At 39.7% G+C, this 72089-nt stretch overlaps 3 protein-coding genes across 4 annotated transcripts; all 3 read left to right on the top strand.

Moving 5' to 3' along the window:
* The first annotated feature begins 28498 nt into the window (after window positions 1-28498).
* On the top strand, window positions 28499-35690 carry LOC130171191 (regulator of G-protein signaling 1-like). Its single transcript, XM_056379061.1, has 5 exons — window positions 28499-28606; window positions 31939-32027; window positions 32245-32306; window positions 34499-34662; window positions 34945-35690. Coding segments are annotated over exons 2-5 (405 nt in total). The 5' UTR covers window positions 28499-28606; window positions 31939-32025; the 3' UTR covers window positions 35122-35690.
* Window positions 35691-52910: 17220 nt separating this feature from the next.
* On the top strand, window positions 52911-55982 carry si:ch211-117l17.6 (regulator of G-protein signaling 21). Its single transcript, XM_056377741.1, has 5 exons — window positions 52911-53116; window positions 53244-53336; window positions 53420-53475; window positions 53627-53793; window positions 55333-55982. Exons 1-5 carry the CDS (start codon window positions 53040-53042, stop codon window positions 55516-55518), a joined length of 579 nt encoding a protein of 192 aa, XP_056233716.1. The 5' UTR covers window positions 52911-53039; the 3' UTR covers window positions 55519-55982.
* A 5001-nt stretch (window positions 55983-60983) lies between these two features.
* LOC130171454 (regulator of G-protein signaling 21-like) lies at window positions 60984-64129 on the top strand. Of its 2 annotated transcripts, none has more exons than XM_056379477.1 (5): window positions 60984-61236; window positions 61576-61635; window positions 61966-62027; window positions 62170-62336; window positions 62506-64129. In XM_056379477.1, the coding sequence occupies exons 1-5, from the start codon at window positions 61157-61159 to the stop codon at window positions 62692-62694; spliced, it is 558 nt and encodes a 185-aa protein (XP_056235452.1). In that variant the 5' UTR covers window positions 60984-61156; the 3' UTR covers window positions 62695-64129. The 2 variants fall into 2 exon arrangements, with proteins under 2 accessions (XP_056235452.1, XP_056235451.1); XM_056379476.1 differs by having other exon boundaries at window positions 60987-61236; window positions 61963-62027.
* Window positions 64130-72089: the final 7960 nt, after the last annotated feature.

Here is a 72089-nt window from a genome sequence, read left to right as displayed (position 1 = left end):
CGGACAGACGTTGTAATACTGTCGTTCAAAAGGCTGAGGAAACGTAGTTCCAAATAACCCAGACTATCACTTTAACATCCACTTTTTAAGTTGAAGTTTTTAACCTTTTGATTCTGCGTCCCCTTCACAACAACAACAGCAGAAGAAGAGTTTATGGACATACTGTTGAACGCTGGTTTTACAGGAAAGAAACCATTTTATTAGTCACCATTGACACTGGCTCATAATGTTTTTAATATTGTGTTTCCTTTAGGGCTGGTCCTACATTAGTGTCACATTTTGGAGCTTTACATTTTAGGATCACTTCTCTTGTATTTGTAGATAATTAATGCCTAATCTGCCTTGCTGAGTGAGCCATGGACTACATCTGCAGTCATTTTTAATGGATTGAGCGTTTCTAGAAGCTGTGATCACTGGCAGCTGGTGTCTTAAAAAAAAACTGGGGAGGGATGAGCAAAAATGAACAGAACATCCTTTGAGACTTTGTAGACTTCTTAAGCCTACTTCTCTGTGTTAACTTGAAAAAAAAAAAAAAAAAAAAAACTGTGAAAAACATGTCAAGTTGTCTAATTTTCTTGGCACCAATCAGTTTATTGACTTAACATCTTTTCCACTGCTAATTTTATATTCTAATGTTTTATTAGAATAGCTCCAGGGAATAATGCAGGCCGTTCACTGCGGCAGCCACCAGACTGCACCAGCCCTCTGTCAGCTGGACGGGTGGTGCTGTCATGTTTACTGGTTTGTCTTTATATGCAAATGTACTCAAACACTTTATCTGCTTTGTGTCATTGCCTTCATCTGATGTTTAGAATTGTGCACTTCAAATATCATACATATTTAACCTCCCACCGCAGCATGGCCGCTGTTGTTTTCACCTTAAGAATTTGTGTATGCGTGTGTGTGTGTGTGTGTGTGTGTCATCATGGCAAAATGTGGTCCTGGAGACTGTGGCGGGAAACTACCACAGATGCAGTTTTTAGTACTTTGGCAGGTGTTTGTTTGTCTGTGGACAGATTTTGTCAACACCATTGTCACGACCCGGCTCTTAGGCCATGATAAAAGGAGGGAAATGCACACAGTTGTACTTTGATACTTTCACAGTATTAATATAGAACCTAGACCTGCTTTATAATCAAACACCAAATGGAAATCTCACTTTATACAAGATGGGTAATTTAAATGCATTCTGGGTGGACTGCACCCAGTTGACGTGAGACGGACAAGAAACATGAGCAGCAGCCAATAGGACAAGACAGAGGCCAGAGAAGAGCCAGAGAACTGTCACACCATAGCGTCACAACTGCGCAATATAGTCACTAAACAGGTGTGTAGTTGAGATGAAAAAATATGTGCGTGGTCTGAGTTCCCATATAATAATGTGGTAATGACCACTGAGTACTTGTGGGTCATAACATCAACATGTTGTCAGGCATGTCTGGTGTGATCCCATCACAAGACGGCCTCTAAGTTTTTATTCTTGCTATTTCCTGACTTATTTGCTCATTAACTTGATGTTGGAACAAAGATGAAATTAATTAATTAATTGCCTGCCCTCACTTACTTGGGCTTAGCCTTTAGTTTCAGAACAAATTCCTAATTAAAGTTCCCCCTTTTCATCTTAAAAAACGAGTGAAGGAGCCCCCCTCCTCGTCCGTCCCCAAGGACCAGCTTCCTCGAGCTGTAACCTGATGAGCTGCAGCTGATGTACAGTATCTGCCTTTCAGATCTGCTTAATGATTTAAGGGAAAACATGAATTTAGCAATACTTTGGAAAAACACTCTTAATTTCAACATTTTTTTTTTTCAAAGTGCTTCTGATCAACTTCCATCTGCAAACTCCATCCAGACCGTCAGTCATGCTGATGACGAACGCTTTGGAACGGTTTTGAGCTGCTCTGACAATCTGAAGAATATTTAACAGAGAAGAATGACAGATAGTTTCTGTTTCTGCAAAAATGTTATGTAATGTTAGTGAAAAAGTGTTTGTGTGTCTTTTTTAAAAAACGTTTTAATTTGTCTAATGAGTTGTATTTTGCCTTTTGAGGTGAAAACTGCTGCGCTACTTTGTCAGCACAAATATGCACATTGTTGAGACTAAGCGTCATTGAGCAAACTCCTCTGGGGGCTTCTGTGTTCAGCATCAGCATAAGTGATTTATTCTCATATCTAGGGTCAGTCCAGTTTTGTTTGTGTTTTTTTTCCAAACCTGCATCAGGAGTTTACACTTTTAAAAAACTTTTAGCAGATGCAGGTGGTCAGGAGTTGTGCATCTGCCCCGCTGAATGTGTTTGTACTGAACACAGAGGCCCAGATTCAGTGGAGGAGTTCAAAGAGAATAATGGGCACTATATCAGTCATTATCTTTATTATTATTCACATTCATGTTGTATTTGAGCAACAAGTATGGAGAATGTTTTGTTAACATATCCCTTGTCACACACATGTGTACATGCAAATATATATATGTTTTTGTTTTGTTTTGTTTTTTTCCAATATGATATATTATTTGTTTGCAAGGCCACACAAATCAAGACGTCCCAATAACAACGCTTGCAAATGACGTCTTGAGATTTTAGTGGTGGTGAAAAGCTGATGTCATTGATGTAACAGCCGCTGCATCATCAGTGAGTCAGGCAGGCAAGTCAGAGGCAAGCAGCAATACAGAAAGTGTGTCAGAAATATCCAAAATCTGCCGTTCCTCGAATGACCACTTGAGGCTGGCTCCAAAAGCGACTCAATGCCCATAGACTCCCATGTTCAAATGTCCAACTTTAGAGCAGAAATAAACATGTTTACAGCCTGGTGCATAAAAACAGTTTTGGTCCCTATAGCTAATTTCCCCCGTTCATGACAACTGCACAGGGGGTGAATTTTTATATAACTCACCTGTTTAAATTTTATTAAGGCTTAAAGCAGAAGTTCCTGACCTTTTCCAACTCATGGCAGCATCAGGCACTGCCAAGATGGCAACAGCGGAGCAACTGTTCTTCAGAAACCTGTGGGTGACATCACGGACGCTAGGTCCATCTTTACACAGAATCTATAGGAAGACGTTTGTCCATCCTAGAAGAACTTAGACCATAGTATGATTTGATTTTGGTGTCACTTTATTATTTTATAATGTGAAATGTTTTTATTTATTTAATTGACAATAACACATCACTCGCAGAAAAATTTTAAAAATAAGAAATATCAAAAAAAAGTGTTGATCTGTATTAACCACAGAGTTTTACAGTTCCACTGAAAGCATACTTGGCAAAACAAATTCATAATGTAATTTTCAAGTAATTCCTTTTACTTTGTCCACTTAAATATCAAAGTACTTGTTGAAGCACTTGGCAAACAGCAACGTGTTCACATTTTAACAGGTAATGAGTTAAAAAAAAAAAAAAGCTTTTTGAGAAGGGCTACAACTTCCTGCTAATTACTCTGCTTGGTTTGGTTTGGGAATCCAAGCAGTGTCTGAGGCAGACTGAGGCTGCAACCTAAGGATTTATTCTTATAGCTTTTTACATGAGGAAAACCCTGTGATCTCTATTCACACTGCTTATGTACCAGTATGCTCAGTGTTGCTTGGTGTGTTTCTTAAGATTAAGAGTAACATCAGAATTTTCATCACAATTTTGTTCTCAAATTGTTCTTTACTTGACTCATGAATGCTTCATCTGACTCATGCATTTGCAGTATGAATACATGATGGTCACATTAACATAAGATGACTAGGTTTTTTTTTTTTTTTTAACTCACTTTTTAAAAAACAGAAATGGCACACCTCAGAGATTCACAGCTTGTCCTCTGCAGTGTCTTTGCATGCCGCTCAGCCCGGTGTATTTCCAATTCACTCTCTCCCTGCCCGGGCGTATTTTTCATCTTCATTTCACAGCTGCAGCATCAAAGGTAGTTTCTCTGTGTCCATTAAGCTTTTAATGCTGAGGAAACAATCCATTCTCCCACAGCAATGTCCCCTTCACTGTGCATTACCTCTGACCCTTCCCTGCTGGACACCTCTCCTGCTGTGATTTTTAGGGAGTTGAAAGGTGCAGACTTAACTGGCTCCTGGTAGATCCAAATAAGAAAAAGGGGGGGTGGTTTGGATTTGACATCTTGGTCATGATAAAAGGAAACTACTTCCCATGCAGCTTGGCAGAGTTTGATTTAGGCAGGTCTGAAGTAGATTTCGGTGCCTTTTAAAAGCAACCAGTGGAGAGGTTTTTTATAAAGAAAGGAAACAGGGAAAGGAAAAGCCACTGTCTTTAACCCAGATATTGGTGATTCTTAATGACTTTATTTCCCCGCCTCTTGTAAAATGCTCAGCAACCTCATCAGTAATCAGCAAACATTGTTGCTGACATTAAAAAATCAAACATATTCCATTAGCCTTTTTTTAGCAGACAGCAAAACATTACGTCGTTTTAAGAGTTCAATGTGCGATAATGTCAGCTTTTCAATGAGGAATAGATGTGTGCTTTCATTCACAAAGAGGTGACAAAGCCATTTTTTTTCTCCTTGTTTTCAAAATTCAAACCGAAAACACGGTGAAAGCATAATTACGCCAAATAATGTGCAATCATGCCAAGCACTTCTCTCCCTCTGCCTCTGTCTCTCTCCCCCTTAAAACCATCCCAAATCAGTTTTATATGAATGTGTAATTATTTTTGCTGCACACAAAAAAAAACCAAAAAAAAACAATCGGCATCCTGCAATTTGCTTCCTCGTTGGAGGCCGTGTACATCTGAAAGCGGGGGTTCGTTCTCGGCAGCCAGCGTTGTCACCAAACGTACAAAACACACTAGTATTTTGTTGTCCCCCCTCCCCCTCCCACCTCCCCCCCCCCGTGCTAACATCCTCTCTGTTGCTTCAGTTAACAATTTGGGAAGAATGCGAGTGAAAGATAACACCGAAATTCTCCACATAAGGTGAGTGTGTGTGTTCTGCTTTGCAACAGCACACAATCGATTTGAAATAATTACAGTCTTTATTGAGCTGGGTTTGCTGTTGTGGGTATTTAATATCTTGGCTCTTGCGTGGAATAGCGCTTCACTAAACGTGCATCAGCGTGCATCAGCGTGTGGGAGTGTAAATGTGCATTTCACCTGAGGAATGTGTCAGGACTGTATTTTACCTTCATGTCGCTTTAAGGGCTTCAAGCAGCGCACATCATCAGACCGACGTCAGTTCGTGGCAATTTTCGATAAAGTGCACATCAAAGGCTGTCTGATGAGATATGGGCACATGTCAGAGGAAAATCTCTCACAGCAGTGGCTTATCGAGGCGGGATCTGTCAGGGGCCTCCTGAAACGACAGCCACGGTGGGGAAAAAAAAAAAAAAAAGGAAGCCGCAACCCAGTATGAATCAAACACAATCAAATGAAAAGTCCTGTCGCCAAAAGTCCATAATCTCATCAATCTCATAATCTAGACAATATAATAAAACCAGCAATAACAAAACAGGCCTGTGGGATCTGCGCTGCCCTGTGTGGAGAATACAAAAGGACATGATCACATGTGACACACATGCTTTTCATTTGATCTTTTCTGTTGTGGTTTTTTTTTTTTTTCTTAAACCCACACTTAAAGTTTATCATTCAATATTTATGAACTGACATTGTTGTGTAATACTTTGATTAGTCTATTACAGGACAACAAGTAATGTCGTGGTCCAGACTTTGATAACATTCTTACACAATGTGTACACTGGATGGGGTTATTGACCTTAGAAAGGTCAACTTGACAGGTCTGGACCCAAAGTACAAGTACTCACAACTGGGCATCACAGTGAAGTCAAGTTCACATTAAAACAAATTCTAATTCTTATACAGTTTGGTTTCACTGGTAGAACTCTTTCTCCATCAGAGGTCCATCCACCGTCAGGAGAGGCAAACCAGGCAAATGCTTTTTAGTTACACACAGTTAGTGTGTAGTGTGGATTGTTGCAACAGCCTGAGAGGACACAAGTCATCACAGTGCTCTCTGATGCCCATAAAGCTGCGCATATATTCTCTCATATGATCATGAAAGCAGGACATAGGAAAACAGTATTTTCAGTATTTGAGTATTACTCAAAATTAAACAGAAGTAAAAAATGAAATGAAAAATGAAAATGAAATGAAAAGAACAGCGAAACAATGTTTACAAAGGATGATCCAATCATAGCTGCACTGTTGTTCCAATGCAGTTCTTCAGGAATCGATCCCCTCCTTGCAGTTGTGAATTCCATCTTCTTCTCTGTGACCGGCAGTTTAGGCCTCCAAGCAATACGAGAGAGATGAACAGAAGCTATTGGACAGTCGAACAAGAACAGTGTGGGTAAGTATAGGCTTTTCACTGCTCTACCCTGTGTACTTTTAACACTGTGGGTATGAGTATCAGCTATAACACTCTAAGTTATTCTTTTGATTATTTTTTTGTTCAGATCTTTTGTATTGTGATGTCTGCTGTGTTGCCGTCTGTTGTCTGCCTTCACTGAGCTGTAAAACCTTGACCTTGTGGAGGTGACTCCTTTACTGAGAAACCGGACTGATCCAGGCAAAGCTTTTTTTTAATTATTTTTAACAAACTAAGAAATCTGTAATTAAATGCCTCCTCACCCCACGGACAAACACTTGTGCATATAAACAAATGTTTTTCCACAACGAAAAAAGAACGGCATTATCGCATGTCAAATGTTGAACATATCCCTTAAGTTTTTGATTAATATGTCCCTTAATAATATGTTATTAATGCGATTTGTGCCTGCATGCAGGGCGGTGTAGACACCCACACCCACACACACACACACACACACACACACACACAGCCTATTGCCTCACACTCACATACACATGCACAGGCCATCTGGCAAACCTGGCAAATGTCAAAAGGTTTGCTCCGGGCCGAGGCTTGCAGAAAATCTCTTGGCAAACGGAAAAATAGGCAAATATTTGAGAAAGAATATGAAAGCTGAAGTACATGGCCAATTCACTGTCTACAACATTATCAAATGCTCAGTTCAATGAAACTGAATTTTATCGCAGCCAAGGAGTAATCAATGATTCAGTGATGGGTATCAAGTGCAGAAATAGGAAATGGCTTCAGTGACCCTCATCAAAGTGGAGCACTGCGTAGTTTGGACTCTTACACATAGAGCATGTGTTTTACTGTCATAGAGAATCATTATGAATTGTACATTACATTTCTCATCATATTTCACCTCCTATTTGTAATTTCAATTAAAAACACTTTTTCTCCTGCCTTTGATTGATTGATTTATGCTAATGCACTTTTCATCTTATTACTTTCTGTTGCTCTGAAATTGTGCCGTAATTGTTCTTATTATTCGTCTATTCATGTTTTCTCTGTTTATTTTTGTTTGATTTGATTTTAAGCTACTTTATATGATTTTCTTTGTAGTGTGATTTTAAATGGAAGTTACTCAAATCTGGAAACGTTAATGATCCCTGCTAGGAAAATTGCTTTGTTACAAATGCACAACACACAGTTAGGAAACAGGAAGTAAAAAGAAAAAGGAAAAACCACTATAAATAGTAACAATAATGAATACACAGCAAGGGAATAGAAAAAAATTTACAAATGCTAATGTGCAAAAATTAATGCACGAGGTTGAATTGGCTTTTGAACCTGGGCACTGAGCAGGTCCAGGGTTCTGTCTCCTCTGGTAGTGCAGTCCACAAACTGTGGACCAGTTGTGCACCAGTGGTTCTTCAGTCTGACAATAGAGTGACGACCAGGTAACAGTGGGTTTTAGTTGATGCGTTTTCAAAATATTCCTGTCAACAAAAACACGGTTATCTAACTGAGGAGTGGCAGAGATGATACAACCCAGACACACACACACACACACACACACACACACACACAATATCCTGCATCTGCTGGACATCTTGACAGCATACAGTAAAATGCTACACATACAGTGGGTGGTATATGAACTGTCTTGCCTGGTGATGTTCCAGATTTCACTTATCATGCTAAGTACCGTCTGTGTGTCCAAAGGCATAGAGCTTCCTCTCTGCTATTGACCATTGGGGCTGGTACACCCTGGACAGGCTGCCAGTCAATCACAGGGCTGACACAGAAACAGACCACCACCCTATAGGCAATTTGGAACCACTAATTAACCATAACCTGCACGTCTTTGGACTGTGGGAGGAATTTTGCCTCTGTTTGTTGACACTTCCTGTTGTTCTTTTCACTAAGCAGGAAACACTGCAGCTATCAAAAATTCCCAGTATTTCAGACTCAGAATTCAAATCATAGGTGTAATTTTTTTTCTGGGGTTGCTCTAGCCAACAGGAGCCAGCTAACACAGGTAAGACTAGCTACTTAGCCGTTTTAAGTTAAATAGAAGGAAATGTCGCTTTGCATTTATACTATGTTTTATTTACAGCATCAGCTATTTCACTACTGCAGCACTGTTATTACTTTTGCTAACAGAAGCTAACTGGCTAATTTGGTAGCTTGCTTGCATTTATAAGCGGCCATTATGTTATTGTTCATTTAGTATAGATCTAATGTTGCATGCTAAATATAGTATATCAAAAAATCATCAGACTCCTTTTATGGACACATACAGTATATTTTTGATTACTCATCTTGAACTCGGGGCTGTATACATAAATTGAACCAATCACATATAATTTTGGGGGCGAAGAGCAATGTCAACCTATCATAGAAAACTACATTTAACCATTAGCTTGTGGGCAACGGTAGCTAGCAGAGCAATATCATATGAGAAGGTGAGTGTTTGGTCAACTTTTCCAAAGAATGTGGTCAAGTTCTCCTTTATTCATTTCTCACCCATGCTTGTCTTTTTTATTGTTTAAACTGAAAACAATGGGGACTCCAAAAATGCCACACATTAAGGAGCTCTACTTATTTCCTGAAATTCTTTTTTCCATTAATATGCACAATAATAAAGAAAGGCACTCCACACTTCCCTATAGGAGGTCTGATTGTATTAAGTGTCTACTCATCTTGCTTTATTTTATGTACAAGCATATTTAAATAGACAAACACATGTTGTGAGGGCAATGAAATTTCTCACACACCATTTGCAGTGGTGGATACGATGATCAAGAAAAATCCTTATGAAAAATACATTAAATAGCATCAGCGGTGGATGTGGGTATGTTCCCTGGAACTGAACAACTGTAGCAGAGAAGAGGAATAAGAAAAAAACAGCGCTGTCCATGCCTTAGCGCTAATACTGCAAATTATTGTAGTTTTTACAAATTTGCTTCTTGTAATATAAACAGACAGTCAGGAAATCTTCTGTGCCTCCTGTAGAGTCACTTGAAGACTTGCACACTGTAACTTGTCAATCTGATAAAAACATATTAAAGAGTTCTCACTGGTTTCCCACCAACACTGTGAAAATATCAATGGGTGTAGAGCAGAGACGTGTCTGTTTGATATTGTTAAACAAGCGCAGACAGGCAAGTCCTCCATGATGAGGAGTTATCAGAGGAAAGTAATTATTCTCTCATTATATTCAGTTTTCGGATGTGGAAATTGTCATGATAAGTTGCCAAATGTTCCCTCCTGAAGCTGAAAGATCCCGCTGAGACGTTATGACGATTTGCAGCAGAGTGTTGACATGGCTGGAAATTGATTAGGAATCCATATTTTCATATATTCAGCAAGTGTGCAAGTCAAAAGCTCATCTCACTTCAAGTTTGAAGAAGCAGAAAGAGAGAGAAAAAACAGAAAGAAAGAGAGAGAGAGAGAGAGAGAGAGACTAAGGAAGACAGAATATCTCTTCTGCCCTCTCCGGGAGCCAGACAAATTGATTGTATTATTCCTGGCTGTTGGCAGTCACTGTAACATAATGCTATAAAACAAAATACAGCCATAGGAGCAGCAGGGATTTTATGCATCATAGGAAGATAGTTGACGGTTATCATTTTGAGAAGAACATATACAATGAGTTACCGCTCAGTCGACGCTAGCCCCTCACCCCACCTCGACAGGAATGACAGCAGAGGGGGCGGGTTTGCAAAAAAAATCGAAATAATATAAGGAAGCTTTATGTACACAAGAGCCTAATGGAGACAAAAGATGGAGGTACTTAGAGGACTATTCCTGAATCTGAGGCAACGAAAGAAGTCTAACGTATGCTAGGCTTTTTACAGATGTGAAACTGAACTTCCTATTAAAGTAGTAACAACTAAACATGAATAGCCTAATTATTACTGTCATGATTGTGGGTTTTTGTCACAATAACAGCAATGTTGAAATGTGAATTGTTAAGCTGTGCGATAATAGAGATTTAATGTAATATTGCATATTGAGAAAATTTTTTATTAAAAAGTAAAAACAAATTAGTAACAGTTCATAAAAATAGGTAATCCATAAAATATTTTTTTAAAAACGGTATGTACATTTGGATGGATGTATACAGGAATTAGCTTATTAAACATAATGTACAGTAACAATGGTTAAGTGCATTATTATGTACAAAATCTATCTAAATACATTTTCATACATGCCTGATTCAGTTTCATCTCGTAGATCTGGGCGATATCTGCGCTGTATCCCTGAGAGCGTCTGCACTTGAATAATGAAAGAGTCTCACATGTTTTTGGGGGGGGGGTGTAATCAGTTACCTGGCTCTCCTCCCACCAGAACCCATATCGCAGTCATACAGTGACTATATCACACGCTATTAACCAGAATGACCCAGAACCCAGGTGGTGGGGTACTTATTCATTTCGCTGCTCCTTATGCAGCGTGGTGTAAACTCGGCAAAAAACCTGTTATTAAAACACTTCCTTGGGACATAATTTACCATAGGCCGGTGAGCGCGGAGAAAGGCCAGTGCATTTAGAATCCATTTTGCTGCTCGGAAGCCACTGAAAAAAAAAAAAAAAAAGCAACAGTAGGTCCTCGGTAATTGCTACAACAACCTATGAACCTCTTTAATTTTCATACATCCTGAAGGGATCAAATGGTCGCCCTAAGTACAGCATGAGCACTGAGGTTTTATGTATGTGTGTGCAGTGGTGGTGATGGTGGGGGGATGTATGTGTGTATGTGTGTGTGTGTGTGTGTTTTGTGTTGTCGAGCAGGCCAACCTGGGTTGTAACTGGCTCTTGATGAGGACTACCGCTGTGCAAACACCGGCCCCTGGGAGTCGGCCGGACTCGGGCAGAATGAAGGAAGTGTCGTGGATGAAATATGATTTGAATGCTCGCGTTGAAAATGGGAAATATCACATTAGAGGCATACAGCGTGTTTCCATGCCCTAAAGACACAGAGGTTCATTACACACCAGCTTTGATGTATCTGAGAGAATTTCAATGTTTATCGTTGTGGTCTCTCCCATCGCCGTGACGCGTGCATTAATATCACACAGGCTCACTGTTGGGTTTTTTTTTGTTCCCTCTGAACTCCAGCATGCAGAATGGATAACCGTGGCCTCATTTGTCTGCCTCGGCTGCTTTATGGGTCAACAGCGATACAGCGAGTGAATTGTGTCAGTGTGTTTTGTGGGATTTTGTCCAATTTAAAAAAAGACAGAGGAAATCGATGTTTTTTTCATTTTCAGCGCAGCGACGTTGTGTCGACAATAGACCTGTGGCTAAGTGAGTGGTGTCATTAAAGGTGGTGACAAAGATTAGTATTATGGGTACCACCTCGTGTATTTGGCAGAGCGCGATAGGTCCAATCACTGCAGCTTAAGGGGGCTTACGCTCTCAATGCATCATCGGTACTCCATCAATGGTGAGAAGACGAGCACGGAGGTGACACAATAGCCTTTTAAAACGCTTTAAAAGCAAGTCTCTCTCCGCATACTGAGCAGCGTCAGAACAAAACGCAGCATTCATCCATTTGGTCACATCACTGAGTCAGGGACTGTGCTGCCATATTACATCCAATTAAAAACACATCTGACTGCTTAGCTGTCAGACACCTTGCACCTTCACAAACATAGATCCGATCGTAGCGCCTTGTGACAGCTGGTTTAAAAAGCAGGTTTCCTCAACGCAGCATGATCGGCGGAGGATTTGCTGCGGCCTGAACGTTTTTAGCATCTTAAAAGGTTGAAGAGCCAAAAAACACATAGCTGGTCGTGCCATCAGTTTGCGTTGGTCAGCATTGCCATTACAAATGTGACAATTTTGGATTCCCACAACTCAGCTATTTTTCCCTCACACCAATCTCACTGCCACTTAGGAGTCCATCTTCCATGCTTCACACTATATCACAACTCAGATTTTAATGAATATATCTATATGTATCATCCATGCTGGTAGAAATGTTTTGAGAACAATACTCCTTAGAAAATGCAGTGTTATTATAAAATGATGAAGTGTTAATAATAATAAAATGTATTTATATAGCACATTAAAATCAGAGATTAAGAAAAGAAATAATAATAAAAATACAAAAAAATAGAAAAACAAATAAGCAATGTAAAAACGTGAAATATTTAAAAGAGATTATTCAAAATCCTTGTGAAAGAAATGTGTTTTTAGAAGTGATTTAAAAGAAGATACTATGAGTCTGAGTTCATTGGGGAGTTGTGGTGCCCGACAGCAAAAGCGTCATCCCCTTGCTCCCCTTGGTCTCACATCTTGATATAGGAACTACCAGCAAGTTCCTGTCTGAGGACCTCAGACTACGTGCAGGTTGATAAGGGACGATTAATTCAGAGATATAGTCTGAGGCAAGGCCATGAAGTGCTTTAAAGTCAAAAGTTGAATCTTTAAAATTGATTCTAGTTGATATTTGGGTTAGGGTTATATTCAACACCAGCATGAATCCCCGACTGTCATACTTTGTAGGACAACCGAAGGGAAGCCAAACATTCCTGTCATTCAAGGTCATTCAAACATAAAGTATAAAGTGAGATTTTTATGTCTTGTTTCATTATAAAGCAGTTCTAGATTCTATATTAATAATGTGAAAGTATCAAAGTGCTGAGTCCACAGAGAAATGCACACAGCCTGTATTCAGAAACTGAGCCTTAAAATGAGCCATCACGACTTCTGTAACTTTATGATGTCACTACAAGGCAGCCAACACCTTCAGCTATGCCCCGAGCCCAGACCACCTGGACCCACCGTCCTGCCTTGCAGGATTTGGTCACTCTCAGCGTTTACCTGAAATTTGCTATATTTTGATTCGATCACTCAGAAAACAGAAAGCCAATCAGAAGCGAGGCTCAGAGTCTCTCTCAGAGGCTGACTGGCTGGTTGTTACGAGAGCTCCAGAGACAAGCCAGAGAGAGGAGATGTGAAACTAAATTGAGATGGTTTTTGGTTCTTAAAACCACAAATATATCTTCTTATGGATCAACACCTCAAATAAAACAAAGGAAAAATTTAATAAAATTGGTTACAGGGAAAACCATTAAAAAAACTTTAGGTAACATGCCTATGTTTCTTTGAAAATGCAGATCAAAGTCTTCCTGTGTAGTACTGTCCATAATTATAATTTCGTTACCTTGGGGTTTACATCATTTCCCATAAGATATTTACATTGTTTTTCTGCCTCCTGTAGCTTGTTAGTTGATGTGCTACACAGAAAATCAGTGCTGGTGTATATAAAGAAATGACTGCAAGAACATCTTCTGGAACATCTGGGATATTTTCATTAATGAAGACAGCAGGGCGAGAGCTAGCGAGCTTATAGGCAGCGCATCCGAGGGAGTTCGGCAATCATTCTCCTATCGGGGGGGGCGATCTAGCCACTGTGACCAGATTACATGGGGGGGGGGGGCCCAAGAGGCTCGCTTTATAATTACTTTGCTGATTGGAAAAATAAGAGCCCTTTAAAAAGCTCTGTCAATCAAGCACGCACTGTTTTCCACAGCGATTATATGTTGAGCCGTCTGTCTTTGATTATGTAGCCCGTAGATCACGGCGAACGCCTAAAAAGGTTGGCCAATTTACCAATTTCACAAACAAAACTATGGAAATACTTAAATCCTCCACATTCATAAACATGAGTTTCAGCTTCAGAGCATGTGACTGTCTGCCCGTGTTATGTGTGTGAATGTAATCGTGCATGCATGGGTACAGTATTTGCATGTGTTTTTAGCCTGTGTGTCCAACACAGTCTAAACCAAATCCAACAGACAGTGTTTGTTTGTTTGTGTTTTCCCCCGTCGTGGTTCACTCTCATACTAATCCCTATCTGAGGACTTATTCTGGTCTGCTGTTTGGGGTGAGACTCCAAGTTGATAGCAAAGGCTTGGCAAGGAAGGAAGGAAGCCTCTCGCTCTCCTGCTGCCGTGTCATTGATGCATGCCATTAGGCGCCATGTGTCACATTCTTCAACTAACACATGCAGCTTTTGAGAAAAGGCACCAAACAATGCAGTGCAAATGAGGGCCAACCTGCAGGATGGCATTCTGGGATGATAATAATGACAAACAGGCTCTCAACATGCGAGAGACCGAGCTGTGTTTGCAATTTACAGAGGGTAAGGTTTGATGGAGAACTTAAGCAGGTCCACTGTCAGCAGCAACAACTAATTTGTCAAACTAGGAATGATACCACTGTTTACTATAATAGCAAGGTGACAGCTGGATGATTCACTGTATGTACGCTAGGTTTAACCAGACACAACAGGGTATTATGTGTTTTTAGCATGGCAAATTAATGGCCTTTTTTCAATCCTCCTCTCCATTATTTTTTTCCTCATTAAGTGACCTATCAGTTCAAATATGAAAATAGCCCCCAAAGCACACACACACACACACACACACACACACACACATACATACATACGTATATACACACATTCATCTCCCCATGGTGTGCACACTGGCTATAAATAGCTGCAGAAGGATGCTATGCCCTTGAAGAGAAAAAGAGGATCTTCAGTAGCAAAAAAAATAAAAAAAAGTTTTAAAAAGCTACCATCTTCAAATGTTATGGTGAAGCATTGGAAGCAACGTGGCCCCCACTGCAAAATTCATACTGTTTTGTGTAAGGCTACAACACTCCGGCAAATAAACAAATCAAAAGAAGACAAAACAAGTGTCTGTGATGAAACTGGGCTGCAATGACACGTAATTTAGCCCGAGTGGAGCGCCGAGAGACGTGGAAGGGACCGCTCACCCTCACATTTTCATCCTCTGAGACAGCTGCTGCTAGTGCAGTGCTTACTCTGGGCAGTGTGGGCAGGAAAGAAAAAAAAAAGAAGAAAAAGAAACAGCTGCACAAGAGAAATGGAGCTCCTTACTTATTCAAGGACAGCCCACAATAACTGCATGAATGAGAACCAGAAGAAGCCGTTCAACCTGTGAAAATACAGATTTTCTCTTTGCACTTGCAAGGAAAACTGATCATTGCTGTCGTGGTTATCTGAGCAGGCAAGTGACTAAAGTCTGTCTGGTTGTTACGTGTGCATAGGGCCAATGCATGGAGCTGACACTGTGCAATACTAATGCTTTAACATACACTATTGTATGTTAAGTGATGGTATAAACAACAACATATACATGGGAGGAGCACGAACCATACACCGTAAAAAAAGATGTACACAGCCTGTGTGACGTCACCTATAGGTTTCTGAACAGTGGTTCTGAAGCTCAGAGTGGGCTGCTCACGGTTGTATGCCTCCGCCACTCAGACTAGTTTCAGGTCACATCCCTGGTTATCCAGAGTCATATAGAATATGAACCATTTGGGTGAAAGTTTGTCATAATTGCTGTGTGAAGTCTTGAGTAATGGCTAAAAAGTGTTTTGTGAGGTCACACTGACCTTGACCTTTGACCTTTGACCACTAAAATCTAATAAGTTTGTCCTCAAGTCCAAGTGGACATTTGCGCCGAATTCGAAGGGATTCCCTTGAGGAGATATTCCATTCACAAGGCCTAAATCATGTTTTGTGAGGTCCCTGTGACCTCGACCTTTGACCTTTGGTCACCAAAATCTAATCCGCTTGTCCCTGAGTCAAGGTGAACGTTTTTACCCTCCTTTTTTCTTCTGTGATTGAACACTGCTTTTCAAAAGGGCATTATTTAAAGGTATCAGATTATTTTAAAGTAGCTTTTAAAATAATCTTTTATGTCCCCAACAAAACGCCCAACGATTTAGTGTTTCCTGGTGGAGGAAGGCACAGTTAAAAGTAAACCAGGTCGTCCTGTTCACACTTTGCTTCTTATGGGGAGAATATTCTGTATATGTCTGCACACCGGGCTATACATGGTCTATATGAAGCACAACATTGAAACTCACATTCTAACTGGATGCAAATTGACTCAGCTACTGAACATAATGAGACAACAATTCAATATAACAATAGATTCTATTCATTGTATATATTTTTTTCTTGTAATACAAGCAGTTGTAGGCATTAAACTCCAAATTGAACTGTACAGAACATCCCACAAATATGGACATACATTTATCTATTTCTAATGAGCCAGTCAGGAATTTCAATACAGTTAACAGTTCTGAGTTCCTCATTCTTCTGCTTGACCTCCATTACGAGGGAGGACTTTACTGTATTGTAATGAACACAAATGGAAATTGTACTTTTCCCTTTAACTCAGGGAGCCAGGATTTAGAGAGTGATTTCACAAGTCTTGTTCAATAATGGACCATTGGTGAAAACTCGACAATTCCTTACACCTACTCAGAGTGTTTGAACAGCGGTGGGAGAAACTCAGAATAAATATATCAAGAAAACAATGATAAATGTATTAATGCCCACAGGTTTTTTAAACAGTAAGTTAGTGGTGCAATACGTCCCCATGGACTGATGGATGTTTTGGTTTAAACAGTGGATGAATTTCTATAAATTTCATTTCAGAAAGGTGGATGGGGAGTTGTGTTGGGCTTCTGACTGCTTTAATTTTAGTTGATAACAGTCTGGCCTGTGATTGGTTGCTTTCGACTCTGGACTTCATCATGAAATAAAGCAGGAAAGGAAACATGAAATCATTTCAACCATATGAGTCGATTTTTTTTCCAACCCTCTGATACGACCCGTGGGAGTGTCTCCTAAAATAACTATGACCCTATGACAGCAGGGACGCCTGACTTTGGTTTTCATCTTTATAATAATAAACAATTGGACTGTACAGAGAGTAGTGTACCTACTTTTGTCGCCTTGGTTACCATAATAACGGTCATGGCTTGGTTAGGTTTAGGCACAAAAACTACTTGGGTAGGTAGGAAAAGATTGTGATTTGGGTTAAAATAAGTAAGATCTTTGTTGTTATGGTTACAATAATAATAACGTGGTTAAGAATATAAACTGCTACTTTCACATGGGAGTCGAACACCACTCTCTTGTGTCATATTCCTGTGTTTTGTTGAGCCATCCATCCACCCCAACATCTTCCTAATGTGGACTTTGTTGCTCTACATACTACGTCTCATAATTACTATGACCACTAGATGTCGCCTAGCAACAAATCGGAACTATAGGTCATAATAACCTACTGCACAAACAACCTATGGGCTCCTTTTTAACAGGAGGACAGTCTAAATGATCTTGTCTCCCCAGGAGATTTATAAAGTTTACACGGCAGCAACAGCACAATCTCCATGCGAAACATAATTGTAATGGCTATAATTCTGATTGCATCTCAGTTAATTTGGCTGAAATACCCTCATCTAATGTCTCTCTGCTCAGAGAGACTTTTATGTATCCTAGCAGTGGGTTTGCGTTTGGCTGTAGCTTTCAAAATAATAGCCCCGCCTTGTCCATTCTCCCTGTTCAGTTGTTACTGCGCTAATTTTCTATTCACACACACTCAAGAAAGTCTTATCAGGGGAAAGTTGTAGGATAGTAGGGTGGTGCAAAAGTTTTAATGATGAAAGTGCCAGCAGCAAATTGCGACATGATTCACTGGAGTCTGCAAGAGAGGCGTTTTGACAGATGAGACAACCATCAGAAAAAAAAAGGAAAAAAAAAAAAAAAAATAGGGAATAGACCGATTCAAGTCAGGCAACAGATTTTATACTCGGAAGGGAGGAGGAAAAAAATGATGTTGGCAACTTATTAAATAAACTCTGATGCAATTTAATTTAATGATTCCAGTGGGATTTAGTCAAATTTAAGAGTCCTTGAGAATTCAAAACCTTTACTTTTTAAATGTACAAAACCTCCATGAGCATTTCCTCTATTTATGCTGCTGTATTATTCATGTGCCTGCTAATGGAATTAGTTCCCGTAATGCAGAGTCAGGTCTTTTTTTCTCTCTCTTAGACATCCATCAAACTCATGTCTGATGAGAAAGACAAATGGACGCTTACATTAACTATACATAGACACCTACGACTAATATTTACACGTGGCACAGTTAGATAAACAGTTGCCTAATTGCACTATTCCACAGCTCATAAAGACTCTCGGTATCCATTAACGTGAGGTAATTAGTCGTAATTTGCATCATTAAAGGCAAAAGAATAGCGTAATCGTTTATGAATACTCAATCAGAGGATAATTACCTAGTCTTGATCTGCATCTTCAGGCTGGAGAAATGCAAAAAAAAAAAAAAAAGAAATCAAAAGAGGCTGGGGAGTCTTTGTTCTTTGACTGAAGAACAAGGGGTCTGCCTCCGTTTCCTTCCCCTGCTCCCCCATGAACACACTTGTTCAGCTTTAACAAACCCTGAAATTTGGCTATTTAATTACTGTTGGCCCATTTTTTTTTCCCATTTTTTTTTTTTTGGAAAAGAAAGGCAACTGCACAACAAAGTCGATGCTTTTGTCTTGTGCTGTAGCCTGGAAGACTTTGTCTGCAGGATGGCATTCGTTTTTGTTGGGTATAGAAAGCGCAGATCGTTAGCTGCTGAGACGACATAATGAGGGGAGCACTGGAGAGGAATATTGTAATGCGTGTGTGATGTGTGTGAATAGCCAGTGTCTGAATGTTTTTGAGTATCGATGCATGTGTACATGTTACTGCCGGTAAGAAACTGTGTGTATATATATACGTCTAGGTGATTTTACAGTACTGTTTCTATCTATAGATCTATTAGAAGACGTACTTGTGCAGTTTATATGTACATATGAACATATCATACTTATGTAGCGTCTACAGTATCAATATGTTTAAATGGAGCTGTTTATTAATTAATGTGTGCATGTAAGTCTGGGTGAGTGTCATTCAGTCTGTGAAAACAGTTGCACGGTGTCTCCTCTGCTTCTTGAGGAGTTTTCTAAAGAAACAAATAAAATGTTTAATTTTATAGACAACCTAATGGTGAACTTTTAATCATCACTGAATGCTTAGTGTTGAAATATATTGCATTGAGACATTTTATTTTGCAAACTATTTATCCAAATTTATGGTTTGAGTTCCCTTCTTTTTTAATTGCCCAGTAGGTAATTTCAAAATGCAATTTCCCAAACTCGTAATAATGTTTTATTGTTTGCTCGTTCACAAATTCAGATAAATATCCATCCAATATTCATATAGTTATAATCAAGTTGCCCAGATTCAGTTGTTTATTTGCAAATCTCAAACTTTAGCAAATAAATAATCAAGTTGTTATTATTGGATTAGTGATTTTCAGACACCATGATTTAATATGCAAAATGAAAACAGGATCTTTGTGCTTTTAGGTTTCATTCAGACAGTGATGTGAGGAAAAATAAGTCCAGGTGGACACTTCAATTTTCCATCTGAAATTTTGGAATCAAGATAAATGTTTTTAAAACTGGACAACTTTAAATTACCCAATGGACAATCTGTCCAATGACGTGTTCCCAGTTCGTTATGGTTTTGATTTATGTGCTTTTGAAGATTTATATGAAGAACTGAGGCTAATAAAAGATTTATTGGTTTTTATATGAAGATATCTGCTGTTTTATAAAGACCTGGACTTTATTTGACATTATGAGAGGGAGGATGTTAAATCACACACAACTACAAAAATGTCAAGGATAAGACAATAAAGTCCGAGTCTCATTTCCATTGTCCTGGAGAGAGGTGTGTCTGAAAATTAGATACTATAATTGTTGGCCTAGTACTTGTATTTGGTCATTCATCTTCGTAAAACTAGACCAAAACACTCCTTGCCCATAAAAGCAGCATGCCATGCAGTCGCTAATTTTTGAGTTACAGTACCTTTTTCATCCCAGAACAAGCGCTGCCCACAGAGATGAGGATAATTGCATATGCAGTAGGCAAACAGAGAGAAACTACCCCCACCCTAACACATATACCTCAACTGCCACCATAAACACCTGTATCTAGCAGACTCACTCTGATGGCTGTCTCACCGCTCTGTATGATGAATGGGAATTAACGAATTAACACACATGCACACACATGAACAGAAATGCACAGAGACCCACAAACACATGCCTGCCTTTCCACCACCTACACCCTATCACTCACAAACACATACACACGCACACTCACAAACCTGTTCGCCACACACATACACAAACACACACACATCACCTCCCCTACCCTAACCCAGATGGTCGGTCCAAGCTACAGAGCTGTGAAACACTGAGGCCACAGAGCATCAGTCCAAGGGACTCTGACTTCCCAGCTGAGCTTTTAACATGAGCAACAACGGCCCACAGCCACTGCATATAATGTTACGTGCCAAAGAGAAAGACAGACAGGAGAGGAAGACAGGAAGAAAGGAAGGGTGAGCTAGAGAGAGAGACAGAGCAGACACAGAGACACAGCTCCCCACAGTGGAGCTGCATTGTACGGTCTACAAACACAACTGGAGACAGAGATGTGAAAGCTTCGACACATTTATGCTTCCTCCTCACAGCAGCTGCTCTAGTTCAGTTTATTGCATGACAACAGAATTGCATTACAAGTCACAGAAAAGAAAGCTTTTGTAAGATACGTGCGAGTCCCAGAGTTGCACCTTCAGAGCCTGAGGCATCAAGATTTCCCCCCAAAAGTACATTATTAAATTAGAGGGTCTTTTTTTGTGTATTGCTTCCTGTTTGTGTTATTGTCTTGACTTTTTTGTCAAATCAAATGCTGCGTGCAGGTGGGTGGTGTATTTGCAGTTCAGCTGCGAATAGGGCATGCCCTGTGAGCTTTCTGCCAAACGTAATGTAATTAGAGAATAGGGTCGACAGCCAAACGGGGATGAGGAAGGCTAATCAACTCTCTGAGTCACTCTCCATCTGTAATCAGAGGGACAGCAAGAGAGAAACAGGCGCAGAGAGAGCGAGAGACGGAGATTAAATTGATTAGAAATTGAAATCCCAGACCAAATATGTGCTAAGAGAAGTTAATTACAATTAAATTGATCATTTTATTTAAATTTTGACTTAATTTCCCCTGTCTCCCCAAACATTTTTTCTTTCTCCTTGACTTCTATGAGCAAACTTTATCAAAAGTACATGAGGCACACATGATACAAAGAATGGCCAAAAGTGTGTGGACAAACAAACACCCATATATGATTTTGACGTCGAGGATGTCATTCACCATATTCATCTGGTGCCTCCGTACTCTTAGGAAGCCTTTCCAGAGTTAAGTAAGGTCGGCAACTAATGTTTGACGATGAGGCCTGGCTACAGGATCCAGTTGACCCTGGGTGGGGTTGAGGTCAGGGCTCTGGGCGGACCAGTTAAGTTCTTCCACACCAGACTCTTTATGGACCTGGCTTGCACTGTCACATTGAAACAGAAAAGAGTCTACCCCAAACTGTTGGCACACAAGATGGAGGCACGCTATTGTCTACCACTGTATGATGTAACATTACTATTTATGTTAACTGAACTGTTAATTGCCTTGAGTAAATGTAGGATATTGCAGTTACAACGGCGAATTGCAATCTTTACAGCCACAGCAGGACATTATGTGTATGTTAGTACATTATTAAAAGGAGCTATTTGTAAGTTTTGCTATTGCTACATAGCCAACATTAGCATTAACAGCTGTTTACTTACCAGGCTAGAAGAAACATTGCAAGTTCAGCATCAAAATTCATTCCAAAAGCTGTCTGCAGCTGTGGAAAACAGTCCTTTTTGTTTTGCAGCTATTTCTATCACTTCTTTACTTCTTTACTTCTACTGAAGTTGGCATGCTAACCAGCTAGCCCTGGCCTGGTTCGCCCATTTTGTCACTTTCCAGTACTGAGTCTCTGTAGCGTCCAGGCTGCCTTGATGCAGTAGCACTGCTAGAATGTATTTTAACCTCTTGTTTGTATTTTAAATGCAACGATGGCTGAAGCTCTCAGCAAGACTGGTAATTAAACAGCTGTTAATGGTAACACTGGTGATAGCACAATAAAAATAAAAAATAAAAATAACACCTTTAAAATTATTTTTTTGTAAGTGGCCATGTACAATATTAAACATAAAGGTCACCATTTGTTCAATTGTAACCTCAGCATGGGGCTGTTGTTGCCAAACCTACATGGATTTGGGGTGAATAATGTTTTCCACACAGGTTTACCTTGCAGTCTGATTACGTAACTGGTAGGCTGTTTTCTTTGGTTATTGTTAGACTGACAACAACAATGTCACACCCAGTCTCCGCCCAGTCAGAGAGACAGGGAGGATGTAGTGGTGGCAGGAGAAGAGGATGGAGAGCAGCTGGAGCAGCAGCATCAACAGCTGGGCCTGAGTAAAGAGTGCAGGAATGACGCTGCAATGCTACAGTAACTCACCGTTGCCTCTTGTGGTATAAAGTGGTATTACAAGACAGGACTGGCCAGGGCTAGCTGGTTAGCATGCTAACTTCAGCAAATATCCTTGTAACACAGTACAAACACATATTTGACATAAAGTCAAAACTGTTATTTCTTCACAGTCTGTTGATAATATTTTAAATGTTTTAAACTAAAATATTTACACATTGCCCCTTTAAACATTTTGAGTTAGCACAAGCTGTGTAGCATAGTCCCCGTGGGTCTGTTATACTGTATGTGTGTATTCAATCCCACAGAGGGGATGAGCAAAGTCAGAGTAATGTGCAGAGAATGGTCAATCATCTACTAAGTATGCATGAGCTGTATTGGCATTATTCAAATATGCACTGCCCATGGTGAAAATGCAGTAAATTAACCTGTTTCTGGGAGTCTCTGTTGCCATTTCAAATATTTGTAAATGGGGCTTTTCTAATCCATTGGTTATACAGTATAGACCTTTATATTCTGCAAATTTGTTTTTCTTGGTGTTGTTACATAAGAAAGCTTGTAATGTAGAACAGTTAACATGTTAATTTACTTTGCATTTATTTGTAGTGTATTTTTATTATGCTATATAAAAAAGGGCCTTGAGATAACTTGTGTTGTGATTTGGCGCTATATAAATAAAAGTATGCTCGATTTGACCGTGTACAGATATAAAATTGATTAAAATAGAAATTAAAAAAGACATTGGACATTGTTTGGTGAAATTGTTTTTGAAATGTGCATACCAATAAGGAACCTTTGAATTGAATTGAATTAAAAATGAACATACAGCAATGTAATTAATTATGAGAAAGCAATGCTAGCTGCATTCCCAATGTCATTACTTCTGCACCTGAATAAATAATGAGATGGAACTGCTTTCAACGGCTTGCTGTGAACTAAGTACGTCATTATGCTGTGTATGGCTTTCCAATGGCCTTCACCTACCCACCAGTTTACTTGCATCTTACATTAATGGTTTATATAAATGAACATTTGTATGTACAGTTTATTTATCAATGACTCACAAGAAAATGTGCGTTATTTAAGACAGACCATGATGTACACTTTCTGAACAGATGTTCTCGCCATCGAAAAACTGTTGCATCATATTCCAATTGTACAATCTCACGAGCAGGCAGAGGAGAAATGTCCTTTAGCAGCTCATAACACACAATGAAAACTCTAATCTGGATGCAATGGGATTGGAAGGCATCCAAACAACTGAAATATCTGAACAACAAGAAATACATTTAAAGTCCATGGCTGCATCCGGAAAGGTGAAATGTTTCAATAATGTCCTACATTTTAATGTAGCTGCATTTCTCTGAGCTGCCCTGAATCATTCACTTAACCCAAGGTTGGCCGCTTAGGTCAGGTGGTTCAGCTTGAATGGGGCATAGAATACATTTTATGAGTTTCTCTTTAGTGTTGACCATCATTGTCTGCAATTTGCATCAATGTCTGGACTTTAAAGCTGCGTAGATTGATTATTCAGTCACAGTGGAACAAGCTGTAAAATATCACAGACGTATTATCGTCTCGTAATGAAGAGACAGTTGCCTATTCCCACATTCAGCAGACAAAAGCCTGCATTTGTATTCATTGTTTGTCGGCCATATAACCCATGATTAGAGGTCAAAGGTCACAGACGATACCAGCCAAAAGTTAAGCGGGGCCCACGTAAAGGTCATGCGAGGTTGACAGTTTCGCTTATGGGTATATCCCTGACAATACAATTCATTTGTATTACTACAGAGATACTACATACTCTACATATGTGTATAATAACATAAAACTTTCACATTTCAACTTGTCATCTGATCCCCTGCTGTTGTGACAATGGTGCGGCCGTCACACACACAGACACACACACACACACACACACACACACACACACACACACACACACACATTGACAGGACTGTCTGTGAACAGCCCCTCCTCTCCGTGCTCACTCTGAATCAAAAACATGATCATGCGAAGGATGGATGGAAGGACTGTTGTTAGAAGACAGCTAGCACATAGCTGCTAGTCAGTATCGACGCCAAGCGGATATTTAGTGTTCATTCTTTAAGTCTGACGCTGGATGACTGATATTTTAAAAAGACTCCGGAGGCAAAACAGGTTAACTAGAAACTTAAGAAAACACGCACATATGGGAAAGCTGAACAGTCCGATCACTGATTAGCTTTCCAATTAATTTGTTTCCAGTATTTCCAGGCTTCAACCGGTGCTGCTGTGGCGGCTGAAGCAGCAGGAGAGGGTCAGGAAGGGATAGCAGCTAATGAAGAAAGAGATCTGAGAGAGGACGAGGAGGAGGAGGAGGACAGCAACCAGCATGCTGATATGGGAGAGTCGGCTAGGGCAGAAGCAACAGGTGAGATTGACAGTGCGCACAGAGATAGAGCCGTATACATTGTTCATTTATTTATTTGCCACAAAGAACTTGGGTACTATTCCCCCTGTGACCGTGCTGGTGGTGCTGGAGTGGATGAGGGACCCAATTTGGAAAACTTTGCCCCCCTCCCCCCGTCCATAATTCCTAATGGCTGGCCTGATCACCAGTGAGAGTTAAGGTGATATTAAGCAGAAGTGTTGCTATGGTTGCCTGCAGTTACATTTGCCTTGATTTGGCGGATGCAGCCGAGTTTGATGTGTCCTGTTATTTGATTTTACTGGACAACTATCAGTTTCCAGTGGCCATAGCATAATAAAGGAATGTTACACCAACATTTATCAATAATAAAATGGACAAATGTTGTGCAATGGACATTATGCCGTTAACTGATAATATGAAAGTTTGGAATGTAATTCAGGCAGCATTACAATAGCTTACCCTTCTGATGTCACCCACAAATGACAAACAATATAACACAAGGACAGTAGCAGACGTATTACTGCAGCAATGCTCACGCAGAAGCATTCAAATGAAATGGAGGTCATTTCATTTGGATACTGACCTAAGTTGAGGCTGTAATAAGTTCTTCCACCTTGGGATGTCAGTGAGAATATGGGCTGCAGGTTATTGCACATTTAAAAACAGAGCTATAGAGGAGGCGGGGCGCGGGCATGTGCCATATGCCTATATAACTCTCATGTGCAACAATTCCACTTCATCTCACTGTTACCTGGGCATTCATCGGCTAATTCTCTTGCTCCTGATCTGAATCTGTGATCTCCACACACACTAAAAAGAACTTGTTCAGTACCCTGCAGATGCCCCGTCATAAACATGAAACGTGTTTGATGGTATCAAGGCGGCTCAGATGTGCGAGTCGATCCGTCTGGAATTGATTGAATTTTTAAAACCTCTTACACTTGTGAAATATTTTCCAGCTATATCTGTCCAGTGTGTTAACCAGGTGTGTTTATATTAGGAATGGGTTTCGATGTCATTAAACATGTAAGGCTGATTCTGCTTTTGGTAAAACAACACATTATTGTGTTGAGAAGGCAACATAAAAAAAAAAGATGTTTTCCAGCCATTCTCCATCATCGTTAAGTGATGGGACAGCTGATACGTTGCAGCTCAGTTGGTGATGAATACCACTCCAAGCGCGTATCTGACAGGTTTTTGTTGCGAACATCATACTCTCGGCATCTCCAGTGGGGTCATTACAGATGCAAATCCCAGTCGCAGCTGTATTTTATGACACCTGTTCTTGTTTTCCAGGCCGGCCCCCGGAAAGTGTCCCGTCGAGGACTTGCAAATCAAGACAGAAAACAAGAGATGGGCGGACAGGTAGGCCCGCTCGGCTGTCAGCGTTGTCCTCGTATCCCTTCACCACCACCCCACCCCCTCCTCTTTCCTCCCCGATCACAGCTTTGCCATTTGTGCTCCCATCAGTCATTTTCATTGCCCCATTCCTCTTCCCATCTCTCTCGCTCTCTATGTGAGATGAGAACATTGCACCCCACCTCTGCCTGATACTTGAGCATCTGCTTCCCTCTGCCATCCGGTTGTCTCCAGAGACTTTGATGCTTATGGGGGTTCTGTGTGAACTGGGTCAAAGAGCCTCCTATTTCCTGCACAGATGCCTGGTTCACGCAAAGGAAATAGGTCCCAATAACATATTCGAGGAAATATCGTACCATAACTAGAGGTGAATAGTGCAATTGTGAATTTCTGAAGAATCCCACAGTATCTTCTAACCACTGCATGTGCGACACATTTAGAGGTTTAAAAGGCAGGGGTTGTATGTAAAAATACACTAATGTCATTGGTCTGAATAGCAAAATGAGGCTGTGACAGTAAAGAAAATCGAATCCCCCATAGCTGATACGATATAATTCAGCACGGTGTTCCCAGAAATGAGGTCTATGTTGCTGAATTTTAAAAAGTACGTCTAATGTCAAGATGTATTGCCAGTGCTCCACTAATGATGTAACTATGTACCAAAGATGCGGAGGTCTGAGAGATGGATTAATGTGTAGCACGTCTAAATTACATGCAAAAGGCAATAGTTTGCATCCCATTCACTGCTGACCCAACCACAACCCTAAACTGTAACCTTAACAAAGTCTTTTTGGTTCCTAACCCTACCCATTTTATTCATTTATTTTATTCATTTTTTTATTATTTTTTCGTCATAACAACAATATTTCTCTCACCTTAACCACACCACATGTGATTGAAATTCTTGTGAGCTGAAGAAGAAAACTTGATGACTGGGAGGTCAGATGTCTCAGGCAGAAGTATTTATCGCATGCTGTAACGCCGTAGTACAATGACAGCAAGTGAACCGTAGTGGTGCCCCACCACGATCTGAAGATGTCTGGTCTGACAATGGGTATATATTCCCACATGGTTGCATCATTTTACCGCAGCTTACTCCAAATAAGGTTTTATCCTAAACCTTTATGTGTGAAGATGCTATTGAAAACCAAAGAAAAAAAAAAACATTTGCATTGTCACATGTTCTTACCCGATTAATATCACACGTGTCTTGTCCTTTCCCCTTCTTCATTCATCCTTTACAATAACTAGATTAGGGCAGTATTCTTTAATTAATGCTTTTCTCTACCTCCTTATCTATAAGACCATGGTTATCCCAGCAGCGGAGGATAAAAGTGTCTCTGGACATCTACTTTCAGTCATAATGGTGTCTAAAGAGTAACCCATTGTAGAACACAGTGAAGGTCATTACAGCTTGTAAACTCTGAGACCAAAAGTGAGGCTGAGGAAAACAAGATGAACACTGGAAGTGAGAAAAGTCTCACTCACATCATAGTCACCAAGTGCAGATAAAGGAATCCACCAATGTTAATGTTCTTGTCTGAGTCTTGGTCTTGAGGGTTATTTGACGAAACCCTACCGTGAGGCAGGTTTGAGATAACCAAGACACATACCAAGACTGGACTCAACTATTACCTCCTAAAGAAAGCCAAAAGTATCATGATGAAGCAACTCATTGTCATTGTCACTGATTAATGATTATATCAAATCCCTTGCAAATACATTAAAAAATGTCTAATCTGAAAATAAACTTCCCATTTCACTGTCAAATACACACTTTTAACTGACAACTGCACTTCTCAAAAAAGGATGCATGATTATCTTCAACAGCCAAAATCCAAACCCAGGCCAAACTACTGTTGTAAGGCCTACAGCGGTATTACCAGGGCAGGGTTAGTCACAGCTGTTCCTGTCTCTCTCCATCAACTTTGCATTGTAAACGAATGATCTGCCTGAGGTTTTGCTTCTTTTTTTTTTTTTATTTCATGTTTTTGTGGTCCCTGGCATCAGAAAAGACAACCAAATGAGTTTTTTTTTTTTCCCAGCTAAAACGTGTTTGTTAATGGTAGGTTAAAAAAGTAAAAGAGTGAGAGCTGACATATCAATAAACCCTGGGCCTGCCTGTGCTGCAACGCAACATGCATGGGCTTGTACCTGTAGGGTAAGTCAGGTAGGGAGAGGGAAGCCTGAGCAGCTCATGAGCTCAGAGTGTGTTGTTGAGCACATATTCCCACAACAACTTGAAGTTAAACGAAACATACTTCAGTCTTTTCTGGCAACAGGAAGCACATGCTGTAAGTATGAGCTCCAAATTGGCTTTAAGCTGGCAGGTTTTGGACGATGTAGTAGTCTGGCACTCAGCATTTTGATATGGTTGAACATTGTTGCATGTTTCTCTTCCCCTCCTGTCTGCCTTGTTTTCGGTAATGACTGACTTTCTCTGATCTCGCCCAGCCACAAAGCATGTTGCTAAAATAAAACTGGGATGTGTTTTGCAGATGGTTCTCTCTCTCTCGTCTTCCGACTTTGCGAGCTAGTGTTTTTGATGGGACTCCTGTGATCTGTGCAGCTTTTTTTATTGGAAGTTTCTCCCTCTGTGTTTCTCTGTGCTTCTCACGGAGATGCCTCCAGCTCTCTTTCCCTTCCTTCCTTCCCTCCCTAAGAAAGAATGTGAAAGGTCGAAAGAGGAGTGAATATTCTTTGAGCTGCATGTACTCTGCACTACATAAGGAAAAAAAAAAAAAAGAAGAGGATATAGTCTTTCTACTGATGCCTTGTCCCCTCGCTTCTGAGGGACTTTTTGATAACACAGGGTGTAAAACTACAGTTCAAAGTCGCTCTGTCAAAGCTGTCAGAACTTTTTTCGGGGGCATCCAGTTTCGTCAAATGACGTACTTTTGAGCAATTAGATTTTTGCTATCAAAAGGAACATGAAGCATTTTTAGCAATTCTCATATTTACTTAATTTGGGGCGGCCAAAGCTAAAAAAAAAAAAAAAAAAAAAAGCAGACCAGTGAATGTACACCAGAATGAAAGATCTGTTGATGGTCCAAGAGAAAGAGAAAAAAACTGACAACGATTTTGTGCATCTACAGAAAGTTTGATTGAATTTTTCAAATATATCTTAAAACAGTTACCGTCATCATAATTGCCAACTTTCTGCTGGTTTAGGCCTCTCAAGATAGCATCTCTGTGACTTGAACGCCCTCTATTGGTAGCATCGTTCTGCTACGGTTGGTGGTAGATTTAGCACTGATCCATATAAAATCTTTAGACATATTTCATTTTCCAGAAATACTTGCACAGAGTCTTTATCTTTTGACATTTCAAGCAACAGAATTACACAAAAATGAGCAGTACTCTGAAAAATACTTGAAAATCTGTTGATGCAGCTGCTGTTTGCTCTCAACACAAGTCTCTGTAAACTCTGCTAAGATTTGTTCATTGAGGTGTAGACACACGCACACAAGCTCTTCTCAGTCAGTCGGACAGCTGTCACAGTAGAAAATAAGTGTGCGACACTCTGGTTTGGTGGACTGTGCAGCCTGGAGCACAGTGTTTTTCCAGATACTGGTTCTGATGACTAGTTGAGAAGGTCAGCCCAGTGTTGCTCACTCTATCACAAGCCAAAACAGAAAAACAAGTTGAAACCAGGTAATGTTTTGGTAGACAACCACTACCAATTTTTTTTTTTTACATCGACAGCTTGTGAATGTGGTGCAATTGTGTGATTGTGGCTTAAATAGAAGTTTAAAAAGCGTGCAAAAATATAAGACACACTTTACTTCCTGGATGACAAGTGGTGCTCTGCCGCACCCACAGCCCCCCTTAGAACTGGGCTTGGCCCGAACAGCTGTAGTTTTTGATGTTCTTGTGACTACATCTCCACACAGACAACAATAGGTGCTGTAGTCTATTGCCTTAAACTTTCCTACCACCATATCAAGATGAAATTCAGCCATATGCAGTTGGTTTGTGTTTAGAAGTAATATGGATTAAACAGATTTCTTTTGACTTGCCACAACTTAAAGATACAACTCTAAGTTGTGGCACTTCTCTACACACAGGAGCTGATACAGTGCATACTTATATATGACAGACATATTCTGTGCAATAGCTCTTATCCATTCAACACATCAGATAATGTGAATAGCTCTTGCACATCCACTTGAGCCTAAGTGTCTACCAGTGCAGGCGCTAGTTCTCTATTTATTTGCTCCACTTTTTCTCAAATGTTCACTTGCTGTAATTCCTTGTATTACACTCACTGCTCTGAATTGTTCTTATCTGATTCTCTGCTACTGCTGCCGCTTCTGCTGCAACGGCCCAATTTACCCACAGGGATCATTAAAATTTCATCTAATTTAGGATATCCGAACAAGTAAACTAATGACAAGAGGATGCAGCCAGTTAGGCTGGTAGCTGCCATGCTGACATAAATCTAACTCTTTGTAGATATGCTACAATTAGGCTTACAGAAATAGGACTTTGAGGGCAGGCTAGTGAACCCAAATCCCCACAGTGGTTTCAGTGATTCCCACGGAATATTAATCGTATCAAAACCACCAAGGTAGAACACCAAGGGCTCAGTGAAACACAGACAAATGTGTAACTACAGTATGTGCAACTGTGGAATGTCGCCAAGTACTTTTACTCATGTACAAAATGTGAGGTATTTAACTTAAACTTCTCACTAGAGGACACGATTCCACTTTTTACTCCTCTACATTTATATGAGAGGTATAATTACTCTACAGATTAAAGGAGCTATTTGTAAGTTTTGCTATTGTTACATAGCCAACATGAGCATTAACAGCTTACCAAGAGCTTCAGCCATCATTACATTTACAATACAAGAGGTTATAATATGTCATCTGACCAGCGTTACTTCTTCAGGGCAGCCTGGACACAACAGTGACTCAGTATCGGAAAGGGACAAAATAGGCTGACCAGGCCAAAGCTAGCTGGTTAGCATTCTAACTTCAGCAGTAGATAGCACAGCAAAAGAATCAAAACAAAAGGGTTGCTTTCCACCACTGGAGACAACTCTTGGTGAGTAAAGGAATGAAGTTTGATGCTGAACTTGCAACATTTCTTCTAGACTGGTAACTCAACTTTTAATGCTAATTCTAGCTATCTAGCAATAGCAAAATTTACAAACAGCTCCTTTAACATTTTACATACTACAAATATCATATGATCCTCTTGTAAAATATGATATTTTGTTGTGGATTAAATTATCCAACAGTATATAAAGCCCTTAATAACAATAACAATAATATGTTACATTTAATAAAGTACTGCAAAATTCAATCCAGCATAATAAGTGCTTTTATTTTTGAAATTCATCTACATGTTGCATAATATGTCTGTACTTTTACCTTAATTTTAAGTCTTTTCACTTCTAATGTATCATTTTTATTTTACACTTATAACAATTATTAAACAATTAAAGCTGCAGAAGTTCATTTTTTCACCACTTGATATGGACAATTAATTAGACTATAAAACAGTTAATTAGAGCTACAGTGGAGTCGAGTCAAGTGGTCTCAGACTTGTTGACCTCACTCAATACTTCTTTCAGAGGTTACCATGGAAATAACTTCCATTTTTATGCTATATTTAGTTGTGACTGTGGTCAGGAGGGAACTCACTTCAGGAGGACAACGCTGATTTGATACCTGGTATCAATTAAGAGACCCTATCAGCTAAGATGTGAGTTGTCATTAATTTGATCGTCTAGAATTGGAAGTATGACAAAATGAGATGGCAATTTAATAATTTTTTTGATCATTTCACAACATGATTGATTTACTTAATTGAGATAAACCATTAAATATCAATTCATCCCATGTAATAAATAGATAAAGATTGACAGGGATGCACCTCAGTCCTTTACATAATATATGTGTTTGATGTTTTTGCTCTGCAGGGCTCCTGTTGATGATGTTGTGGCATGGGGAGAGTCATTGGACCAGCTTCTGGAGTGTAAAAGTAAGCCCACTCATGGATTTACTCCTCTCACCCTCTTGTGAAATGCTGCTCTCTCAATTCTCCGTCCTTTTTTCTTTTTACCCTCGCAATTCTCCGCCGCTCAGCCCCAGCATATCATCTTGAATTGCCCTCAGGCTTCCTTTGGAGGCTCGAGAATATATTCTTCCTTCAAGTTCATCAAATCCATTTGGAGATATATTTAAGGAGAATGACACTGGCAGAGATAAGAGGCCTAATCTGAGCTGCCGGTGTAGATATGGTGATTCCAGCCAGCTCGTATTCATTTATAAAGCTGGCGCTCGCTCATGGCTTCCACCTGACCATACCCCCCCCACCACCCCTCATTTTGAAAATAACTAAAAGGGGCAGATGGGTTCTTTCTCTCTCACTTCCTGCTGTCTTTCTTTTCTCATTACTTCACTGAAATGAATTCAGCGATCTGTAATATTTCAGCCCTGTTGTCTCCCGCGTCAAGATTAACTGTCCTCCTGATGATGAATTTTGTCTCGAACCCCAGTTGCTCCATTTCCCTTTGAAGAAATGCAGTGACACGTATGACAAATAGGTAAACAGTAGCAAAAAATAAATAGTTGTGCATGTGGCAGATGCAATCTGGTGGCATTCATATACCTTTACATCTCGTGTGACTTTTAAAGAGTCGACTCTGTTATGATTGAAGGCTCAGATATGGAGCCAGAGTGATTTGTAGGTGGGAACATGCGGCCTCTGGACATATTTTGTTTCCTGTCAATTACTGTCAGAGCACAAGCTGTGATTTATGTGAAGCAATTTGTGTGAATAACTCTTGTGTTCGCTGTTAGCTGTTTGTTTATGCTCCCAGAAGACGGTGCTAAGTATTTTACACCTGCGTTAGAATCGCGGCCCGATGAATACGCCTGTAACAAAGGTAAAGGGGTGTGAGGAGAAGATAAGAAATATAGCTGTGTGCAATTATGCGATGCTGAGGCGGTGCACATTGGGATGCAGGGTTTGGTTTTTTGAAGGTTTTCTGAAGTTGAAAAAAAAAAGAGGGGGGCCTCCAGGCATTCACCACAATACCTGGCAGTTTGCTGCATCGTCCCTTTGTTCACTGACTTCTTTGAGCTAACAAGGACTGTGTTGAGGAAGGGAGAATGTGAGTGAAAGATAACAGAGTGGTGTAACCTTTAGCTCAGGCTCATTACTCTTGTGATTTTCTGCTAAAAACACCAAGATTTTTTTCTTTTTTTCCATTTAAACTTTTTTTTCACCCAATTCTGTGTCCCCGTGGCCTCTTAAGTAGTTGTGCAAGAAGACCCTGACCACAGCAGATTACAGTCTTCCTGCAACAGGCACAGGTCAGAAATTCTCCTAGTAAAAAAAAAAAAAAAAAAAAAAACATAGTGGAGACAAAATGGGAAGTAAACACCTGTGAAACTCCTGAGTTATAAACAATCTTGAGCATGGGAAGTTCACTCTTGTGTATCTGACAAAATAGCCTCAACTCAACTTTTTTCCGAGCTGTCATCCATCTTCCATTTAGACTGGAAGATGCATTTGAAAGGTCAGAAAAAAAAACAAGTAAGAGTACCTTGAGTTGTGATTTTGTGTCATATTTTTAACAGCATTTGTTTAATCCAATTTCCACCCATATTTTTGTCCTGACTTTTTTTTTTATCCTGTGTGCACAAGATAATTACCTGTCTGCATAAACAATGTTATTATCTTGCTCGCACAAGATGGATCTAATTTCTTCTTTGCACAACTTATTATCATGATATTTGAAGATAATAACTTAATTAAAAAAAATAAAATCTTTCGGGAACTTAGAGGCCCTTTGCTTTTCTATTTTTACACTTGGAAAGAAAAAAATGAAAACAAGAAGAAGCACAATTAACAATAAGAGTCATAAGCGCTTGAGGCAATATAAAATGCATTAGTGTACAAATTAATGCATATGTATAGTAGATATGAATACACTTTAAAGCTTGTGCTAAAAATGCAAGTGAAACCAGTCCAGCCTTTGTCTTCCCTGTTGTAATTACTGTATATTGTGTTGCTGGCTGGACGCCCTGTAAAGAAGGAAAGAAAAAAAGAGGATTAAGGAAAATTAACCAGGTCCTTAAAAAAAACCGTCAACTTAACCTCCTTCTGCTTAATGTTTGAAATGAAACTGTCCCCGTTTTCAAAGTGTCTCTGTTCTCTCTGCGCAGCAGGCCAGCTCGTGTTCGAGGACTTCTTGCGGACAGAATACAGCGAGGAGAACCTTCTATTCTGGCTGGCCTGCGAGGACTACAAGATGACTAGCGAGACAGAGAGGGCGGCTGCTGCCCAAAGGATCTACACAGAGTTTGTCCAGGTTGATGCTCTGAGACAGGTATGGCTTTTGTAAAGATAGAGTCAGACCTTTATAATATCAAATCAGCCTCAATTGCTGGCTTGCTTGTTGTTGCCCCTCTCGCTTCTGCACAGTTTCACCCTTTTTTTTTTTTTTATGTGATGTTTATAGGCCCCCCTTGCCTTTTTTTCCCTCATTTTTTTTCTTTATTATTATTTCAACGCACATTATTCTCAACACGCACCATAATGTAAAAGCAAATATCTCCAAAACAGAAAGAACTCATGGGTGAAATAAAAGTTGCTGTTTTCCTGAACACAGATAAACATTGACTGTGTGACGAGAGGAGAAATCAGTGAAAATATCTCTCAACCGGGGCCAAATTGCTTCGACAGGGCGCAGAGACTGATATACAGTTTGATGGAAAACGACTGTTATCCGCGATTTCTGAAATCAGAAATCTACCAAGCTCTCCTGGAACAGGCTGAACAGCAATGAAAGCAAACATGAGGAAATAAAGCTCAGCCGACGCCTCCTCCTCCTCCTCCGAATGATTGATTCTGCACTTCAGCTGACTCCTTAGAATTTCTGTTTAAACAAAAAAAAAAAACAAGGCTCGTCTGTCACGGGAAGCAGAACTGAAAGGAGATACGGGGCTATTGGTGTGGGCACTGACAGGATCTAAAAGCCAAACATTATCTAAATAATGTATTAAGCAGCTTTTGAATTCTTTTTTCAGGCCTGTTATTCAGACAAAGCTTTGAAAGGTTGACATGTGTTTAGAAAGACAAGCATCAAGGGCAAAATGTTTATAATTTGTGCACACAAATTTGTCATTGGTACCCTCGAATTATTCAAAGTGTGATGTATTAAGTTTCTGAAGAGCTGATTCTCAGAACATTGTGTCCTGTTTTACAAGCACAGAAACTAATAAAAAAGTATGTATGAAAACTTGTCAACTGCCAAATGAGTAATATGTCATGTTTTTTATACCCAATTACTCTTTGATAGTGTGATAAAAAAAAAAAAGGTTTTGGTTTGTATGATGTTAATAAATAACTTTCTGTGTGCTGATATGAAATCCAAAAACCTTTTATTAACCCATTGTATTTCTGAATAACCTGTTACCTGCTATTTCTTCTGATCCTCCTTGAGATGGTTCTACTCCTTCATTGGAGTCCAGCTGTGTTTAATTAAACTGATTGGACTTGATTAGGAAAGGCACACACCTGTCTATATAAGACCTTACAGCTCACAGTGCATGTCAGAGCAAATAACTAAATACACTGCAGGTAACAGCACGTTATTTTGTCTTTGCTAGATGTACCCCACATGTAATATACAGTGGGTATGGAAAGTATTCAGACCCCTTTAAATTTTTCACTCTTTGTTTCATTGCAGCCATTTGCTAAAATCAAAAAAGTTCATTTTATTTCTCATTAATTTTCACTCAGCACCCTATCTTGACAGAAAAAAACAGAAATGTAGAAATTTTAGCAAATTTATTAAAAAAGAAAAACTGAAATATCACATGGTCATAAGTATTCAGACCCTTTGCTGTGACACTCATATTTAACTCACATGCTGTCCATTTCTTCTGATCCTCCTTGAGATGGTTCTACTCCTTCATTGGAGTCCAGCTGTGTTTAATTAAATTGATTGGACTTGATTAGGAAAGGCACACACCTGTCTATATAAGACCTTACAGCTCACAGTGCATGTCAGAGCAAATGAGAATCATGAGGTCGAAGGAACTGCCAAAGGAGCTCAGAGACAGAATTGTGGCAAGGCACCGATCTGGCCAAGGTTACAAAAGAATTTCTGCAGCACTCAAGGTTCCTAAGAGCACAGTGGCCTCCATAATCCTTAAATGGAAGAAGTTTGGGATGACCAGAACTCTTCCTAGACCAAACTGAGCAATCGTGGGAGAAGAGCCTTGGTGAGAGAGGTAAAGAAGAACCCAAAGATCACTGTGGCTGAGCTCCAGAGATGCAGTAGGGAGATGGGAGAAAGTTCCACAAAGTCAACTATCACTGCAGCCCTCCACCAGTCTGGGCTTTATGGCAGAGTGGCCCGACGGAAGCCTCTCCTCAGTGCAAGACATATGAAAGCCCGCATAGAGTTTGCCAAAAAACACATGAAGGACTCCCAGACTACGATAAATAAGATTCTCTGGTCTGATGAGTCCAAGATTGAACTTTTTGGCGTTAATTCTAAGCGGTATGTGTGGAGAAAACCAGGCACTGCTCATCACCTGCCCAATACAATCCCAACAGTGAAACATGGTGGTGACAGCATCATGCTATGGGGGTGTTTTTCAGTTGCAGGGACGGACGACTGGTTGCAATTGGAGGAAAGATGAATGCGGCCAAGTACAGAGATATCCTGGAAAAAAACCTCTTCCAGAGTGCTCAGGACCTCAGACTGGGCCGAAGGTTCACCTTCCAACAAGACAATGACCCTAAGCACACAGCTAAAATAACAAAGGAGGGGCTTCAGAACAACTCTGTGACCATTCTTGACTGGCTCAGCCAGAGCCCTGACCTAAACCAAATTGAGCATCTCTGGAGAGACCTGAAAATGGCTGTCCACCAATGTTCACCATCCAACCTGACAGAACTGGAGAGGATCTGCAAGGAAGAATGGCAGAGGATCCCCAAATCCAGGTGTGGAAAACTTGTTGCATCATTCCCAAGAAGACTCATGGCTGTACTAGCTCAAATGGGTGCTTCTACTCAATACTGAGCAAAGGGTCTGAATACTTATGACCATGTGATATTTCAGTTTTTCTTTTTTTAATAAATTTGCAAAAATGTCTACATTTCTGTTTTTTTCTGTCAAGATAGGGTGCTGAGTGTACATTAATGAGAAATGAAATGAACTTTTTTTAATTTTAGCAAATGGCTGCAATGAAACAGTGAAAAATTTAAAGGGGTCTGAATACTTTCTGTACCCACTGTATGTACACTGAATTTCCTTTTATGAAATAAACAGTATGTACACATAAAATAAAACCCTATGTAAAAAATCATAGCCCTATATAAAACCTATTAGAAACTGGAACAATTTCATATATTAACATGTAAGTCTTGCCCATACAAATATGCATGTTTATGCATGTATGCTTATTGTAGACATATGTTACATAAATATATATATCTATCCCCAAAGACTGTCAATATATGTCGATATTATATACAGTAGGGTCCCAGAATGGGGAAAATAGACATGTTAGAAATGAAGAAGAAAAACATATATAAATAGAAGTATGTTGCTTGAATAAACTTGGATATATAAATTAAATATATATTGATAACATATATGCTTGAAACATGTTACACCACACAAAAATCCATCATAGATATATCTAATATATGTACGTGTACTATAGATATTTCATATGTTATTAAATTCATCTCTTCATATATCCAGAGGATAACAATATATCCCCTCATGTGACATATATGACAACATCTTTCTTGATATGGGGATATATACTGTACGTCATATGAGATTTCTGTATGGGACATCACACAACAGTATAATGACAGCAACTTTAAAAAAAAATGTCATGCTCCCTGCTCTTTCATTTTATTTTTTTCTTTATTTTGAAAGGACAGAACATATCAGGACAGCAAGATACACCAATGGTCTATTCCAGTACAGGTTATTGCTGGTAACTCACAACCAAAATATGTACTGCGCGGGGACCACTCCTTTACAAACTCATCTCAGGTTCCTTGCAATACACTGGATAACCTTTCGTAAGGGAGAACTGATGGTAATTTATCACACCACACTGTCAGCATAGGCAGATGAGAATCAAGACAAACATACAGGATTGAAAGGCGTGCAGCATACAACATGATACTTTGCAATTTTGCCTTTTGACCATGACAAGGCACCAACACCAAGAATACATTTTGGATTCATTGCTGTTTTAATGCCAAGAAATTTCTCAATCTCTGTTTGAACAGAAGACCATAATGCAAGTTATTTTTTAATAATAATAACTTGATAATTTAAAACTGTGCCGTGTTATTGTTTTTCTGGATCAATACTGCAGCAGGTGTGGCTGATTATGATGATTAACGCTTGTATGAGCTTGTATGTGTGTGTGTTCTAATTTATGAGAATATAAAAAGTCAATGCAATGATCAGGAAAAATGAGGTTCCGCAGTGTAAAGACATATAATCTTCAGGATTTAGTCCTGCATAGATTTATAGAGTTTAGATTAGGAGTAGAATAAGGTCAAGGCCATAGTCAGGATCTTTTTTCTTTAAAACATATTTATTCTAAAAGATAGAATAAGCCTCAAAAACCCACCATGTGTACTTTGTGTAATTGTGGTTTTTCCACTGGTTATTAAAAACCCCCACATTCAAAGAGGACAAATCAAAGAGGACATAACCCTAATGTTCTCATTGGTACTGTAACCACAGCCCTGAAAGAAGTTTGGGGGAAGATTGAGTTTAAGTTACAGGAACAAACCTGGACACCACCAGCATCTGTGACTCCATCCAGTTTGCAGACTTCAGCTGCACCTTAAGCACCCTCATGAGGGAAATGCAGCACAACAAACTGACTGAGCTCGACATTAGTCCCATGAGCTGTGAGACGTTAACTGATCTTCTAACAGAAGGAAGGGGAGTTGTTGTCCCTAAAGGGAAAATAATGATCATTCAAAATACGGGAACAGACTGAGAAGAATAGCACAGAGAGAGTTCGACCACAACACAGATACAATGATAGACTATTATGTGTAAATTTCAGCTATGAGTCAGGGTCATGTTGACATGGGACTGAGCTGAGTCTTAGGGAGTGTAGCATGGTACAAAAAATAGGCAAGTGACTAAAAAACAATGTCAAAGATTCAAGCAAAATGAAATTGTGAAAGGAGGAATATCTCTAACATGAAAAAAAAAACATCTCTATCATTTCGAACGCTGCTATTCCCTCGCTGTCCAATAGGTGTCCCTTGGGTGCTCCCTCCTTTATACCAACTCCCTCATTAGCATCCTCATCACTTTGCCAGATCATCCATAAGCCTATAGGTGTTACTGGTAACCTTATTGTTTACATTTTGTCCCAGTAAGTTATGAGAGTGAACTAACATGCACAATAGCAGGGCCTTGACACTGAAGCAGCTAAATGGAATTCAGCCACTATTAATATTATTATTTACACTTGTGTGTTTCCTACTGGAACATACTGTATGAATCCAACATGTTTCCTGTGAAAAAGGTTTATGATGTGTTTTCCTGCCAAGTGTTCCAGTCTGACTTTTGACCTTTGCTTAGTTTTTAGATTTTGACCCCTCACTTCCTGTTTGTGACACTGAAAAGGTTGGCTATTTGATAATTTACAATTTCGCTGGAATCATATAGTGTTGCTGGATGAGACTGAGACTTATTGATCCGGCTCCTAACCCATCTTCTTACTTTAAATTACTTGCAATGATTAGAAGATAAATAGACCAGAAGACTCCTGGGGCTGTGTTTGTTGTTTTGCCTAAAAAAAAAGGTCCCAGCAAGGAGTCCCGGTTTATAATTTAGAGTTTTGTTCATGAACAAGTAAATTTTTTTAAATAATTTTTTGTAAAGGGGATAACAAAACTTTCATTAATCAGGTAGGGGTCTTTAAACATCAGTGGATTGCTGATAATTTAGACATCCCACCAGGGTACCCAGCAACACTGGGAAGTCTTTTACCCATTTTATCCAGTTCTTTTATCCATCCATCATCCATCCATTTCTGTTGGCTCACAAAGTACAAGTATCCGGTATGAAATAAACTGGGGTTATCGAGCTGCATTTATGGCATAAAGATTAGATCAAGAACAACCACAAACATCATCCCTACATAGTCTAATCTTAGCGCTTTGCTAACTTCCTGTTATTTAGCATTCGGGGGACATTTCTTCTGTGTTTTTTTGAAGCCATTTTCAAGTTTGATGCCTACAGGTTGAGAATGACATTAAGCCTGGGATTTAAATGAATATGCTTATTCGCTTTCTTGCCCAGGGTCAGATGAGACTGATACCACTCTCTCAAGCAGCCAGCAGCAGATAAGCTTAGATTAGCCTAGTGTAAGGACTAGAAAGAGGGGCAGTCTGGTTCTGACCAAGGTAACAAATTCCGGCTATCAGCCCCCTCTACAGCTCAAATCCAAAACCAAATTGTAAAACAAATTCTGGCATTTATGTTAAGCTAAACTACCGAGCTGCTGGCTGTAGCTTCAATCTGAATGGACAAATATGAGAGTGGTATCAATCTTTTAATCTATCAGCAAGGCAAGAAAGCAATGAGAATGTTTCCTAGAATGTCAGACCATCCCTTTAACTTTATTAGTAAGGGGAAGTTCTCCACTTCCATAGACATCCAGCACATTATGTTTTCACGATAGTGCCAATTGTCATTCCAGTCACCACTGTCATCCTGTTCACATCCTATAGCATCAATGGAAAGCTGGAATAGAACATTTTAAAGAAGATAACTAAAGGTGACTGTGACATTATCGTGACTGAGGCAAAGCCACAATATCTGCTGTTATACCCACAGAAAACTCTGTGGTGTGAAATTTACATAAAACCTCCCTGAAAGTTGGGGTGATATGGGAATTAAAAGTTTTTACATATTCTGAGCCAGTGCATGGGGGGGCACAACAATTAGAGGATTCACATTCTTTGTGGTGTTTCTTTATAACAACATTTATAATGTGTTGTGTAGGGGCATGAATGTGCATGTTTCTTGCTTGGTTGCATGCATGAAACCTGTCATGGACCTTTACACACAGTGAGTTTTGCATCTGCAGAGTCCCACTGTGCAAGCGACTCTGCAGAGAACTAACTCCTGCAAGTCTGATTGGAGGTCCAGCATTATCTGATTGTATTTCTGGCCCTGCTGGAACTCAGCATGGGCTTAATACTCAGGAGGGATAGAATAGGATAGGATAGGATAGGAGGAAAAGGGTTTGACAGAGAAGGTCAAAAGGTAGGAGGAGAAGAAGGAAAGAATATAAGGAATCTGCAATTAGACAAAGGAGTGTCAAGGCTGGATGAAAGAACAAGAGAGAGAGAGAAAGAGGACAAATAAAAGCAAGGAAGGTAAGAGTATTAGGAGTGGTGAGAAAAAGAAAAGCAGTGTCAGTAATGAGAAAAAGAAGGATTTATCGAGAGAGACAATGAGATGGAACAAGATGAAGGGTGAGGGAGGTGGGGGTATTAGGAGAGGCAAAAAGGAAAGGAGAAAAAGGAAAGAATAGAGAAGGATATTAAGTAAACGCACAAACATTGGAGGAAAGGTTGGAAAGCACAGAAGCTGAGGATGTGAGGCAGGGAAGGAAGTAGTAGAGATAATGCCCCACGACTTTGGACTCGTGGAGACGCGAGTGGCAGAGTTCGCAGTAGGTGGGAGATAAGGTAACCGAGTGTCTGCTGACGACCACAAACTGTTCTTTCTTCCTGACTGGGGAGGAGGAAACTTTACACTGTTTCACCACAGAAACTCCCAAAGATTAACTCGTCCTGTGGCAGACTTCCAGTGCTTTAATACTGGGCTTTAAAAAGGTATGTGGAGTGATGAAAGAGTCTTTTTTATTTTCCCTCTACTATCTTATAATCTAAGGACCCAACAGCATTTCTCTTCCCAGCTTCCTAACAGCTAATGTTCTGTGAGTGTGTTTGTGTGAGTAATTGTGTGAGAAATAGAGAGACGCTGCAGCCTAGCTGTATCACTCTGTTATATATATTCTACACAAGTCAGATTAAACACTGAAAACATGTAAAGATATACACCGATAATTACAGAGAATCACTTTATCTTCCTCAGAGTAGTAGTTTTTGACGACCAGTGCTATGGAGCAACGTTTTATGAGCATGTTTGTATGGTACATGTGCATAAGGACGCACATGTACGCGGTGTGATGCACATTCATGCCATCACTTTGATGTAATTCCACTGATCAACAGTTGGTGATGGTAATGTGTGAAGAAACGCTGCAATGCGCCAACAGCAGACCGTGAGCTTTTTTCTTTTTTTTTTTTTTTGCTCGTTTACAAGAAAACTCCACAGAGCAGTAATCAATTAAAAGATATTTTTCAACATTTTTCAAAGCACAATGATTGTTTCATTTATTTATCAAGCTAAAATAGAAAGTATTTGCTGGTTCCTGCGTCTCGTGTTAGGATCGGCTGCTTGTAGCCCTCGTACATCACGGTCATGGTGTGAATGGACATCAATTGAACACATATGTGTTTCAGACTGTGGTTACACAAACAAGGAATTTTATCAATTGTAGAATTTAAAAAAAAAGAGACTAATCAGGTGAAAATATATTTGTAATATCTGTTCAGCCCAAACCCTACAGTTTCAGATGAAAACCCACATTGCAAAAAGAAGCCCAAGTCTTCATCTCAGGGAACTCTCTCGCTGAGGGAATGTCTACTTGTATGTGTCAATTAGTAACTTCATCAAATGTAAATGTGTTAAGGAATATGCACTACATCTCAACACAGGCCATGTGTATGCCACAGGGCTCAGGAATAGATCGTTTCAGGCCCTTCTATGGTCCCCATCACTTTAACTGATTTGCATCCATAAACCAAACAACACAAAAAAGATTGGGCCCTGTGGGGCCTCTGATGAGCTGGAGCTCAGGGGCAGTTTCCAGATTTTGTCACCTCTATCTGGTCTGTAATTCAGCGCTGCCCCACACTGAACCTACAGTAACCTCGCTCACGTTTTTACTGTGCATAATCTTTATAGATTAGTGGGTGCATGTCACCACTAGATGGAGACAAATGCCTGGTGTTGTCAAAAGTACAGTAACAGCCTCATTTGAAAAGCAGCAAAGCTTTGGAGGACATTTAACTACAGGTGTAAGCATCAATGTTTAACCATATTGTACAGTGAATGTTTGCATTTTGTTTGCATCTTTGCCATGTTAACCCCTTATTGTGACTTATATTAAAATGTACTGATATTCCTGTAATTATAGTGCAGTAAGTCAATTAACTATTTATGCTCTTTTGTAGTTACAGATGTAAAAACACTGCAAGAAAGAGTTGAGCACTGGGTACAGGATGTTTGCTACGGCTTTTCCTCCATTTTCATTCTGGTTTTTGTATTTTGTTTTGGTCGAATCAGAATTGACAAATTTAGAGAAATCTCATAATTTATTACACTGTATAAAAACAGGAAAATGTGGTCAGTGTAACATGTAAAAGATTCCTGCTGACCAAAGTCAAGATCAGAAATTGAAGGGACTTCTGTCTGGGGCCCGTGTACGGCATAATAGGAACCCGTCATTCTGACTTCCCCCTGAATCTGCCTCGGCCTCATGTACCTCGTCTGCTGAAAGCTGTTTCACTTCCACACAGTCTTCTGGTGAAACACTTGCGACACTGATTCCCCACCCTCCTGCCGGACTGTGGGGACGGTCGCTAGTGGTTTCCTGCAATGGATGACGAATCTGAGGGGCTGCACACAGAGAGAATCACTTCTGAGAAAAGAAAAAGGAAAACACATTGAGGGCAATGGGTTCAACATGCTGAAGTTGATAAAGTCTGTAATGTTCAGCAGCTTCTGCTTTTGTTACACTTTTGTATCATGTATCAATAAAAAAAAAATGGAAATACCAAAATAAAATGTATCAGTCTGGAATACGGCCTCAACCATAGATTTAGTAAACAGTAAAGCTTCACTAGTCTGAGGCCTAGTCCACATGTGCACAGCTATTTATTATTTATTTAGTCTGAGAAACAGGGCCGAGTGGAACACCACTTGAAGAGGGGCCGCTCATTTACTGCAAATATAGACTTGGTTGCAGCTCATGCACTGAGAGAAACAAGGGGCCGCGTGTGCATAGTTTAAGTTGGCTACATAGAGCAGTAAGGTAGCCGACTTTTTTAAAACGTAATGTTGTTAGCCTACACAATAATCAGACCGGCCCACCGGGAATTCACCTAATCCTTCCGATTACCACTCCACTACATCCCCGTCCACCCAAAAAACGCAAAACACATAGACAAGGCTGTTTAATAAAATTAATTTTAAAAAAGAAATCCAGCCTTTGGTGCTCATGTGGGTTAAAATTAGATGACTGGAGCAGCAAGGTAGCTTCTTATTTTTTTGCTCATAGAAACCTGCAGCATTCTGGAGCTGAGCTGTATTTATGAGCACTTAGGGTTTAATGGACCTAAACCATGTGACAACAAAATACTTCATACTATAACACAGCCACAGCTCATCACATCTCATCCCTGAGAAAAAAACCTCGACAAGGACTTTCTTTGACACACGATTCATCTGATCATATCACACTGTTCCCACCAGACACCTTTTCTGCACTATATCAGCCACAGAATTGTATTTTTTGTCTGTGTAAAAAAAGCAACTACAAAAAGAATCTAAACTTTTTGTAGAAATTTGACATCAGTGCCTTGATGTAGAGGTGGTCGCTCCTATGGCCGAGAAGTTTAACTTTTGCCCAGCCTGTTGGAAAAAGCTCATTTCAGACAACAGAGAGATTCAGGCGTGACCACACAGGGCCAGTTACTGTAGATAGTTTTTTCCTTATGAAACTTCAAGCAACACAAATTGCCCCCATTTCCCGTTTCACCTCTCGTCACTGCCAACTGCAAGCTCTTTCACGCGTGACCCTGAGAACGATGGGATGTCAGCTGCTTCATTATCTTGAAGACCACATCTGCTCGGAGTTATCAGTATTCATCTGGTTGGGAGAAATCATTTCCATAAATAAACAGCAGTTTTACGTGTCACTGCAACATGAAGCTTCTTTAGTGAAAGTGCTACCTACTGTACATCATGTCGGTTTTTTCTTTTTTAAAAGATAAGACCTCTTCCTGATAATATTGTGTGTTTGGTGACTCAGATGGCAGAAGGTCCTGCCTCCATTCATGAGTTTAGACAAGCAAGTACTAAACACACACATGCCCCAACGCACACATACAATACACCACGCAGTGTACAGTACTTGGTAGGCAGTACTTTTTTTAAGTCATGTCCACCAAAATGAGAAGACATTGTGCTTAACTCAGTGAGAATAATGTGTTCCTGTGTACAAGTCAATAAATCAAACTAAAGTGAAAGTGCTTTACTTCCATGCAGTTGCCTTGCAGTATGTCATTGCACTTATATCTCACAAAACACACACTTCCTGTCAATCAGTCAGTCAGTCAGTCTGGTGAAATATTTCATGATTTTCCATTATTATGTAACGCTTAATGTCACAATAGTCCCTTTGAAAATGTGTAAAAAAAGTTGGTGTTAGATGCAGTAGCCTGATGAAAGCGGGATATTGCAGACAATCTGGGGAAATTCTGATGTTGGGAGCATTCTGCGAAATCATACCAAACGGATTCGAACAAATGACAACCACTGGATGGTAAATGTGAAATAAGCTGTCTGCTGTCAGTGTTTGAAATGACAGAGAAGATTCAAAGGAGGAGAAAATAGCTGACAGTTCATTCTTGACCTTAGAAGCTGTTGACCAAGTTGAGGTCCACTTACTGGCTTGCTCCGAAGCTTTCAACTGTGTCACAGTCTTCACCAACAGATAAAGTTGGCACAAATTACTTGCTGTATAAGTGGCCAGAATAATGGGAACCCCTACAGTTTTAAGACAAATGACCAAATCATGTGCTAATGACGACAGAGTGATAAAACAAGTGACATATATAACAATGTACACCTCAGACACTGAATAGGCACTGAATCAGCTGTTTATAGTTTATTATCATGCTACTGGAAGTGAACAAGGGAAATCCTCCATCCATCTATCCGTCCCTCTCCCTAACAACGTCTTCCAGCTCTTTCCTAGGGGATCCTGGGGGGTTCCCAGGCCAGAGAAGATATATAATCTCTTCAGCATGTTTTGGGCCCACTCTAAGGTGCCCCGAACCACCTCTACTGGTTCCTTTTCGACGCCAAGGAGCAGCGGCTCTGCTCCAAGCTCCCTCTGGGAGTCAGAAGTCCTCACCCTATCTCTAAGGCTGAGCCCAGACACCCAGCGTCGGAAATGTTGAAGCCGCCTGTATCTGCGATCTCATTTTCTCGGTCACTACCCAAAGCCAGAACGAAGATCGACTGGTAAATCGAGAGCTTTGCCTCCCGACTCTTCTTGAAAAATAGTCTTGAAAAATATTAAAATATAGTAATTTATATTGCAACATAAATATTGACTTGTAAAGTACAGATAGATTTGCATTATCCTCCTTTTGATGCATCTACTTGAAATAAAATACAAAGTCAAACAAAGTGTAATCCAGAGGGGCAGGGGAGAGGGTATGGAATTAGAGATAAGACAATCAACAATATGATCAGTACATATGCAGCTTAAGTACCTCTTCATGTCCTAATGTTGAAATAGTGTTTGCTAAGAGGTTCAGTAAAGAGCTCATCATGTCCAAAGATAAACCACAATGTGTCAGTGGAATATTTTCTCTTATGTTACTGCTGAGGTGACTCATTTGGTTTCATCTTCTCCATGCTGTCACCACAGAACAGAGTCGGCATTCATACTGTACCTTCATTTTTTTGAAATTGCATCGGACCGAAACAGAGCTGGTGAATGTGGTGAGAGCTCTTCTTGTATACCAGCTTAGATAAACTGGAAGTGATTCTAATTTTTTTTTTTTTTTTTTTTTTTTTTTTTTTTTATATTATAATAACCTTTTGACGCAAGAGCGTAATGGACTGCCAGGTTTTCCTCTAATTTACGTGACAAAACACTGCTAGATACCAAAAATGATACATGATACATCTTCTGAGTTGGTCACTTTGTTAAGCTACAGTGTTGACTTCATCGCAGTGTTTTAATTACTGTCAGTAAAGATACACATAATGAAAGAGTTGTTAAAGGGGGAATCTAAATTCCCAGGTACTTATGATCATTGTGAACCAATCCAAAACAGATACACCATCTCCTAGTTTTCATGATATTAGTATCTTCCATCATTAGACAGGCAGATAAGAGCTGTAATGACGGCATTTATAGACGCACAGGCTGTCACCAGAATTGAGAAAAGAAAGAAACTGTTGATACAAATCATATCTAAGGGAAAATGTTCAAATAAAATGGCTAATAAATGACAAATTTGACTTTGAACTGTTGATAGTATGTAGGCTTGTTGTCCAATCAACCTGTGACCATTAAAATATTGTTGTTCTCAATGTTAGGCCAAGTTCACCGAAGTGTCAAATGACAAAAAAAAAAACAATAGTAGCACTGCAAGCACACTGTTCTGATACGTGATACTTGTTCCACTCTCAGTGATACCGGCTCTGCTTTCAGTAACCTGCTATCAATAGTAGTCATCAACTTTTTTTTGTTTTTCAACTACTCTGCCAACCACCACAGAAGAGGAAATCAAACCACTGTGTGATCAGAGGTGATGACTCAGTCGTTCTTTGTTGATTCAAGCGTCTCGTTGGTTTAGGTAAGGTGTTCTCACAGACTAAAACAGCTGTGTAGCCACAATGATCTGAAAGTGTCACTGGCAGCCACTGAAGATAAAGTGCCCTTCCCCAACCAGGTCAACGCAGTGAACGTCTGTGCTTGGATGTGGTTTCCGGAGATCATGTCCAACATTTTTATTTGTGGTTCAAGTTGGTACTGTCATCTGCATGGAAAGCAGCAGGAATCCAGCCAATGAAATTCTTGTATTATGTCACTCACATCAAAAATCATTTGTCTTAATAGAGGGTCTCGGCACTAAAATAAACTACCCAACACTAAAAGGCACCAGACCTTTAATGTAGTGGCTCCAACATTGGATTTGAGACCCCCCACACACACACACACACACACACAAGGGTTACATGAGGTAATTAACAAGATAAGAGAGTGGAAGAAAAAATAAGTTCTGCAACTAAAATTTGTTGATTTTTCTGATTTTTCTCAACTGTACCTCTACAAGATTTGTAAAATTATCCAATCTGAGGAGGGTCCTGACTGCTCATAGACATATACAACCTGTGTCGTACTGTCATGAATAGGAATGACTTGTTAAAGGGTCACAAGCCAAAATGGTTGGTATTCAGACGGCTAAAGTAAATCCTTTCTGTTTAGGATTAAAGTAAACAGCATCCTGTGTACACTTTATAAAAACAGTCTGACTCAACATTGATCAGTGATAAGCTGGTTGACTGTTACATTTTGCTTCTATATTCCTCCCCTTTGTGGTTTCTGTTCCCATTTGCATTTTTATTGAGACACAACATCAGGTTCTCCACCTAAGGCTACAAGTTAGAAAAAAAGAAGAACAAGAACAAAAGAAAAATAAGATATTTCATAAGGCAGGTGGTTGGTGCACTTGCAAAATGTTTCTCAGGAACAGTGCCGCTACTATTAACGACGGCACCTGAGATAATTCTGATTGGATTAAGAAATTCATACATTTGTTTGTTCAGCTATCTCAGACTGACCGCAGGATCATCAAGGACTTTCACAAACAATAGGTGGAAATACAAAAAAAACTTGTCCTTCTTGAAAGCGTTCCAGTTATTCAGGACAATCCACATGACTCACTGGGAGCATATTCAGCCTTACTCACAGAAAAACTGCTCAGACAGCGTCAAAAGAGTGACAGAAGCTCGTCGTCGAAGGACCATTGTCATCACAACCTATAGAGTGGGTATCTCTACAGCCATAATTAGGCTGTCAAACTATCATCAAGGACCAATCAGAAGAAGAGAGGCAAAGTGCACAAGGTGTTTCATATGAGCCCATTTGCCACCAAGGTGTGCTCACATTCCTGCACTGGAGAGCAGAATTACGGCACAGAGAATGCATTTATATGTGTGCAGCACCCATACGTTGCCCTGTTTGAGCTTTAAATCTTGCACTCTTTATGCATACGGTAACAAAACAGTAAGATGTTATAAAAACAAGTATAAGACTCCTCTTTGACACCCTCTTTTTGGAGTAGAAAATCAACTCCAACATATTTTAGTTTTTAAATAAAGTCAATGAGAAAATACATGTGATGTGAGACACGTGGCATGTAGTATTGTCTTTTTCGTGAACAGAAGTACCAGGGCTTTTGGGAAACGTGGCCCGAGTCTTCACAAACACAGAGGCTGTAATTAAGCCAAACCATAGCATCAAGTTATAATTGACCATTCATAGGCAAGACAACTTTATTATCTATAAATACACCTGGGCAATTCAAAGATAACAATGTACAGTAGTCTACAGACAAATGATACAAGGATACACATTTTGAAAATAAACAGGTGCAGTTTAAGTCTAGAGAAAATTAAAAAAAAAAAAAAAAAAAAAAATACAAAGATGAAAGGACAGAGCAAATACTCCCACATTTAGATGCAATTGGTGTAAAATTGTAGTTTTTAGTAGTTTTTAGCTTTGACTTAAAATAGTTGGGGCTTGATTAATATCCAATGGGAGGTTATTCCAGGTCAGTGTTGCATGATAAGAAAATGCTCTAACTGTTGGGACAACCGATAGACTAGTCCCAAAAAACAGAGCACAGTCGGAGTTGTTGCTACATCTGTCACCTGACCTTTCTGCCCTAGCATGGCAAACTTGTAGTTTACAGTCTTATGACTGGCAGATTTACCATGACATGCTCTCAGCTATTTTTCAAACAATAGCTTTTTGATTGCAGACAGAGGTAGACAAAAGCAGCCTTCTTATTTCTAGATGGCAACCATCAGTTTTGCCAGCTAGCTTGATATGTAGCTAGTTGCTGTAAAATACATTCTGTGGCATTTTTATGGAGTATAAATTTCCAGGGCCAGCTTCCACACAATGGGGGAACACTGCACAATGGATGTGCTATTGAAAACCTTTTTAACATTAGGTACTTGTGGCCCCACAAATGTAGCTAGCTAGCTAATCATAAGATCCTTGGGAGTAACAGCACAGTTACTGCTACAGGCAGTAAGCTAGCGATTGAGCCAGGAGTGTTAACCTTATGTTAACAGATAAATTACTTACAATTACTTAGATTTGTCCTCGTGTTTTATTTTTTTTCAAACAGGCTTAAAAAAAGGTGCCATCCCTCAAATGAGCAGCCAATTATAACAAGGTTTAATCATTAATTCAATGATGGTTAGAAGGAAAAAAAAAAGTTTGTATAACAATTAATGGCATGACATAGAGCTTTAAGGAATATATACTAAATCAACCACATTTGACACATTTCACAAGCTCAGTGGGATGATTATGATGACACTGTGACTGTTAAGTCACCTGAAGTATTTTTGCACACTCTGAACTTTCTCATGTCCCTCATAAAAGTACTGTTCAGTCATGCATGCAATATTAAGGGTGTCAACTTTCTAACCTCGCATGTGCATCTACTGCAGCTCCTTTAATTCTAGCAGGGGAAAGTTTGAAATGAGCCCACTTCATCATTCTCTTAACCACAAACATACCACTATACATTACAGTGAGACCCCTCAGGGATTCATGTAAAGCACCACACACACCCACATAAACACCCCACCCACTCAAACACAAGCACTAAACATGGTTTTAAAAATTTCCATTTCAATCTGTGTCATAGAGCACCGTACAAAGGTTTTAATGCAATAAGAGGAACTATGGCATTTCATTTACACACATGACTAAGGGTAAAGGAGAGTGTGAATGTATTAGAGCATTAATGCATATGAGCATCATAAATTTCTCACAGGAAAGACAGCGGACATTCTCGTTACAGAGGTTGTTCTGGGTCACTTGCTTGTTATTGAAACTTCCCAACTTACTTCCTGTCTCATTCAATGCTCTTACACACACTGTCCTCATTTGACTCAAGGCATGTTTCAGTTTCTGTGTGCACATTTTCTGGCCTTTTATAGATTTAAAAATTGTTGTTCCTAAGTTTTTTCCTTTTCAGTTTTCGTTTATTCGCCTTACACCATGGTGACACTGCAAATGTAGTCTGACACTGAAGAGATGGATGACAAGATGAGTATGAAGGTCTTTTATTTGGCCCCTATTCCTCGAGAGTTCCTCATAACGTGGTTGCCTGTCAACCAATATAAAGCAGTGTTGCTCACAATCCGTGGGTTTATATTTAGTGTCCAGGTTGGTACATTCGCTTCATTCAACCGAGGAGAATATAAAATCATTTTCTGCTTTCAGACCTTTGAGAAAGTTATTCAGCCAAATTCAATTGCTTGACCTCCAGCTCAACCAAAATGCTGCTTGCTGCTTGTTTTCTCACAAACTCGAGGAAATAAGACCATATCCCTCCTGTTCTTACTGAAACCAACAACACATTAGTCAGTCTCAGTAATTTCCAACTTTCCTACAAGCTCCAAGCCAATTTAGGCCGACTAAAATTCTTTTAAAATGGTGTCAAAAATATATAATAGATTCATAACAATTAATCAAAATAATTTCCTAAAACAGCTGGGCACTGTAGTTTTTACCAACATTACTCAAAGAGCAGAACATTGAGGGTTTGCTTGAGACTATTTCCAAGCTTGGACTTGTTGTGACAGGTAGTATTTACAGCCTCAGGACATTGTAAATGGGATTGACTCAAAATAAACTAGAGGGGCTGAATTCATGGTTATGAAGGAACATGTCATGCACTGTATATTGATCTGTTATTAGTTTTGGGACAACAATAGAGGTCTGTGGTATAAAGGACTTTTAACTGTGTTTTTATAAGTTATGGTTTTGTGGGGAACACGGGTAGCTCACCTGTGTTATGATGGCTTAGGCCTTGCTGCAGCAGCCCAGGTTCAAATCCAACTTGGGCCCTTTGCTGAATGTCATCCCCTAAATAAATGTGGAAATGGCCAAAAAAGTTATTGTAGTGCAAATCAAAGAAGTATCTTTTTTTTGCTAATCCAACAAACCTAAAATACATGAAAAAATCTGGATACTCCTTCAAACTGATGAAAAACTAACTATCCTAAGTTGACACACCCACAGATATATGACTAGAAATGGTGCAATAGCATAAATAGGTACTGACAACTGACTAATGTCTGTCTTCTCTTGGTGTAGTTTGTATCATCATATGACCCAGCATTGGATCCATGAATCATCCAGAGTTTCACCTTCTGTTCGGCACCCTGAGAAACTCTATGCACACATTAAAATGTATGTCCATATGCTTAACATGCATAACACAGTTGTCGAGACAAATGAGCATTTTCCAGGAATCAGAGTCAAATAAATCTCTACCAAGTGGAATTTTACAGCAGTGAGTCAGTGGCAACACTGAGTGAGTCTAAACATGAGCTCCATGTATGCTTATCCAAAAGGTATTTAGTTACCTGTACCAGCAGGCCCCCAGCGTCATCGCTGTTAGACCTTTCTTGCCTGGTTAGAGGTGAGCACAGGAGGCAACGATACTTTTTACAGACACAGAGGCTGTAACTGGTCAGAGAACAATTACAGAGATGTTAAGATGCCCAAACTTTTGTTTTCAAGGATGCGGTTTTATGAAATTAGGGATCTGATGCAAAATGTGAAGCGGCCCAGAAGGTAAGCAAGACAGTCTAATGATGAAATGGTTTGGAAGAGGTGGACAGGTTTACATTTGCTTTTTACACAGTTAAAATCTAAAACTTTACGTTAACCAGCACTCACGTTAACTTCATTTGTTTTGCAGGATTGATATTGTTCTTAATCGAAAGAGGCGTAAGGATATCCAGGGCCTCATGGTGCAAAAAATAAATGATGAGCCGTCTCCTTCAAAATTCAGGTAGTTTATGTTGCACTGTTATAGATAGCTCAATCTATTTATATATAATTTGGGTGAAAATTAATATTCTTTCGTTGTTACAGTTGGCAGACTGGCTACAAACTCCACCCAACTCTGGAAAACGTGTTACAGGATAAAAGTAAGAAAAAAAATCGGTTGTTTATTTTCTGATAATAAAATCAGTTGAAAATCATATTTTAAATCTGATGAGTGTACAAACAATGTACCCTAATGACTCTCCTGATGAGATTTAGAGAATGAATAATTAAAATACTTTTTTTTACCCTCAGAGTATTTAGCAGCATTCCACACTTTCCTGCAGTCTGAGTTCAGTGAAGAAAACATCGAGTTCTGGCTTGCATGTGAAGACTTTAAGTCAACCACCTCATCGGACACCCTTCGCTGGAAAGCTGAGGAGATCTACGGAGAGTTCATCCAGCCAACAGCCTGCAGAGAGGTCAGTCTGTCAGTCACACAAGGGGCTGACGGTTCATGGCAGAAAGTTATACATCTGTCCTAAATATCAACTACATCAAAGAACAGTATTGCTGCATCAGTACAAGAAATTTCACCTCATATTTGCAGGAAGAATGAGTAAAAGTATATGAAGCAATATGGATGACAAATAACTACCACAACTTCCACTTCCTACAGTGCTTCACGCTGTATATTCTTCAGTGTTGGTGCACCAAGGTGAGGAGGCATCTGAGCATAGGGTTGGGTTCAACAATATTTTATTCAACTGAATCCAGTAGAGGAGCAGTTCTCAAACTTTTTCTCATCAAGGACCCCTAAACTCGCAAAATAATTACAATATGGACCCCCATCTGATAAAATTTTGATTCAGGGTACCCCATCTGATGAGAAAATGTTTGAAACCATGACCAAAATAGCCATAAATTCTTTCTTTATGTTACTTATGGATGGAATTATAGTGAAAATAAATCATTCCCCTTTTTTGCAAGGGACCTCCAGGAACCTCTTCAAAGACCCCTGGGGGGTCCCAAGACCGCACTTTGAGAACCTCTGCAGTAGAGAATCTAATGTAAAGCCTTCGAATCTATCAATTTAGGTCAAACACATAGTACATTCTTATACTCAGTTTGTTTTTTGTTTTTTTTGTTTTTGTGTAGCTCATGAAAGAAAGGTTTTCTATTCTCAATCTAGATTTAGTTTAGGTTAAATTCAAGGATCTTAAGACTTAGCATTCCCAACAAGGATAGTTTTTTAACAGACCAGTTTGATAATGTCTCATTCTGCTAGAAAGGAAAATGTTACCACTTCTATACTTTCCTGCATACTCTGTTTTCACAGTTTTTTATGCATGTATTGTTAGGTGAGGTTTGGAGTTTAAGAGATGGAATAGCTTGACATAAGCCTTGTTATCAGATGCTATAATGTATTTCCTTAAAGCCCCTAACTCATATGCTTTGAGGGTCATGTTTTTTGGTTGTTTTGGATTTAAAGGTCCCATATTTTACACTTTTCGGTGTTTTGATCAATAAGAAGATATATTTGTGGTTTTAAGAAGCAAAAACCATCTCAGTGTAGTTTAACGTCTCCTCTCTCAGGCTTCTCTCTGGAGCTCTAGTAACAACAGGTCGGTGAGCCAATCAGAAGAGAGGAGGCTAAATATAGGTAAAAATACAGCAGATTTCAGTTAAACACTCAGAGAAACCAAATCCTACAAGGTTTGATGGTGGGCTGGGCTTTGGGCATGCCTGAGGGTGGTTTGTTGTGACATCACAAAGTTACAGAAGTTCTGACGGTTCGTTTCTGGCTGTGTGCATTTCTCTGTGGACTGATGCTGTCACAGTATTAATATAGAACCTGGACCTGATCTATAATCAAACAACATATGGACATCTCACTTTATACAATACAAGACCTTTAATACAGATACAGAGGAAATGATCAAAAAATACATGTGAAATACTTAATAAATTCCACTTTATGCTACATGATGTATATTGAGTTTTGTACTTGTTGCCTCTAGGTCAATGTTGACCACCACATCAGAGAGAAGATCAAGAAGTCCTTGGAAGAGCCAAGCCTCTCCTGCTTCGACGAGGCTCAGAAACACGTTTACCTGCTGATGGAAAGAGACTCTTGCCCTAGATTCCTGCACTCTGACGCCTACCTGAGTCTAAAGCGTAAATCCAGAACTTTGTGGTACATTTAGCTGAAAGGAAGAACGTTATCAAAACAATATGTCAACACTTCTTTTTTTAAAACCTCACATTTCTTTTTTCTTTTTTTCCTGTTTGGCTGAACTGAAGTTATTTCACAGTGTATGAGACGATCAAAACAGTTTTCTTTTCAGCACAGAGAATCTATTTCATACTCAGAACCCAAACTGAAACAATGTTTTCAACCATGTCTCTTTTTTTATTGGGGGTAAGATGATGTTTTGATGAAATGTTGTGGAGAATGAAAAGAGGAAAGAGGCGAAAAGTAAGTGTGAGTGGGAAAAAAAAGTACGTGTACGTAGGGCAGGCAGAATGCTGTTGATGATGATTGTGCAATTTAAAGTTGTTTGAAATACTGTATGTGCTAACTGAAAGTCTTAGTAAGTTAAGGTGGTGAGTACAGTATGATAAATAATGAGGAAAGATAAATAAATGGTTTCTGACATGAAGAGTAAAATGACCTAGTTTTCATTTAGAGTTCCATAAATGGAAGTTAAATTTCATTCATTACTTCTTGACCGACATTTCAGTAGATTATTGTTGTCACTGCCACTCGAAATCTGTGACTGTCCTGAATATTCTGACTCCTCCACATAGTCAGAACTCTGAGACTAAGGTTTCTATTTTTCTGATTGACTGACTGAGTGCAGGCGTTGGGGATGGGCATGAAAAAAAAAGAGTTTCCACAGCTCACCCGGCAAGGAGATTCTGTTTTTGGTCACATGTCTGATATATCCTCTAATTAGGTGCGGAGATGACTCCACACACCAGCAGTAGGGTTTACCAAACTGGAAAAAAGTAACCCCATGGTAACCCTTGATCCTACTCTGCTCTGTAAATGGCCCTATTCCTGAAAATTGTGCCTTAAAAAGGAATAGTGAGGCAGCTAATAATAACCCAGGGGCTTAAACGACAACACTGGAGTCATCGGGCAACCTGATGCGTAACAGATCAGCCTGGATGTGCTGCCTTGTTAGGGGAATAATCTCATCACCCGCAGACAATGATGGCAGAGATGCGTAAGTTCTTTACTTAGAGAAATAACCTGACAGAGGTGCACGTTTGTCAAAAGATTACAATGTCTTTTGCTCAAATAAAATGTGGAGAATTAGCTTTTTACATTTCAGTTTAATAAAGTTTTGTTATGCAGGTTGTTTTGCTACTTTGGGCCTTATCTTGTTGAAACTGTAGCTTGTGTTTCAAAAAGGGAAACATGAAATATGAAGTAGAATATTTATATATATATATATATATATATATTATATATATATATAAATCCAAGCAGCTCAACTTGTAGTTAAGTCAATTTATTCTTACTTTGTGCCTTAGAAAACCTGCCGAGAAAGTTACGGAAGTGGTATTTTGAGCATAAGTAAGCACTGAATACTGATAATCAAAAGGCTCTTTGAACCCGATCTGGTAGACGACTAAAAGCTATGTGCTCCCCTTGTTTATGGATATGTTTATGGATTTTATGGATAAATCATTGTTACTGCACTTTCTAATCTAATTTTGCTCTATAACCCAACCACTTCTACTCCTAGAATCCCAAGTACTTTACCTGTCAATGCGTAATATATATTTAATAGGGATTTTCATGAAAGATCCATCAAAGATATGCAGAACATAAACCAAGAAGTCCACACATTCACTAATTCATGGCTGTAAAAACATCAAACATCTTTTGAGAATCTCACCTCAAATGTTATGAGTTTTAAACCACATCTAATAGTAATGATATAATAATAATAATGATAGTCCTTATTACTGAATAGAATTTAGGTGACCAACGTTGTGATCATGCGCCCTATCTACACTCAAGGATGCCCATCATTTGATGCTGGATTTTTCTTTTGAGATTATTTTGTCACACCAAGATCAAGTGTGAACTTTCACGCATACATGCGAAAAAACATGTAATTTTTATCTGTGTTGCCTAGTTTGTAACTCAGTATGTAGATGAAATGCCAGTGCAATACATGTGTTAAAATTGACACTACAATCAGTGGCTACACAACCCTGTCTCTTAGGAATTATGTTTATCTACTACTAATCCGTTTTGCCAATTATGTTTGGAGAGGGAAACATAATTGCTGCCTGGATTACACAGCACTCTCGTCAAAGGGAGGAGGTCAGGAGGGTTGATGGGTGTACAGAATCTAGGACTTGAATCCAGACTCTGTCTCTCTCTGTTATGTTTAGGCAACAAACAGGTAGGCGCTTAGGTTAAGGTAAAGGAAAGATCAAGGTTTCAGGTAAATGTAACTGAAGTAGATAGAGCTTAAAGTTCAATGTTGCTTTAGTTGCTGAAAGTATATATTGTATTGCAAGAGTGGGCATTGTAGGGTAAAAAAAAAAAGGTGTCACTGAACATTTTGGGTCTTGGCAGACGAGTTTTTTCCTACCACAATATGTTAAAAACATCCAAACATCCAAATACTTTTTACAAGATGTATATAAAGTGTAGATATCTTTTGGCCTGCAGACTGAAGCTATCACAGATTTATTGTTTTTGATAATGCCGATCTCCGCAGTCTCGATGTCAAACGTCAGTAACTCTGAGGAGCACACTGGGGTGTCGGGGGGGTTGGTCCTGAAAAATAACACAGGTCTCACATCTCCTGCATCACATGGCACTACTCTTCACACACAATCTGTCACTGTTTTCTCGTAACACGGTTACCAAGGTAACGGAAAGGAAGTGAGTACTGTCAATGGCACAGTATTAGTCAAAACTGTTCACACTTGGGGAACTTGACGACCAGATCTTGATGGTAGGGGCTAATTTATTGTGTTTCTCTCTGTCTCTCTGTCTCTCTCTCTCTCTCTCTCTCTCTCTATCTATATATATATATATATATATATATATATATATATATATAATATATATATATATATATATATATATATAGCACGAGGGACGACCTCCAGCTCTAAGTGTTTGGTGACTCTTTGTAATGCCTCAGCACTTACAACCGTGTTTGGGCAAAAGAGGGAGAGCAGCATAATGAAGCCGAGGGCAGATTGTAAAACGCCGACCTGTGGCATCAGGTGGTGAGCAGGAGTGGCTAACAAAAACATAAAAAAACAGACACAGTCAGTCAGGTTTCTGATATCACAGCACTCCTGTGAGATGTTTTTTTTTTTTTTTTTTTGAATCATCTGTCTTTTCTCTTCCTCTCAGTTTTTCTGTCAAAATCTTCTTCTTCTTCTCTAAATCTTCAACATTTATTAGAGAGGTAGTTTAACACTGAAGAATCAAAGCTGGTACCACTAAATTTCATTTTCCGCCTTTTTTATTTGATTGAAGGAAACATTTTACTGCACTATATTGTGAGCACAGTATTTAATATTTCTACATTCAGATCTGCTAAAAAGTCGGAGCATTGACCTAGAAACTGGCTGTGAGAAACTGAGTGTGAGTGACAATTGAATTGGATCTGGATATAATAAAATGTTCAGATTGATTTCATAATACCAAAAATGACCCACACATTTCAGATAGTGACACCATTCTTACCTGGTTTTGTCTACCTGCGCAATTCCCTGTGTTGTCAATCTGAAGCTGCTTTTATTGACTGACATTTATTTGGGAAAAAACTCTAATAAACGGCTTTGTTAAGTGACCAAGGATGAGCAGAATACTGCAACAGAATCTCATCTCAAAGTTAAATTGTGTAGAAACCCATCTGACCAATGTGAAGTCAGAGGCAGATGGTGTGACTCTGTCACTCTGTGACCTATCATAGCAGTGATATTGTGATACTTCTGTACAGAAGGCAACAAAAAGCTGGGGATGCTTGGGATTCTGGGTAAAATATTGAATAAAATGATTAAAAACGATCAAGATTTTTTCCAAATAAGACTGATGTTTATGACGAGGGCTAGCATGTCCAATACTTGCTTTTGGTTGAAGATGGCTTGTTTGGTGGGTGCTGTGGTGGCTCAGTAATTGTCAGCACAATTGTCACCTCCCAATCAGAAGGCCATGGGTTGAAGCTTCAGCCCAGGCCTTTCCCATGTGGAAGTTTAGAGTTATATTGTGAGAGTGGTACGTCATTAGCACAACAGCCACAGGTTGAGGACTGCACAACAGGCAATGTTGGACCTATTTGTAAGTTTAGCTATTTCTGCAGAGCTAACGTTAGCATTAACAGCTGTTTACTTACCAGTCTTGAAGAAACTTAGTCAGGGGTGCAAACATGAACGATGATCACATCTTGACCCTCTCTATGAAAGCAGGAATTTCCACCCATCTGTGGCCACTCGTATTTTCTCTAAAAACTTCCCTTAAGACATGGTCAGACGACACTTGGTACAAACTGGCCCCGATCTTTAAAATAAGATATGGATTGTCCAAGCCAGTAAATCCCTTCAACTCTTATCATGTACAGCGACCTCTGCTTCAACGTCAGCCAAAACATCTGTCATACAGCAGTAACATTTCGAAGGAAGCATGAAATGTCAAGAGTCACCGCTACTAATTTCAGCTAATGCTAGTCACTCGCCAATAGACTGTCCACTTTGCTACAAGTTCTCACACAACTTGCAGTTTTTTGTCTTCGGCTCGTCGTCTGTTCCCAGTCCCTTGAATGACTAACAGGCTCAGACGCACAAGGCTGTGGTCCGTCAAATGTGTATGAGTCAGTGTTGACACTGGCAATGGTTTCCATGTTCATTATTGTAGCACTTGACCTTGTTTTTATCTCTCCAGTGACTTGAAGTTACAATTTCTTCATTTTGAGGTGAATTAACCTTGTAGCCTTATAAAATATAATAATAGGATTTGCATTTCCTACCCTCCACAGAGGGATCTCAGTGTACAGTTTGACCTTGATGGAAGGTTTGGACAATAAAGCAATAACTTTGCGGCGGAAACAGGAGAATGATCATGATATGACGTTCTGACAATCTTTCTAACTTCCTGTCGTCTTACGGAGTATCTCTGTTGCAATCAATTTGCTGTTTCCTCTTTCTCACATTTGGCTGAAGTCTTCAGTTGCATGAATTTCCGCCAAGTTGTAATGAATTAGCCTTTGCGGGATAGATAAATGTTGAAGTTGATGATTTTTATCGCAGAGAGCCAGGAGGCAATCCTTCCATTTTCAACAGGCTTAACTCTTCAGTCCCATTTCAGAGGGCTACCAAAACACACAACGGGCAAAGGTCGCGATTTGCCTATCACAGTCACTGTTACTGTCATTTGCATCTGTGCTGTCAGACTAAAAATAATGTGAACACAGCATGCTTTCAGCCACAGAGACTGCTGTCCGTTTGGCTCGTCCAGTCAGGAGGAGGGAAGGATCTGCAACAGCAGATGGAAAGAAAAGGAAGCAGCGAGACATAATAGGGAGTAAGGCATCAAGAGGAGGGAGGCATACATTCAGTACAGTGTGAGTATGTGTTGTTTCTAACAGTGAGGTAGGAGGAGAGGAGGAACAGGAGGAGGAGGAGGAAGGGGTGCTTCCTCTTCAGTCTGGGCTGAGCTGCTGATGTATCCCAGCAGCCCCGGTGCGTAGCAACAGGAAACCTTGGTATATAAAGCCGCATCGCAGGGGGAACCCTCCTAAGTGTGTCTCAGCCGCAGCATGACCAGGACCGAGAGCCTGAGAGTGTGGACTTAACAAAACAATGCCCAGCCTAATCGTCGAACCACTCAACACACAGCACTTCATCATGGACAGAGATGACAGGAAGAGAAACAAGAACATGTGAGTGAAACTTTTACTTCAACGCCAGGCCGGGGTTTCCAGTAAATGCGCCGACTTGATGCCTGATGAAAAATAGTTTTTCAGTTAATGTATCTATTCAATACTAGGTGATGCAATTGCAAAGGGATTCCGGGTTGTCCCGTCAATCCTTTCAGAGACACAGGAATATTATGGATGCTTCATGGCATCTCCTCAAAATAGCTTAGAGTTGATAATGTCATCTAACTTTACTACACCAATTACTAACACACCAGTATGCTTTGACAGACTCACTTGAAACTAATTTAACAGCAGTAAATCCAACAGGGATATATTCATGTATTTCTTATCTCTACACAGTGGAAAGAACTTTATGTGCCGACTCCAGTGCATGTTCTCACACTCGTCAAGCTCTGAGAGGTAAGGAGACTTATGGAGTGTTTTGCATACATTTCAGTTTTAAAATAGCCAGCCTGCTCCTATCATTTCCATCTATGGCATCATGAAAGGATTCAAACAAACTAGAGACACCATGTTTGCTTTGGCAGAGCACACACGCACACCAACATATCCCATGGTTTTGACAATTTTTTTTTTTTTTTTTGTAAAGATTTGATAAGCACATCTGCTATGCTTTCTTGATTAGCGTGCTTCTGTAGTCCTTGCAGCCCCTTGCACAGTTCACCTCAGTTTTATTTTACCCAAATTTGATTCTGGTTGAGTAATCCAACTTGCATTCTCTCCCAGCAGGCTAAGTTTAGAAGATACCCAACAATGGTCACAGTCACTGGAAAGGCTTCTCGAGTCTAAATGTAGGTTGCATTTTCCCTAAGGACGAGAATACTTGATAATACTAGAAGAGTAAACATTATGTTTGTGAGAATAAGAGATTAAAGGAAAAAAGGGGAAGTTGCAGATGCTTAATCTTTGGCGTGTTTTCTGTGCTTTCCTCAGATGGACTGGCCACCTTTCGTAACTTTCTCAAATCCGAATACAGCGATGAGAATATTGAATTCTGGCTCACCTGTGAGGACTACAAGAAGATCAAGTCTTCATTCAGGATGTCCTCAAGAGCCAAGAAGATTTACGAGCAGTTCATCAAAGCAGAATCTCCTAAAGAGGTAATACAGCTCAGAAAAATCTCTCTTACATGTACTTAAATCTTTGTGTATCAGACTGAATAATGAAGATACAGATTGAGCTCTGACAGAGTATCACAGAGAAGTGTCTGCTCAAATCTCTCGCTCTTGGCTCAGATCCCTTCATTCCTATCTCTGTGCCTCATTGCAGATCAACATTGACTATCACACCCGAGAGCAGATCAAAAGGAACGTCAAGACTCCCACCATGCACTGCTTTGACGACGCTCAGAAGATAGTTTATGGGTTGATGGAAAGAGACTCGTACCCGCGGTTCCTCCGCTCGGACATTTATAGAATTCTTCTGGAAAACCTTGCCGCCGACGCCACGAAGGGATGAGAGCACAGTCAAGGGGGGAGAGAGAGAGAGAGAGAGAGAGAGAGAGAGAGAGAGGAAGGACATAAAACCCATAACTGGAATGTTTGAGCTCCTTCGAGGGAAATGACTGACAACAAAGAAGGAAGGGGAATCAACCTGCACAGCACACGGACACATACAGAGGCCTCACGCCGCCCCCGCCGTCGTCACTATAGATCCAGAAGCAAACTGTGCCTTAGTCTACGTAATGGGAGGATCACTGAGCACCACACTTCCGAGGACTGTTTAACAAGAGGAAGAAGAAGAAGAAACATGACCAGCCGTAATGATAATGACTCTGTAGTGTGTGTTTGCACTGGATAAGTTTGTGTTGGTGTGCGAATTTGGAGCTTTTGACGACGAATGAATCAGTGGGGCCGCTGACGCTCGCTCCGACCGTGGAGCTGCATAAGCAAACCATGCAACAGACCTCCTCCAGCCTTCTTTGCAGAGGTGTTTCCTGTGCTGATTAAGATAGAGGATGTAAGAATCAACTGTCACACACATAGGAGAGTGTGTGTGTGTGTGTGTGTGTGCATGTGTGTGTGTGCGTGCGTGCGTCCGGGAGATAGTGTGTATTTAGTTGTAGCGTTTCACTGCCACTGACACATAATAATAAGCTGTCACAAAAAGAGCTGGCCAATTATCTAATGACAGCACCAAGGAAGACAACAAATCCATAGCACACAGAGGACTCAATAGTCACATGCCATACTTAGTAAAGGGTTGCAGAAAGCCATTTAGTTACGCTAGAGGCGTTTTGGGCCACTTTAAAAGGATATTTTCTTTTTTTTTTTCCAGATTAGATATGGGGTTTTAAAAAATTATACTTTTTTTTTTTCTTTTTTAGATTTAAGCTGCCTGTGGGTGATATTTTGTGCAAATATTTAATATTTTAAGTTGATCATTTTCAAACAACTAAAGTAAAAGTAGGTAGGATAATTCTATTCTTAACCAGACATGACATCATGTACATTTTTGTGTGGAATCTGAACCAAATTTTGCGTTAGAGCAGCCAACAACTACCCAGTTAGGGCCAGTGATGTCTAATTTTAATGCTTCAGCACACGACTTTTGACCAAAGACGAAACCCAATTGTTAAGCACCGAAGTGTCATCAGTTGTGATTTTATGTAATAAACTATTTGAGTGGAAATGTCATAGAAATAGTATGTTTCACATTGCATGAGAGGATGTTAAAACTCCTTGTATACCTTGAGAGTAGGGCTTATTACTGCTTTTCCAAACCATGTTGTTTTAATGTATTCTTAGGGAGTTCATAGTTAAGTTAACTTAAAAGTTAAACATTGTGTTATTTATTGTTACTTGTCACCACTTGAGTACAAAGTTTGTTGCCGTGTTGACGTGCTTGTTCAAGATGTTAGTGATTTGAATGACATTAAATTATTTAAATTGCATACTTGGAAGTAAGTGAACTTTTTTCTATTTTTAACAACACCACTGAAGTTAAGTTTCATGCTGCAGCTTTTAGTTGCTTTATGATCTGATTTCTGTGGTGGTCTGTGTTAAAGAAGACAGCAACGCACTTCCAGTGAAATAGATCCTGAAACATTGTATTCGAAAATTAATGGGATGTTTGCATAATGATTGTCTGTTGTATGTTTAAAGCAATACTCCACTGCATCAGGATGGAAACATAAAGGCTGTGCCAAGTTATAGTGGGCGACAACTTATCTTCACTGAAGCAACTACAGTACAGTTGTTGGCCAGACTTTACACTCCATCCTACTAAGTGACAGAGTATATACAGAATGTTTTGTTTTTATTTCATAAATAGTGCTCCTGCTCTCTCATATTCAAACATTTTCAGCATTTTAAAGATCCCATATTGTATAAAGTAAGATTTCCATGTATGTTTTGGTTACAAAGCAGGTCTAGGTTCTATATTAATACAGTGAAAGTATCAAAGAGCTCAGTCCACAGAGAAATGCACACAGTCCATAATCAGAAACTGAGCATTAAAACGAGCCATCAGGACAACTGTAACTTTGTGATGTCACCATGCCCAAAGCCCAGCCCAACTGGACTCACCATCCAACCTTGCAGGATTTGGTTTTTATTTATTTTTATTCGGTCACTCAGAAAACAGTCAGCTGACTGACCTATTGTTACCAGACCTTCAGGGAAAAGCATGAGAGAGGAGATGTAAAACTACATTGAGATGTTTTTTTTGGTTCTTAAAACCACAAATATATCTTCTTATGGATCACTTCAAATAAACGCAAGAAAAGCATAAAATATGGGACCTCTAACTGAGACATCTGGGTTTCCCTTATCAAGAAAGCGGAGCTTCAAACTGAGAACTAAGTACAGATTTACAATAAATGAGATAAAATAATCCACCGATGATAATAAGACATAAAAAAAAAAAAAATTATCCAGAAGTAGCATTAACTCAGTGGTTTTGAGTTTCAGTTTTCAAACTTTACGGGAAATTACATCAATGAAAAAAATGATACGACAAAGGACTGGGTGCGTGCTATTTCCTGTTATCCTTTTTTTATCATTGAAAAGCATCTGTTGACTTGGAAATAAAGTGCACAAGCAATGTACACTGCTTTAAAAACAGGAAGGCCCGAACTTCCAGTTTCTTATGAAATCAGTCATTGTGAGAAATGAGATTTTCTCTGAAATGCAGCCACACGGCAAAATGAAAGACTGTGCTATTCAACAGAAGTAATGATAAGCTTTGCTTTTGCTTAGTCTTTCAAATGTAACAAAAAAAAAATGCTATTGATTAGTTTAGTGCAGCGATTCATATTAATTGTTTCCATCAATTGCATTATGAGTCACTCTGCCTTTAGAGAAACAACACAAGCAGATGCTGAAATTGTGATCAGTCAAATACACATGATCCAAAGCTGTACTGTTGTTAAAACCACAGTTAGTGTCTCACTCTACTGTTCCATTGTTTCTGCTGATGCTGAACAGTACAGCGCACTGCAGTGGTGCCACAGGGAGGAAGATAGACTCCATTTTGTGAAACGCTTACACAAGACAAAAAATGAAGAGAGCTTGTTAAATGCTGTTCGGTCTCATTCTGTGTGTCAATTCTTCTCCACAAATCTCTCTGTGTCAGTTTCTCTGAGCCTGACTATGAGCTCTCTCTCAATTGCTCAGTGGAATGCTGTCCAACTGAGCAGCCTTATAATTAATGAAACTCCCATAGCTCTGCCAGTGTTAAAATACTTTTCTTTTTTTTTTTTTCCTGCACACTCTTTGGTCCCACACTAACAGATCCAGAATAGATGTTATGTAATATCCTGCTGGAACAAATGTGGATGCATCTAATGCTACCGACTACGCCTGAGCCATTCACTATTTTTTGGAATTAAAACCAATGCTCCATTTATTTCCACATGCTCCCTTTGTGGTATATTCTATATTGACATATTAAATACAAGTTTACATCCTATCACTTATTATTATATAAGGTTTGTACATCATGAGACTATTAGTGTAATTGTCTCCCTTTACAGAGAGCGATCCATTTGTGCACCAGGTACAGTACATACCGACACAGGTGAGGTATTTCATTCCTTTACAGACTAATAAACAGCAAGCAATAAAGACACCATGAGAGAATGCTGCTGGATGTGGCTGACAGCAATGTATTGGTGAGCTGACATTAACTATACTGCCTCAACATTAGCTCATGTGGCTAATAGCTATTTGTCACTCAGCTCTAATGCATTGCTCCGCAGAGGTACTGAAACCTTTTGCGAATCCACATCTACAGCTACACCTTTCAAATGTTTAAAGATCATCACTAGCTGGAACTGCATCGTGCACCACGCTCGTTCGGAAAGTTAAACCTTTGCACTTGCAATGCATCACACATAAAGTGAGGTCATTTTTCATGCAAATAGCTCATAAAATATTATTGATTGCAAATGTTTGGGAGACTCTTCCGCTGTACAGCTCAGCAGTTATTCCTTCTTGTTACTTAACACATGGAAAGGAAAAATAAACAACAGCAGATAAGCATGCAGGTAGCTGGCACTGTCTAAGCAGAAGTGACAGCTTCTTTTTTCTTTTTTTTTTAACAACTCCTCTGAAACATGCCTGCATCCCTAGTGAATGCACAAACATGGGGTTTGCATGCTTCGGGGACCTGGGATGGGGCGGCCCATCCCAGGGAGTTTAGTGTAATATAGACACAATCTGTGATTGATTTAATTACTCCCCCATCGACATTTCTTCGGCTTAATTATGTGCTTCTTAAAAAAAACTAAATCTATTATTGAACAGGGCTCAGTTAGATTATGTGGAAACTCTTTGTCAAGCCAATATGCTGCAAAAACACAACTGCTGAACAGCTCTGCGTTTGCAGGCGAGAGCCTCCATCTCTACAGATAAACCAGTTCTCATATGTTTTAATCTGACTCTCCATCAGTTACATGAGCTGTGGATTTTTCAATGTCAGCTGATGTTAAAAGGGAGGCTCCTCTGCAGTTTGTGCATGTACTCTCTGTGCAGGCCTCCACATACAGTACAAATACACACCCAGACAGGTTTGGAATTGAAATGTTTGTGTAGTTTGGGCCCCACCATCCTTTATGTGCCCCAACTACAACTGGTAGATGTAGGCTGCAGATCTCCATGCAAACATTCAAGCACAGGTGAATGAAAGTAGAACACTGGCTTTGAAAAGTAAGAAGACATTTGTTTTGTAATGGTACGTGACTATAGGAAGTAACTGTTAGTGTTGCTTGTTGTTTTGTTGAGTTTGCACATTTAAAAAAAAAGAATCATCACTTAGTTCATAGCGGTTTTTACCTGTTTCACCTAAAACAGTCTCACCACCTCAATCTATAGAAACTAGACTATTTTCAAATAATATCTCATCTTCATTTTACTCTTCTTCTACAAAAAGCTGCAAAAGTAAAGTGATTGTAAGAATAAAACCTTATATCATTTGTATGCCTCTATACGCCATGAGGAAACTTCTTTTGGCATAAACATTCATTTAGACTCAAGGATGAACTGATTAGATTTTGTGGTCAAAGGTCAAGGTCGCGGTGACCTCACAAAACACGGTTTTGGTCTCTTGAATGTTGTATCTCAAGACCACCCTGAGGAAATTTGTTTAGATTCACTTGGACCCGAAGATGAACTGATTAGATTTTGGTGGTCAAAGGTCAAAGTTCGAGGTCACAGTGATTTCACATTCTTATGAATGCAATATATCAGGAATGCCCAGAGGGAATTTCATTACTAGTGGCACACTATGACCTCACAAAACACGATTTTGTTCATAACTGGCAAATTCATACACTAATAATGTCACAATTTAACTCAAATGTCTATAAAGATAAAATTAGGTGATAACATTTTATTGTATATCCAAATGGTCAAAGGTCAACTTCTCTGTGACATTGTAATGTTCTGCTAAAAGCCCTCTGGTCATTATTAAATGCTGTAACTCATGAGGGGGAGATTGTGACCATATTTCCTGCAATTTGGCTGCTTGGCGGCGGCATAAAACCATGAGGCGGTATTTTTTCAAAGAAACCACTATACAAAACATTTGATGGATAACCCTATCAGGTTTCAGGATTCCCTGGAACACACCAAAGCTCAGCTGGCAAATGGAACAGTTTTCATTGTAGCCATTACGCCCACAAATGGCTTGTCATTGTTGGCTATTTGAGAGAGGACAAGGAAATCGACCCGTCCATCAGTCATGTTTCCTTCCGCCTAGTGGAGTGGACGGGAAAGCCAAAGGTATGGATAGTGCAGCCTCTTTTCAAAATGCTCATCCATTAAATGTAACTGTACCAGCTGGTGGTTTTTGTATGTGAAGGCATTTGCTAATTGATGCCTTGACTCTGGCTGAAACCACCACCAGGAGAGAGGCCAAAGGCTCGTTGGCTGTGGGAGCGCTTTCAGCTAAATGAGCAACTGTCTTCAGCACATGATAAGTGTCTCGTGGCAAGAATTTATTGATCCTTTATGCCCCTTTTGAAATTTGTGCAAGTGTGCTTGTCACTCCTAAAGCATACGGATGCCTGACAGCTTGCAGTACTTTTCCACCATTTATTGATCATCCACATCCACTACATGAGGGCTGGACTCTGACCTGCAGAATGGGAGGGAGGGAGCTCTGGTTCGTTTTACAATATAATTAGCGAACTACTACTGACGACAAATGCTTCAGAACAAAAGAGGATGACGGAATGCTATTTGTGGTCAACATATTGAAAGGTTTTAAAGGTCTCGCCTAGTGGCACAAAGCCCAGAGAATGATAATGATGACGGCAACATGTACGGGGATTAGAGAAGTAGCCGTCAGGTGTCATAGGTGTGTAAAGACACGCCAAGCCATGGTGTTGCTGAAGCATTGATTGGCATGTGTGGCGTACTGTGTGAAATGCAGAAGCTATTTTAAGCTGCTGAGGATTGACATTAATATTTGGTCATTGGTATTTTTGGAAACGTTTGCGTTTTCTTTCCATGAGTAAGATGAGAAGATTTACACCGTCTGTACTGCAAATATGAAGCTAAAGCCAGGAGACGATTAGCTCAGCTTAGCACAAAGTTGCGAGCGTGGTATCAATCTTCTCATCTAACCCTTGGCAAGAAATTTCCTAGCAGTATAGTTAAGGGTGGGCAGGGAACTCTTTTTGTACAGTTGGGCCAGTGTACGGTTGGTGATGTGATTCTGCATTCACCAAGTCAGCGATTGTTGTGACAAGGTTTGAGGGCTCTGCTTCTAATAAAACAACATCACAATAACTGCGTCCCAATTCAGGGGCCGCATCCTTCGGCGGCTGTATTTTAAGACTGCGGTGCTACTTGGCTGTCGCATTTCGAAAGGCGCCATCAAAATGCGACCTTCTTTTCCTGGGCCCCAACGGATAAATAATGATAATGATAATAATATGGCAGCAAAGAAAGCCAGGGGATTACACTTTTAAATGTAAGTGTTGGGTTTAAGCCCAGTTGACGGTTCACAGTAAGACAGTTAAGTTCAGGGTTGCTACGAAACAGGAGCGGCACTTTTATGACGCAATGGTAAAAGCGGGCACAGCTGGTTCGGTTCGGCATTCACGTCCTCCGAAGGAAGTGGCCCCTGAATGTGACACCAAGGAAACATAACAGAGCATGTATCCGTCACCGTGGAGATGCTGTTGCCATCCCAGAACCTAGTATTCCCCCGGTGCAATCTACTGCTCCTGTCTTAACCTGACCGACGCTGTAAAGTACAGGAAAGACTGGTGACACCGCTGCTGGTCTCAGTGTACATGTACACAGGAGGAGGCCAGGAGGAAATAGCACTTAGGTTATTATGACATCAACCCTCACATTACCAGTTCAATCACACACACTCGTAGCATGGTCAGCAGTTCAATTGACACACAACAACAACTATGCTAATGAGGACACAGGTGGTGGCAGAACGCTCCACTGGCCGAACTGTACAGTCTCTTCCTTTAGCTGAATGAGGAAACACATTTGATGTGTCCCTATTCCACACTAATACAAGAAATGAATGTACTATACTGATTTGTACTAACAGGAAATGATACATGTGCCTGCGGGCATCAGTTCAACTCCGAGTTTGGGATAACGAAGGCAGTTAAACTTAAAGAAAGACACCAACTTCAAAGACTTAATTCTGTCCTTGTGTTTTTCCTTTCATCTTCCTGGAGCTGATTCCCCACCCTCTATTTAATTTTCATTAAATTCCCTTGTGCATCGTCCAGTGTGGGACGACGGGGTCAACACTCACACAAAGTCTGTATACATATTTACATATATGGGTATCTATCACTACATACTTAAAACATACTTAGAATTGCATTGTGCAATGAAGACTTATCTAGTAAGATCCTAAAGCACCACCTCTGAATATCTGAGCCTAAATTGCATTGATTGATTTAATTATCTCATCAGTTATGAATATTAAATAAATATTCAGTTACAGTTGATTTCAACTGTCCCGCTCAGTTAATCCTAATAGATATTCAAGTTAAAGCAGGTGTGTCGGAGCTTCCCACACAGCTCTGACCTGGATTCAAGGTGAGAGGAACTTGTGTTGGTTTGCAGACCATGCATGCAGCTGTCTTGTTGGGGTTTTTATCCCACGTTTATAAGTTGAACTTTAATCATGAGTTGCAGACTTTGCTGCCAAAATGGAAAGTCACGGACAGAGAGGTTTCTACCCATTGCTTTATTTGAATTTCTTCTCACCTCCTGATTGTTTTGGGGCCGAGTGCATGCGCAGCGGCCAAGACGGTTAATGTGGGTATTTTCTACACTCTGTAGTTCCGCCACAACATTGAAACCGGCTTAGCCATAATGTTGTGACTGACAGGTGTATATATACACACTGATTGTGTTGGTTATTAACTCCACTGCCTTGCACATATGTCCTCATTCTAAAAGTCATGCTGGTGGCCTCTCTTTTAACATCTGTGATGTTGTGCACGTCCATTTTTTTTTTCTTTTTTTTACAGCACTTGAAGCTTTGTGATAACTTTGTTTTTTGTACTAATAGCAGCTGAGCAGAAAACATAACCCCACAGACAGGTTAAGAGTGCAGCAGGGTTTTATGAATACCGAAACTTCCAAACACAAAGAGGACAAACTCTGCAAGCCAGTGCTGGGAATCACCTTCTGCGTAAGGCCCTCTGGACGGACTTCATGCCTTAGTGGAAACTTGGCTCTGGTCTTCATCCACTTCTAAACAGACGGCTGCTTACACACAGTCTGCACATCATAATAAACACACGAGGTGAACACCGTGTTTTCACCCAGTAGATCTCCAAACCGGTGCAACAGAGAGAACGAGAATCACAACACAACGCAGCAGGTGACGCAAATGCATTATGGCACAGACGATCCAGGACATAATGTGATTTTTCTGTACATCTGTGTGTCCTGTCCTGTGCCCTTTTGGTGTTTCTGGGATATGATGATGTCAGAACACATTGTTACTGGAATAAGGACTTCACTGTGCTGAAATTGTAACTTTCTCAGGCAGTGTTATTCAGTTTTTAGCTGACAAACAACCTCTTTAACTAACCGGAGAAAGCATGCATCCATCATGTGTTGCAGTTTTACTTTACTTTTTTTTTTTTTAAATTAACTATTATTTGCTAAGTTAAACATACTGCATGTTTAACCTCTCTTTATCAACACAGACTGAGTTATTTTTGATAATTTTTTTGTGTTTATTTTTCCATTGAAGTGTCATGCAGACAAATTGTTCCTATAACAGAATGTCAAATATTTTCATGACTGCAGCTTTGCATACAATGACTCAGTGGAAACATGGCAGGGATGGTGCCAAATGAATGTAGTGTGAGTTACTCATCCACACTGTGCATAACAAACCGGACCTGCAGGTTT

Source organism: Seriola aureovittata, chromosome 6 (genome assembly GCF_021018895.1).
Source record: "Seriola aureovittata isolate HTS-2021-v1 ecotype China chromosome 6, ASM2101889v1, whole genome shotgun sequence".
NCBI lineage: Eukaryota > Metazoa > Chordata > Actinopteri > Carangiformes > Carangidae > Seriola > Seriola aureovittata.
Note: the sequence above shows the minus strand (reverse complement) of the source record. Positions and strands in the feature narration are given on the sequence as shown.

Coding starts and splice junctions, on each gene's coding strand:
- LOC130171454 (XM_056379476.1), top strand. CDS start 61,157: ATGCCCAGCCTAATCGTCGAACCACTCAACACACAGCACTTCATCATG. Junction 61,237..61,575: donor AGGAAGAGAAACAAGAACAT/GTGAGTGAAACT, acceptor ATCTCTACACAG/TGGAAAGAACTTTATGTGCC. Junction 61,636..61,962: donor CACTCGTCAAGCTCTGAGAG/GTAAGGAGACTT, acceptor ATTCTCTCCCAG/CAGGCTAAGTTTAGAAGATA.
- si:ch211-117l17.6 (XM_056377741.1), top strand. CDS start 53,040: ATGCCCAAACTTTTGTTTTCAAGGATGCGGTTTTATGAAATTAGGGAT. Junction 53,117..53,243: donor AATGTGAAGCGGCCCAGAAG/GTAAGCAAGACA, acceptor TTTGTTTTGCAG/GATTGATATTGTTCTTAATC. Junction 53,337..53,419: donor CCGTCTCCTTCAAAATTCAG/GTAGTTTATGTT, acceptor TCGTTGTTACAG/TTGGCAGACTGGCTACAAAC.
- LOC130171191 (XM_056379061.1), top strand. Junction 32,307..34,498: donor CCAGCTTCTGGAGTGTAAAA/GTAAGCCCACTC, acceptor CTCTCTGCGCAG/CAGGCCAGCTCGTGTTCGAG. Junction 34,663..34,944: donor AGGTTGATGCTCTGAGACAG/GTATGGCTTTTG, acceptor TCCTGAACACAG/ATAAACATTGACTGTGTGAC.